At 37.9% G+C, this 68017-nt stretch overlaps 3 protein-coding genes across 8 annotated transcripts; 2 read left to right on the top strand and 1 right to left on the bottom strand.

Moving 5' to 3' along the window:
- Positions 1-21108: 21108 nt before the first annotated feature.
- Positions 21109-36263, top strand: cbx1a (chromobox homolog 1a (HP1 beta homolog Drosophila)). 4 transcript variants are annotated; one of them, XM_017494437.3, is made up of 6 exons: positions 21109-21320; positions 25533-25636; positions 28461-28635; positions 29546-29747; positions 29921-30012; positions 34210-36263. In XM_017494437.3, the coding sequence occupies exons 2-6, from the start codon at positions 25588-25590 to the stop codon at positions 34352-34354; spliced, it is 663 nt and encodes a 220-aa protein (XP_017349926.1). In that variant the 5' UTR covers positions 21109-21320; positions 25533-25587; the 3' UTR covers positions 34355-36263. The 4 variants fall into 4 exon arrangements, with proteins under 4 accessions (XP_017349926.1, XP_017349910.1, XP_017349918.1 ...); XM_017494421.3 differs by lacking the exon at positions 21109-21320 and adding an exon at positions 22918-23091; XM_017494429.3 differs by lacking the exon at positions 21109-21320 and adding an exon at positions 22935-23091 and having other exon boundaries at positions 29570-29747.
- On the bottom strand, positions 34411-46908 carry nfe2l1a (nfe2 like bZIP transcription factor 1a). The gene is made up of 6 exons (XM_017494406.3): positions 46594-46908; positions 44504-45137; positions 40629-40811; positions 39469-39558; positions 39145-39288; positions 34411-38796 (listed from the first exon to the last, which is right to left on the bottom strand). Exons 2-6 carry the CDS (start codon positions 45023-45025, stop codon positions 37522-37524), a joined length of 2214 nt encoding a protein of 737 aa, XP_017349895.1. The 5' UTR covers positions 45026-45137; positions 46594-46908; the 3' UTR covers positions 34411-37521.
- A 2934-nt stretch (positions 46909-49842) lies between these two features.
- copz2 (COPI coat complex subunit zeta 2) lies at positions 49843-60678 on the top strand. Of its 3 annotated transcripts, XM_017460376.3 has the most exons (10): positions 49843-49998; positions 51302-51370; positions 51746-51830; positions 52955-53046; positions 53157-53212; positions 53876-53953; positions 54294-54345; positions 58385-58423; positions 58770-58802; positions 59645-60678. In XM_017460376.3, the coding sequence occupies exons 1-10, from the start codon at positions 49981-49983 to the stop codon at positions 59690-59692; spliced, it is 570 nt and encodes a 189-aa protein (XP_017315865.1). In that variant the 5' UTR covers positions 49843-49980; the 3' UTR covers positions 59693-60678. The 3 variants fall into 3 exon arrangements, 2 of the variants coding, with proteins under 2 accessions (XP_017315865.1, XP_017315883.1); XR_006980747.2 differs by lacking the exons at positions 58770-58802; positions 59645-60678 and adding an exon at positions 54806-54988 and having other exon boundaries at positions 58385-58411; XM_017460394.2 differs by lacking the exon at positions 58770-58802.
- Positions 60679-68017: the final 7339 nt, after the last annotated feature.

A 68017-nucleotide genomic window follows, 5' to 3' on the forward strand; every position in this document is an offset into this window, starting at 1 on the left:
AATCAATAGAAATCTCTACAGTGCAATCTTCCAGACGTAGATTAGGTCTACTATTCACTGAATTACAGTGTCAGTGAGTTTTCTTCACTGATGGGACTTATCAACACAGAAGGTAGAAAAACTATCTCTAAAATATCTGTCTCTGGAAATCAGTTATCATCTCAATCAGCCACTGCTGACATCTAGAGACCAAAAGGTGGTACACTCTCCCCACAGTCAACCAAAACAACCTTTCTACTCTGCTGTATTTTGATATAAATGTACATTGTCATGCTTATCGTGTGTGTGTGCATGTATATATATATATATATATATATATATATATATATATATATATATATATATATATATATATATATATATATATACAGACACACACACACACACACACACACATTTTGTTTTCAGATATTATTCTTTAAAAATGCCTTTGACAGAATGTATTGGATCGGGACGCTGTTGCAAGGTTGCAATGGACATGCAATTACTTGCATAAAACCAGATGTGCTAACACAAGTTCATCATGAGTGGGAGAGACAACTCTGTGTGTGTTTACAAAGAAACGGCAATCATGTAGAGGATGTTTTGTAAAAAATAATAATAATTTTTAAAAAAATTATATATATATATATATATATATATATATATATATATATATATATAGATAGATAGATAGATAGATAGATAGATAGATAGATAGATAAAGCTTTTCTTCTTAGAGCACTGGTTGACACAAATTAAAAGTACACATGTAGAGATTTCTGAATTGTCACTGTGTAATGTTTAAAATGGGTCAAACCTGAATCAACACACCCCTGAATTTACTGCAAGACAAGGTTTATATAGAAGTAGAGACCCAAATATGATGTTTTAGGGACAATAAAACAAAGAAAAGAATTCCCAAAGACCTTTAAAAAAAAAAAAGAGCAAATGGTTTTCTACTTGAGAGACTAACATAACCCTGAATCACACTAGTAGTTCTTGAGAACTGGAATTAGGTATTAAAGCCTTGGGATATTTTCCATGTAATGCTGACTGGCTCATTTTTGTAGTCTGAGCACGAGTGCTATGCAACCTTTCCTGAGCTCACATGAGTGAATGACTAACCAAGTCAAAGTCAGTTAGACTGGCAGCATAATAAGCTCACATCAGATCTCTTTTTGTGAAATATATATTTTTGTTGAAATGTAGTGATGGGCAGTCAGAAACATTTGGTATTAGACATTCTTTAGAAAGCACAGCCGCCGCTTGTGAATCTGACTAAGTATGTGTTAATCTGCAACAGATTCCATCTAAAACCATGTTATCCTTTGGACTTATTCGCCAAATTCTCAACATACCCAGCAAGCCACATTGAAAGAGGCTATTTATAAGCCTTGATCTAGACAGATAGGACTTCCCACCTCCAAACTAGAAACCAGCTTACCCTTAGCATATGCAATACACACCACTATGTCCGATTCCCCTTGTGTAATTCTTTTTTAAAGGTGACACCAACATTCAAAGCTTGACTTAATAATCACAACATCAGCATCAAGCTGCAGAATGGCCACTGTGTACTTTGCTTGCTGAGTCCTTCATCGCATCTATCCATCTTCTGTCCTCCTGAACAAAAGGAGGGATGAGAAATGAAAGCCTGAGGGAATGTACAGACAAGATAAGCCAGGAGATTGGGCAAAGAAATGAAGTGTGGGAGAGGCGGATAGAGGGAGTAGAAGAGAGAGAGAGAGAGAGAGAGAGAGAGAGAGAGAGAGAGAGAGAGAGAGAGAGAGAGAGAATTCCATCAGCAGGCATGGAGCAGCATTACGCAGCGTAGAGAACGTGCTTCATTTTTCCTCTTGACCTCACGATGACCCCAACACTGATGGGGTGAAGAGCAGGTGGAGAGAGAGAGAGAGAGAGAGAGAGAGAGAGAGAGAGAGAGAGAGAGATGCAGGGGTTGTTATTTAGGCGCTAATAAGGAGTTTCAGGGAAGTGTAGCTGCCTGCTGATTATGGATATTGTCATGGCAATGCCACATGGCGTGCCTCTGATGTCATTTGTGTACCAGTAGTCCATTTAGCGCGCGCACTTTTTAGTGAACTACAAAGAAGAAAGAAATTTTCTCCAAAAAATACATCTGTCCTTAATGTTTCCTTAATGTCTGTGAGAGCGCCTCACCTCACTTACTCTTTCTAAACCTTGTTCTCTTTTTGTTCTTGCCTTTTTGTCTCCTTAATACCCTCCTTTCTTTCCTTTATTTCCTCTCTCTGTCTCACACTCTCTGTGTCTTTCTTTCTCTCACCCACGCAAACACTCTCGCTCGCGCACACAAGGCAGCGGCATTGCGCGCCCCGGGGGACTACAGTGTGATTGAGAATGGAGAGTCTGTCATTGCCCTGCCGATGAACTCATTGCGTACAAGATCCTCCGCCTGCTCTCTTACACACACACACACACACATACACACACACACACACACACACACACACACACACACACAAACTCTGAGAAACATCATCATATATGCAAGGATGTTGGAGATTTCTGTCACACAGAAATTCGGTCCACTCAGAACTTCCTATTCTATTCAATTCCATTCTGTATTGGGAAACATTATTATTTGTAATTCCATACAATTAAGACAACTCCATACACACTTTACTATGGATCATAGCCTTGACACATTTCTGACCACACTGAAAATGCATAATGTATCCAAATCACAGACGATCCAAACTGCTAACACTTCCAAGTCTAACAATACATCTCAAAATGACTTCTCTCTCTCTCTCTCTCTCTCTCTCTCTCTCTCTCTCTCTCTCTCTCTCTCTCTCTCTAATTCCTTGTCTTTGTTTCTCTCTCCCTCTCTTCTTTTTCTCATTCCCCTGGAGAGTGCATTATGGATGGCCCCTTGGAGTTATAATGGTGCTTTAAAGTGGACGTGAGTGCCTGTGACGAGTCGCCCTAATGATGCCTGTTTACGCCACTCTCCCCCATTTGTAATGCTTAGAAGTAGGATAAATGAGGCCACAAGCTCACCTGACAGGCAGTCTGCCGGCCTGGATGCACTGCCATCCTACAGGCGCTCAGAGGGCACAGTCTACGTTGACCAAAACCAAAGCCTCAAGATGACCGCCAAGTGACCCTGGCTACAAGTAGGTCAGATCCTGGTCAAATGCACTTCAAATAGATTTCAATAGCCATGTCCAGACTATCATCCAGTTAATTTGCTTCTTTAGGATGTTGAGTAGCATTGTAGGGCTGGAACACTCCCCACGCTGGTGACCGCCAGACAACCTGCCCGAATTTCGGGTGAAATCGAGGTCACATTAATATTCATGGAAGTGTGACAAAATTCTAATGCTCTCATATATGGTATGTACACCAAATGCTACAGGCATACGGTGTATTTAAGCAAAAGTTTAGGAATATTCTATATTTATCCATGGATGGTAGTTTCTACCTTCCTAGTATGTTCACAGTTTAAATATTTCAAACAAAATCTCCTGTGATATCCTGTACAAATGTTTGTCCTATACGAATATTTTCAGGGTTTCTCTAAGCCCTTAAATGCATAGGGGTTTTGTCAAATTATGCTTGTTCATGCTTATTTCTTATACAAATTGTTCTACAAACAGGCATGATAATGTAAAATAGTCCAAAATATTTCACACCAATCTAACAAATTATATTGTAATAGAAACATACTGGTCAACTGGTTCAACAAAGACTTCAAATACAAACCATAATGAGCTTTCTTTTACTTTCATACTATCCGTTGTTACCCAGATGAGGACGGGTTCCCTTCTGAGTCTGGTTCCTCTCAAGGTTTCTTCCTCATATCATCTTAGGGAGTTTTTCCTTGCCACCGTCACCACCGGCTTGCTCGATAGGGATAAATTCACACACTTAAAATCTGTATCCTGTGTTTATATATTTCTGTAAAGCTGCTTTGAGACAATGTCCATTGTTAAAAGCACTACACAAATAAAATCGAATTGAATTGAAAGAGCACATAAATCTGCTCACAGGTAGGCTTGAGGTATCAAATGAGTTCATAATACAGGGATGCCTGCAAGACGGTCATCTAAATCAGCTTGTGAAGACCAAAAATATGAACATCCTGTAATACAATGGAAACAAATCTCATTCAGAATTGCATAATACTGAGGTCAGAAGTAATCATCTGAGACAAGCCATCGCTCCAACCAGTGTTACAAAGCACTGTTTAACACTGTGTATGATGCTGACCAGTAGATGACCCACAGCTGCAGGTAGATTGTTTTTGGGGTTCAATCACACTGGTTCATTTCTTTGAAAAACAGTATTTCTTGGCTTTAGTGTATAGCTGACTGAATGTATGTCTAAATGTCAGCTACAGGGTGACCTCTGGGCATGGTCGAAAGCAGACTTTTTAATTTCCCACAATGCTAATTACACCATGTGTAAACCCTGTCCATGCTAAGTGTCTCTCTGTGGATGACCAAAAAATGACCCTAAGTTGGCTTGGAAGTGGCTGGGGTTATTCCAAGGTCAGTCATACTGAATATGGGAAAATGTATTCCCTCAATGGATAGCACTGAGGCTAGCACTGATCAGAGTCAAACAAACAGCACTCTACATGGATAACTGAATTGTAAATATATACAGTTTGTATTATTGATGTAAATACTTAGAGTATTATTACATGTTTAGTGTCTGCTTGTGGGATGTGTTTACCAGGCCAGAAAGGCCTGTCAGTTTTGTTTTGTTTTGTGGTTTTTTTTTGCTTGTTTAAGGGCTCCGGACGTAAATGCATTGCCCAAATATAGTAACTTTAGATAAGATCAAGTTTTAAAGCACCTGCAAATCCGAGTTCACACAACAAAGCTGCTTTCTGATAAGAGATATACTACATAAAAAAGGATTTTGTCGCTTTAGGGTTCCAAACCAACACCACTGATGTTGACTGCTAAGTGACCTGATGTTGACCACAAGGTGACCCGAGACCGCAGACTGACCCCTCCACCGATGTGTCCTCTGGATGACCCATTAAAGAGGTCACTAAGGGCACTGCCTGGGGTCAGGTCAGGCTTACACAAAGAGTCTCTGGTAACTCAGCAGAAAAGAACAAGTGGAGAAACATAGGGTGGGAGAGAGAAAGTGAAAAAGAAAAGGAAGACCGGGGGCAAAGGTCAGTTTCTGGGCTCTTCCTTTCTTCATTATTCCTTTCGCCCACCATGCTTTCGCCTTCTTTTCTGTCCCCTTGTTCTCAAACACCTTTGACTCGGGCATGCGCTGAGGCAGTAACAGGGTTGACCTGACCGTGAACGCAGTCTCAACGAAACTTGTAATATTACCATGTCCTGGGGCAACGGACACAAAAAAGACTTCAATCTCACGATTTTGCTTGAACTCGAAAGATCAGTGGAGAACAGCTAAAGGGTAATAATCACTCATGAAGCATAATATTATTCTCTAAACTCAGATGAAAGCAAGCAAACCGATCTTGTTTTCATCCAATAACTATTGTGCTTCAAATGCCCTCAGCGAGTCTGATCAGAAATCAGAAAGGCAAAACAATCTTATTTACACTGCTATGACAGGGACAGAGCTTGACCTGATGTCTTATTCCAAGATTGAACATGTCTCCATTTGCATGCAAACAGCATTTCGATCACGGCTACCAAAGTGAAAATATATTTAATTGAGCAAATATGGAGGCCGATGGTGGGTGGAACTGCAATTTTTTTCCTAAGAGGGGGTGAATGATGGATGTCAAGAGGAAGTTGGAGGAAAGGGAGGAGGATCAGGTAGTAAGGATAAGGTGAGAAAAAGATGAGAGGCTTGGGATGAAAAACAAGAAAGATGAAGACCTGACAGGACAAAGATGTTAGGCACATGAGTGATGTGGAAAAAATGAGAGGATAAAGGTGAGAACATTTCAAGCAATGTGGGTTTTTGTGTTGCCTTTGCCATTCAAACTCTACATGACCTCACTCTTTAACCTTTCCCAAAGATAGTGACAATGAAACCAAGAGAAGACAGGAAAGACATGGAGTCTCTCTCTGTGTGAGTTGTGATGTATGTGAATAGTACAGCACCAGCATTGCTTCTTTGCAGAGGAAAGAATTTCAAGTAGCATTGCACAGCAGGACACAGAGGACAGAGAAAGAGAGATGAGAAGACAAGACAAGACATATGCTTCACAAAACATTCTTCAGGTGGAATATTTCATTTTGTGAACTCCATACAGACATACTTGAGAACTATTCCATGTAAAGCATAACTGGGTTGTGACTGCTATAAGGCAGGGTTATGATGAACAAATATAATCAGATCAGTGAGTAAAGTCCAACAAAACATAGTCTTTACCATAAATAAACAATAATCAGATAATAAATAGGCCCACAGTAGCTATATGACCAATTTTAATATCAAGGAACTGTTCAATTGTTTTAGGGCACCAATACCTGTTGTTTTATTCATTGTTGTTATGCATTATTTGTTGTACTAACAAATAAAACGATTTTATTTTACTATTTATCATCCCTGTTATAATGATTTAAAAAATATAAAATTATCATCTTATTTTAATAGTTTTGTTGCTTTATTATTTTTGTTATATTACATTTTATTTATATTAGTTATTTGATTATTGTTGTTTACTGTTATATTATATGTCTAATTGTTGTTGTTGATGATGATGATGTTTAATCTGGAGCAATTTAGACATGCCCAGTATAATTAGCACTGACCTTTGTTGTGAATTTACCTTGTTTGCAAGTAAATTTCTATTTTTATTTTCTAATATATTATTTTCTAGTTCTTTCATCCTTATTGTTTAATTCATTGTCTATTATTATTATTATTAGTAGTAGTAGTAGTAGTAGTCGTAGTAGTAGTAGTATTGTTGTTGTTGTTGTTGTTGTTGTTAATGCTGCTGCTGTTCTGGAGAAATTAAAACATGTTCAGAATACAAAAAGCAAAGATGTAAAGCACTTTGAGAAAGTGGTATACAATAATAATAATAATAATAATAAAAATAATAATAGTAATAAAGTATACATAATAATACTAATTATTATTATCATCATCATCATCATTATTATTATTATTATTATTATTATTATTATTATTATTATTATTATTATTATTATTATTATTATTATTATCGTTGTTCTTGTGGAATCTGGAGCAGTTTAGTCATGTCCAGAATACTCCAGCTCCCAAGCGCCACCTGGTGGTCAATAACCGCTACACCTGAGGACAGTCGTTTGAAAAGATCCATAAACCCTCATATTGGACAGCAGGGTTTAATTCTAGTCCATGGTGTGAACAGAGCATCAGATAAACACAGGCTGAGCAAGGATTCCACTCTTGGGCTGCTATGATGATATATTGATTTTCATTCCCCACCAGGCCCATGCTGTAGATTATTAGTATGAGCGCCGCTGACTCCACGGGAACATCAGGCAGGAGATGATAGAAAATTATTCACCGTGGATCCCCATGCTTGAGATTTATTAAGTTTAAGGAATAGCGATCTCCCCATAGTATAATAAATCCATGGACTATATCCTCCGTATTGTCACGGTGGATTAAAGTTGATATACAAAAATATACTTGGTAGTTTTCTTTTCTATAAAACGTGTTAACTTGTTTTCCCCCCTCTTCATAATTTACTATTATTAGGCTATTTCCTAATTTTTGTATAATCGCTGTATAATGTCTATTAAATCGGTCGTTTCTAGTGTAAATAGCTTTGCAGCAAAATCAGCGCAATATGAATGCCACTTAAATGCCAAAAGAAATTGTTAATCAAGCTGTTTTAAAATTCTGACGATATTTTATTTGTAGTCAAAAGATGGCGCCATTTGACAATTTTTCTGCAATCTGTGCTGAACAATGTAATGTATTTAGTCGATTGCAGGTGGCAGCAGAGTATTGTAGTTTAGTCTAGGACATATGCTTGTATACCCGTAGAGAAACTATGAAGACAAAGGAACATATTTTGCATCAAACATTTAGTGTTACACCTGAGATTAGCGTGAGTGAAAAATGGGTTGCGATTAGGTTTTATGTTTTGTATGTTGAAATATTAATAAGAAAATAGATCCAAATTATGTTTTATGTATGCTCAGGTTGGTAGTGGTGTAGCAGGTAGGGTTTCCGCTTCATAGCTCCAGGGTCCAGATTACTTTCTGATTGATGTTTCTCATGTTCTTCCTGTGTCCACGTGGGTTTGCTCTGGATTCCCTGTTTTCCTCCCTCCCAAAAACACGCAGCTACAACCCCTGGCAAAAATGATGGAATCACTACACTTCGAGGATGTTCACCCGGGTTTTTTTGCTTTGTAGCAAATAAACAAATCACAGATAAGACACAAAGCAATTTTGCTTAATAGCGGAACATTCTGGCTTCGTGAAACTTACCTCAATTAAGTTATTTTTTAATTAAAAATAGAATCACCTTGTCATTTGCATTTCTGAAACGAATACCAGCACAAGTCTAAAATACGAATTAAGCTGCAGTTAAAAGAGTGCTTACAGACCGTAATCTTGGATTTTTTGAAGGGAAACATGACTCCAACAAGAGAGTTGTCAGGTGAAACAATAGAAGGGATTATACAACTCCTTCCAGAAGAAAATCTGACACGGAGTGTGGCAAAAGATGTTGGATGTTCCCAGTCAGCTGTGTCTAACATTTGGTGCAAGTATAAAAGTAAAGTATGGGAAGGTTATGAAAGGAAAACCTAAAGGTAGACAAAGACGGCAAATTTCAGAAAAGAAAACTCAAAGCAGTATGCCTTGAAAATAGCAAATGCACAACAAAACAAATGGGTGGAAATAGAAGTCAGTGTTTGTGACAGAACTGTTAGAAAGCCACTGAATGAAATGGGATTTACTTATAGAAACACCAAAGGAAAACCAGCACTAACATTTAAACAGAAGAAAACAAGGTTAGTGTAGGCTAAAGAGAAGCAATAATGGAGTGTGGATGATTGTATGAAAGTGATATACAGTGATGAATCACGAATCTGCATTGGCCAAGGAGATGATGCTGGAACTTTTGTCTGGTGTCGTTCTAATGAAACACATAAAGATGACTGTCTGTAGAAAACAATCAAATTTCTCCACTCATTTATGATATGAGGTTGCACATCAGGTAAAGGACCAGGTAAAGGAGACCCCAGCAGTCAATGCAGAGGTGTACAGTGAAATTTTGGACAGTTTTCTCATTCCATCAATAGAAAATAGGATTGGTGATGATGAAGTCATTTTTCAGGATGATAATGCATCTTGCCACAGAGCAAAGAGCGTTAAAATCTTTTCTTCAGAAAGGCGAATCAACTCAGTGACCTGGCCGGCAAATAATCCGGATCTCAGTCCCATTGAAAATTTATGGTGGAAATTTAAAAAACCAACTTGATGGAGTATATTGTTTTTCATTAGTGAAGTCCTTGTCTCAAAGAATTCAGGCTGTCATAAAAGCCTGAGGAGGAGCAACAATGTACAAATTGTGTTTTGTTTTTTTTTTTTGTTTTTTTTTTGGATGATTCCATAATTTTTTCCTCTACCTGATCTGGAAAAAAAATATGCCATTAATTTAAACAATTTAATTTAATGTATGTGAGGTATGTTTCACAAAGCCAGAATGCTCAGCTACTAAACAAAAAAATGTTGTGTCATAACTGTGATTTGTATATTTGTTACAAAGTTAAAAAAAAAAAAAAAAAAAAAAAAAAAAAACCAATGGGTGAGCATCCTCTAATTATTATTAAATTATTCCAGAAATTTTGCCAAGGGTTGTATGCTAAATTTCCCCTAAGTGTGAATGAGTGTATAAGTGTGTACATGGTGCTCTTGGTGTATTTCCACCAAGAACCCAGTGTTCCAGGTATAGGCTCTGGATCCATCTCTGCTGAAAAATACAATGGAAACCATGACAGAAATTCTATTGGTTTCCACTACAAATACCATAACAAACCATAAGCTAACCATTAAAACCTTTACCATTATTGGTTCTTAATGGTATCCACTAGACATAAAATGCCACCAATAGAAGGCAACAAATTACCAGTAGAGACCCACTGGGACAGTTTCCATTAAAAGTTCAGATGTTTCAGCCATACCCATTGCTAACAGGTGCATAAAATCAAGCACATAACTATGCAATCTCCATAGGCAAACATTGGCAGTAGAATACCTAAGAGCATACTGAAGAGCTTAGTGACTTTAAACATGGCACTGTCAGATGGTGGTACATTTGCCACAAGTTTGTGAAATGTCTGCCCTGCTAGATCTGCCCCAGTCAACTGTAAGTGCTATAATTGTGGAATGGAAGTGTCTAGGAGCAACAACAGCTCAACCACAAAGTGATACACCATGCAAACTCATAGAACAGGGCCGCCGAGTGCTGAAGCACAGAGTGCATAAAAATCACCTATCCTTTGTTGCATCACTCACCTCAGAGTTCCAAACTGCCTCTAGAAACAACATCAGAACAAGAAATGCGCATTGGGAGCTTCATGAAGTGGGTTTACATGACTGAGCAGCTGCCAACAAGCCTAAGATCACTATGCACAATGCCAAGCATCAGCTGGAGTGGTAAAAGCAGGCTGCTACTGGACTCTGGAGCATAGGAAACATGTTCTCTGGAATAATTAATCACACTTCATTATCTGGCAACCTGATGGACAAATCTGGGTTTGGTAGATACTAGGAGATATTAGGAGAAAGCTACCTACCAGAATACATAGTGCCATAGTTTTTCAGGGCTTGATCTAGGCCCTTACCTGTTCCAGGATGACAATGCCACCATGTGCAAAGCGAGGTCCCAAAAAGACATGGTTTGATGAGCTTGGTGCGGAGGAACTCCAGTGGGGGTGGGGGACCCGCCCCTGCTGTGTGTCTGCGCGTGTGTGGGGAGTTTGCATGTGCTTCAGGGGTTTCCTTCTGGGTACTCCAGTTTCCTCCCCAAGTCCAGAGACTTATGTGTTATAGGCTGATTGGCATTTCCAAATTGTCTGTAGTGTGCAATTGTGCCCTGTGATGGGTTGGGTTCAGGGTGTCCCCTGCCACGTGCCCTGAGTTCCCTGGGATAGGCTTCAGGCTCCCCCGCGATCTTGTGTAGGACTGTCAGTATGGAAAATAGATGGAACTCCAGTGGCCTGAATAGAGTCCTGACATCAACTCCACTGAACAACATTTGGATGAATTGGAATATCTGTTGCAAGCCAGGTCTCGTGGACAGAGATCAATACCGGAACTCACAAATGATCTTTTGACTAAATGGTCACAAATTCCCACAGACACTGTTACAGCTACAAAGGTGGACCAAATCCATATTAATGCCAATGGTTTTGGAATGGAATGCCCAACAAGCTCATATAGTTTGTTGTATAGTCATGTGTCCTTATATACTTTCAGCCAAGCAAAGGACCCCTGGACTGGGCTGGAAATTTGGTCATATTACATAAAATAAAGCAGATCCTTGAGCTAGAGCTAACTAAACAATGTCGGTGGATCTTCTTCAATTTCCAGATATTGATGTTATCATTTCTTAATTCCATGGTTTGCATGCAGGTTCCACAGACAGTATTCTTCATCCACAGCACTTTTGAGCCTCATCACAGTTATTTAATCCTCTGTAATGGAGGTTCATAAACACACTGGATGGTTTTATTCTTTTAAAACTATATATATTCTGCGAAAGATAAGTGAACATCGATTCCTGGTCATTCTGAGAATCTTCACTGTTACTATAGCAAAGCTCTCAGAAAGAGAGTGAGAGTATTCAGCTCTCCTCTGTGTCACTTCCACTGTGAAGTATCACTATGTCCCTCGACACTCAGAGTTGCTGGCTTACATGAATAATGGGGTAATTAACTCAATCATGGTGCTTGTGCCAGTGATAAATTTTGTTATTACTCCTTCTTTGCTCTCCACACATTCCATATCAGAACTCTTTCCTCTACATTACCCCAGTGCACGCACAACCAAACACACACACACGCACACACACGCACGTATGCGCGCACACACACACATACCTACAGTGGTGCTTGAAAGTTTGTGAACCCTTTTTTCTATATTTCCACATCAATATGACCTGAATCATCATCAGATTTTCAAGTCTTAAAAGTAGAGAAAGAGAACCCAGTTAAACAAATTAGACAAAAATATTATACATGGTCATTTATTTATTGAGGAAAATTAACCAATATTACATATTTATGAGTGGCAAAAGTATGTGAACCTTTGTTTTCAGTATCTGGTGTGACCCCCTTGTGCAGTAATAACTGCAACTAAACGTTTCCGGTAACTGTTGATGAGTCCTGTACATCGACTTGAAGGAATTTTAGCCCGTTCCTCAGTACAGAACAGCTTCAACTCTGGGGCGTTGGTGAGTTTCCTCACATGAACTGCTTGCTTCAGGTCCTATCACAAAATTTCTATTGAATTAAGGTCAGGACTTTGACTTGGCCATTCCAAAACATTACCTTTATTCTTATTTAACCATTCTTTTGTAGAATGACTTGTGTGCTTAGGGTTGTTGTCTTGCTGCATGACCTGCTTTCTCTTCAGATTCAGTTCACAGACAGATGTCCTGACATTTTCCTTTAGAATTCACTGGCCCAGATGCAGTTAACTATGCACTGTTTGGGCCAGTATTGTGGCCCAAACCATGATACTATCACCACCACATTTCACAGATGGGATAAGGTGGAATGTAGTATTTTCCTTTCTCCAAACACAACCCTTCTCATTTAAACAAAAAAGCCGTGACTTTCTCCATGTAGCCCTTGTTATACTCACCATTGTTATACAGTGTTCTCCTGATGGTGGACTCATGAACATTAACATTAACCAAGGTGAGAGAGGCCTTTAGTTGCTTAAAAGTTACCCTGGGTTCCTTTGTGACCTTGCATACTATTAGACATCTTGCTCTTGGAATGATCTTTGTTGGTTAATCAATCCTGGAGAGGGTAACAATGGTCTTGATTTTCCTCTATTTGTGCATAATCTGACTGACTGTAGCTTGGTGGAATCCAAACTCTTTAGAGATGGTTTTGTAACCTCTTCCAGTCTGATGAGTTTCAACAGCTCCTTTGCTGAGCTCCTCAGAAATCTCCTTTGTTCATGCCATGATAAACTTCCACAAACATGTGTTGTGAAGATCAGACTTTGATAGATCCCTGTTCTTTAAATAAAACAGAGCGCTCACTCACACCTGATAATCATCCCACTGTTTTATATCACCTGACTCTAATTTAACTTTCAAATTAACTGCTAATCCTAGAGGTTCTCATACTTTAGCCACTCACAGATATGTAATATTGGATCATTTTCCTTAATAAATAAATGACCAAGTACAATATTTTTTTCTCATTTGTTTTACTGGTTTCTCTTTATCTACTTTTAGGACTTGTGTGAAACTCTGATGATGTTTTAGGTCATATTTATGCAGATATATAGAAACTGTCATGCACCACTGTATTCTACATATTTTTTTTAACTATTTAGCTGGTTATCAGCATTCCATCAGTTATGCCATGTTTACCTGACACTCCCTTAAATATACACCTCACATCACATCCTGTACTATTAGAGTTATAGGACATATAGGAGTTATTTCTAGACATGTTTTATAGCTGGTTTTTAAGAACATTGTTAACATTGTTATTGTTGTTTTTATTTTGCAAGATGAGTGAAGACCAGTAAAAGCAATTCAGTGATGTTAAACACAACTTCTTACCAAAGTCTGATTAATTTACTGTCTTGAATACAAAAAATAATGTGTTCTCTCTCTCTCTCTCTCTCTCTCTCTCTCTCTCTGTCTGTGTGTGTGTGTGTGTGTGTGTGTGTGTGTGTGTGTGTGTGTGTGTGTGTGTGTGTGTGTGTGTGTGTGTGTGTAGAAATGCATTTATATGTTGCTGGTTACCAAATGTCCCCACAAGAATGGGGATATCTGGCAATTCTCAACTTATGGAGACATTTGGTTTAACCCCATGAGAAATACAGTATTTAAAAAAAAATATTTAACAATTGGTGTAGCATAGCATTAATTATCTGCATTAATAATTATGTTGATGGAAGGTTCTCACAAGCACAGTAAGACAACAATACGTGCTTTTTTTTCTGGTCAGACTGAAATGCTGGAACTGAAGATTTCTTTACAAGGATTTCCATAGAGCAGCTGTTGTTCCTATTCAGACCAAGACATGAATCTGCAGTGGAAAAAAAAAAAGTATGGTCTCTACTGAGTTCTTTGCTCCTTCAAAAGGTCTTTCACACTTCAAAAGGTCTTGATCAAAGAAAACTACCAAGAGAACACAGACTATCTCACTTTTTCCTCCTGACTGAAACTTGAGCACAAGATTAGATATAGGCCTGTCCTTTTATCCACACAATATACACAGTCCACATACAGCAATAAGTAATGAATCAAAAAAGTGCAAATACAGTGAATGTAAAAAGTCTACACACACCTTTTAAAATGGCAAATTTTTATGATGTAAAAAAAATCATGATAAATCGTGTCAGATCTTACACCTTTAAAATAATATAGCAACCACCAAAATTTGAGTGAAAAACAAATAGAAATATTTGTAGCGACTTACATTAACCTGGTTACATAAGTGTGCACACCCCTTAAGTAATTCTTTGTTAATGCAGCACTCAGCTTTTTTGGGTAAGAGTCAATATTATCCCACTTTTCCTTGCAAAAATGCTCCAGATCTATCAAATTGTGAGATGATCTCTTGTGCAAAGCCCTCTTCAAGTCATTCCACAGGGTTTTCAAAAGAATTTACATCTGTCCTCTGACTGGGCCGTTTCAGAACATTGATCTTTTTCTTCTGAAGCCATTCCTTTGTTCACTTGGATTTGTGCTTTTGGTTGTTATACTGAAAGGTAACTTTTTCCTTCATTATCAGCTGTGTAACAGACTCCTGCAGGTTTTATTGCTTAAATTCACTGGTATATAGAGCTATGCATGCATCCCTCTATCTTGACTGGAGTCCCAGTCCTAACTGACAAGAAGTAGCCCCATAGCAGGATGCTCCCACCAGAGTGCTTCACCGTGGGCATACTGTTCTTTGGGTGATAAGCTGTCTTGTTTTTGCACTAAGCATATCTTTTAGAATAATGCACAAAACGTTCTACCTTGGTCTCATCAATGACTGTATCTATAGGATAAAGCTAATTTAAAAACACCAGTGCAGTGCACATTTTCTACTGGAATGTTATATTCCAAGCTATGATTAGATGAAAATGCTCTATCTTTACCATATATGGAGCTAGATGTTATGATATTCAAGAAAAAGTGTGTGCAGTGCTACTTTTTTATCTGGGAAACTGAAAACAATTTTATTGTTTGTGAAGTACTGCTGCTTGACATCTCTTATCTGGAGCTATTTCCATTTTTGGCAGTGCCGATTCTTTTTAAAGGTTAATCCGCTGATTATAGACACAGTAGCGATGTCATGAGTCATGGAGCTTGCAAGGCTAAAAAATGTCACGGATGGATCTTCACACAAGACTGATATTCCCCTTGGGTAATGTTGTATAAGACCTGGTTATTAGGGCAGGAGGTTTATGCAAGCAAATGGAGAGAGAACCTTACAGTGTAATTTATACTTAGCATTCAATTGCATGCATAGCAGTCACTTCCCCCCATTTTGTGCAATCAAACCTTTACCAAAGAAGCATGCTATTAGGACCAACCTGAATGGAAAATAATACAATATGTATTACTTAGGCTATTTATGTATTACTTAGGCTATTTAATCTGTCTGCTTTACATGGTTTCAAGTTTTCACTACCACTAAAACACTTAATCCCACACACAGAAGTCTCAAATGAGCTGAGAAGCTGAATCAGGTGTGTTCCTAGGAAAAAATTAAACTTTTTAGGGTAGTATGCATTGTATGAAAGGTCAGATTTTCTTCCTGCCTAATCTCTTCTATTGAAGCAGGTGTTCATACGACACTCAGATGGATTTGATCTAACAAAAAATAAGGATTTGCGCAAATTTGTGGAGTCCATGCCAGCTCGAGTGTACACTGTCATTAAAGCAAAAAGGGGACGCACCAAATTCTAAGGAACCCTGACATTCATGTAAATATTTCAAAGATTTTACTCAAGCTTTTGTCAATAATATAATTTGTAATATAATTTGTTGGATTATATTAGAAAGAAATGCAAAATATAAGCATTTTCACTAGTGGTCTCATATTTTTGGACCCCACTGTTTGTGATAGCATACTAGCTTACTTACATACTTGCATACTAGTATCCTTATGTACTAGCAGACTAATGTATGAAACTACTAGAATGCTTACAAAATTACAAATGCAAAAATAAGCTTTTCATGCTTGGATACTCCCATTCAAGGGGCCTGCCTAGATAGAAGAGATTATTGCCAATGTGATAGTGGATTGAAAAGAATTTCTAAATAGATTTAGATGGGAATGGTAATGGTACCCAGACCAAGAGCAAGTTAGGATGAATGGCATAAAACAGTGCAAATGAATAATGCATTAGTATGTACTAATGACATACTAGTGCAGTATTTTCCATTTTGTTTCTATTTGTTTTATTACAATGGAAATGTACATCCAACTGTATTCATAAAGAGAAGTACCTGTTCAGCAACTATGTGCAGGTGCGCCGTGCAATTCAGATATTAGGCAGTGTATCAGAGGTCTTAATGTGTGCCAGTTGTCATGGTTATGCCTAAATTGCCCTTGAACTACATTACCCATCGCCCCAGCATGTCACATGACCATGTCACATGTTTTCAATCACGCTCACCCGTGTCTTGTTTCACCATGATTAGCATCATTACTTAAGTTATTGTGCTTTAGCTTCTCATTGTCAAGCTTCTGTTGTGTTCATGTTCATATGTCATTGTGTGTTCCATAGTCTCATTTATTGTCCCATTTATTTGCCTAGTATTCTCTGTTCTTGTTCTGGTTCTTTTTGTTCCATGGTTTTGGTTATCTGGCTGCACATTATTTAAATAAAATATGCACTTATTAAAGTGCAAATAAAGCAAAATTATTAACGCAAAATAAAGCAAACTCTGCAATATTCGGAGGGGCTTGCAATTTTTCAAAATTACTGCAGATTTTCCACAGATTTGGGACATCACCACAATGTGCATTCAGTCAAAGCCCTCTTCGATTCACATACGTTGAACACGTTGAACTGGATCAACAGTTCCTGTGGAAGAGTGTACTAACTGTGACAATTAGTGAAATACAATCGTCCACAGGAACTGGTGATCCAGTTTTACAGAGCTATATACTGAGTCTGTTCTGTGCACATCCACCACTGTCTGGTATGGCTCAGCCACGCAACAAGACAAAATCAGGTTAGAGTGGATAGTCAGGACTCTTCAGGACCTGTTCTTGTCTCAGGAAAGGGGCAATGAAATACATACCACACAACCAGGTCACTACTTAATTGAGCTTCTTCCTTCTGACAGGTGCTACAAATAACTGCGTGTCAATACAGCCAGACACAAGAACAGCTTCTTTCCAGAAGCCATTAAAAGACATGATCAGACATGGGCCTTCAAGAACATTTTAAATCATAACACTCCCACCCTTTCACATTACAATCAGACATAATGGCATATGGGTCAGAAGATAACATCTCCACTCAAACATGAGTTATGAGGCATTTCAACCCTGCTGAAAAAAACAATAGAAAGCCTCAAAGAATTTGCAATGGTTTTAATGGTTAGAATGGGAATTGTACTGGTTTTACTGGAAGCTGTAATAGTCCCTGTCTCTATTGGTAATTTGTTGTAACATGGTGTAACTTACTTAGACACAAACATCACAGATTGTCAAAACACTTGTGATCTGCCATGTCGAATGATAATCATAGGAGATCCGTAAGTACTCTCAGGTGTTACACGTCATGCCTCAATGTGGGATCTGGTGGGAAATACAGAAGTTCTGGTAATTTTCCTCTGTTTTTTAAATGCCATAAATTGTACTTGACTGACTGACAAAGAAATATTGTTGTTACTAATGGAAACCTTGTTTTTATAAAAAACAGTTTGAATGTAACCTATGCAGTCACCAATGGTTACATTTGCAACAACTCTTAAAAGACCTCCCACCCAAAACGAGCTGTAGCTGCATTCACACCATGTCATAATTACCATACTTATGAGATTCCAACTTTTGTAAAAAGCTTTCATGTTTTCGTAGAACTTGTAATTACAACATGTATACTAGGGATTTTTTGAGAGCTCCGACTTGTACCACCTGACCCCTGCAAGGTCATGCGTAAACACTCAAAATGTTACATTTTATTGCCAATTATTTATATACATATACACTATATATACATATACATGGAGTGACCCCTTTGCATTATTAAAATATAACAACTATAATGATGATGAGAAAGCAATGACTCTAACTGATGATCAGACAAACTGAAAATGAAGCCTTGAAGAGGAGGAGCTGGAGAAGAAACTGGAAACTGTTTGGTTGCAAGATGAACATCAGACCAGGACATTAAATTTCGCACAAAGTAAGTTTGTGGAAAAGGTAAAGGTGTTTCTGTGTACAGCAGTGCAGCTCAAGGTTCCTGAACTTGGCTTACTGCCGTTGTGGAGTTTCCTGTTTCTTCCTACCTCCCTGAAACAGGTGGATTGACTACAGTGTGTGTGTGTGTGTGTGTGTGTGTGTGTGTGTGTGTGTGTGTGTGCGCGCGCGCGTGTGCGCGCGTGCGCGTGTGCGCGTGTGTGCGCGTGTGTGCGCGTGTGTATGTGTATGTATGTATGTGTGTGTGCATGGTGCCCTGTGTGTCAAAGGTGAACTCCAACCTCGTCCAAACCCTCTTACTAGGATAAAGCAGTTACTGAAGATGAATGAATGAATGTGTTAATTTTTGACATCCTAAAAAGTTATATTATATTATATATTTTATATATATATATATATATATATATATATATATATATATATATATATATATATATATATATATATATATATATATATATATATAAGGGAAGAGAGACAGAGGGATAGACAGACAGACAGATACAGACAGAGTGTATGTAGAGAAAGTGATGGAGGGTATGGAAGGAGAGAAAGATACACACACACACATACACACACATACAAGCAATAACACTGCATCAGGACCAGCCTCAGAGAGAAAGTACAGACTCAGTGCAATGACTTGAGATGGGCTGATATAAGAAACCCTAGCTCACTACAGAGCAGAGTGCACACACAGACAGAGCTGCACATCTTAATTGAGTGTCAAATACACATCAACTTTAGAAAATGTATCTTTTAAAGGCAAATTGACTATCTAGAAAATGTCCATTCAGAATGTCAATTTCTGTTGTACACTCTTGCCAACAAACACATAGAATCACAGAACAGATGCTTGATTGGATTGAGATCTGGGAAATTTGGAGACCAAGTCAACACTTTGAACCCTTTGTCAATGTTCCTCAAAGCATTCCTGAACAATTGTTGCAGTGTGGCAGGGAGCATTATCCTGCTGAAAGAGGCTACTGCCATTAGGGAATACTGTTGCCGTGAAGATGGGTACTTGGTCTGCATGAATGTTTAGGTAGGTGGTAAGTTTCAAAGTAACATCCACATGAATGTCAGCACCCAGTGTTTCCCAGCAGAACAATGTCCAGAGCATCACACTTCCGCCACCAGCTTGCCCTCTTCTCATAGTGTGTCCTGGTGCCATCTCTTCCCCACTTAAGCGAGGCACACGCACTCTGCCGTCCATATGATGTGAAAGAAAACGTGATTCATCAGACCAGGCCACCTTCAACCATTGTTCCAATGTCTAGTTCTGATGCTCACGATGCCCATTATAGATGCTTTCAGCTGTGGACAGGGGTCAGCATGGGCACTCTGACTGGTCTGCGGCTACACTTCCCCATACGGAACAAGCTGTGATGCACTGTGCGTTCTGACACCTTTCTATTATAGCCAGCATTAACTTTTCCTTCAATTTGCTATTAGTAGCTCTTCTGTAATTTCTACTTATTTATATATATATATATATATATATATATATATATATATATATAAATATAAATATGTGTGTGTGTGTGTGTGTGTCTATCTATCTGTATATATATATATATATACAGATAGATAGACACACACACACATATTTAAATATATATATATATATATATATATATATATATATATATATATATATATATATATATATATATATATATATATATATAAATAAGTAGAAATGGCGTCCCAAATGGCGACCTAAATCGTCCTCTAGTCTGTAGTCCTCTAGTCTGTCCTCTAGTATATATATATATATATATATATATATATATATATATATATATATATATATATATATACAGATAGATACACACACACACACACACACACACACACACACACACACACACACACACACACACACACACACATATTTATATTTATATATATATATATATATAAACCGTATAGCACCTTTCATATTTAAAGTGTAGCTCAAGTCATCCGAGTGCAGACTAGAGGACGATTTAGGTCGCCATTTGGGACGAGGCTGCAGAGAGCCAGCGCGTGTCTGCAGCTAGTTCCGTTTCAAAACTGCAGCTCCCATGATTCCACCTTCAGACGTCATCAGCCTCGGTCTGAATTGGTGGGTCGCATAATAATTTGTCTGGCCGAGTAATGAGTCTATTTCTGCAAAACGTTTTCTTAAAAGCCTTTCAAGCGTCCTGCGGTGATCTCACCACAGTACATCAGTTACATTTGTCAGTTTGATTTATACAATTTGTCAATCATGTACAATGGATCACAATCATGTAAACCATTTGTCTCTGAATTGAAAATTAAGATGAAACATTTACTTTTATCTCCATTTCACATATCACATATTTCACGAATCAGCACAAGTGTTTGAGCGAATAACAGTTTTGTGCTTCTCTGCCAGTATCCCTGAGTCTTGAAATAACAATTTTATTTATTTATTTATATAAAACGTATTGCGCATTTCTTAATTAAAATGTAGATCAAGTCACCTGAGTGCAGACTAGAGGAGGATTTAGGACGCCATTTGGGACGAGGCGGCTAGTTCCCTTTCAAAACTGCAGCTCCCATGATTCCACCTCCATACGTCATCAGCCTCGGTCGGAATTGGCGGGTCGCAAAATCTTTTGTCTGGCCGAGTAACGAGTCTATTTCTGCAAAACCTTTTCTTAAAAGCATTTCAAACGTCCTGTGGTGCATTCTTAAAAAATAAAAATAAATAAAAATCTAATAAATTAGCACTCATTTGGGGGTGTCGTTGCGCCGTTATTTTATTCATCCAAAGGTAAGTCACGCCGTTTCGCCATATTTTTAACTAACGTTAGCTAACTGTTCGACTGGAACATGTTTTCAGCAGAGGATACCTGCAGGGATTTAACATACATTTAACTAGTGGTAGCTGGCAGCATTTCTCTTGGTAAATAACTGTCTGCTGGTCCTGTAACTGAACTCTTTAAATGTTAGTTTGTATTTTTGTAGTTCTTGTTCGTGGTCATGGGCTGCAGGTCAATATGGAGAACGAGGCGTGTTGTGCTCGCGCTTATCCTTCTCCTCTGCTCGCTCGGGCCGTTTTATTTTGAGAAGGGGTTGCTGTGGATTTCCCCACGCGTATTAATGTAGCTACCGCGTTATGACGGTTTATTTCGGGGTTTTTCTTTGAACGTTTTGCCGTTGTGGCTCTCATTTTATTATCTCAATAGTGCTCTCTGTTTTGTAGCATTGCGAAGAGTAATGTGTAACGAGCTTGGCTCAATCGGTTCCGCCCACTCCGCCTGTAGAAAGAAAGAAACGCCTCCTCTCCCGGTGACTTAGGATAACCGTAGCGACTATAATGTTTTCTGTATACAGGCCACAGATGTATACTTTGACCTGTTTCGTATAGCATGGATTCGTACTACAACAAAAAAATGTTTTAGTTCCTTAAACTGCTTCATACTTCGAATATGTTGTGTCTTTTTGCGCGCATGCGCACCGGAAGCGCGGTTTCCTGCTAGTAGAAAAGCTGTCAGCGGCCACGCAGCAGAATGGAGAGCTCCTTCATACGGTTTTATATTCTAATGCTATATGCAACAGCCATGTCGATATTGTGCAAAAACTCCATAAATAAATTGTGCACAAATGCATGATTAAACTCAAAGCACCAAATCACAATTTCACTATTGTATTTTTTTTAATGCAATTAGATATACCATATAATAATTATACAATAGAGTAGAGTATGTTTTTCCATTGCACAAGTACAGTGAAACTGGGGTTGCATCTTTCTTACTAGATACTATACAAGAAATAATAAATTTTTAAGATTACAACTTTAAAAAGAGTATATATCCTATCCTACATTACAGGCAGTGTAAACAGTGTTTGGTAGTAGTAGTGCAACAACTACAGGAATGTAGATATGGAGTTTTCATTAATAACACATTGTAATTGAGATTTTAATTGATAATACAGCTTTATCTAGTGGCTCTTCACTGGGTTTCCAATTGAGTTGTCATTTATTTTTGTCAGGCACACTTGGTATTGGTTGACAAGATTGTTTGTTGAACAATGGCATTTTAAATAAACCAATAAACCAAGATTGTTTATTGCCAATAATTCACTTTTACAGCTCCTGGTTAGGGAATGTGAAGTCAGTGTTTTCATAGGACCACTCAGCAAATATTTCATCCACAGTTCCACGATCAGCATGACTTTGGTGGTATCCAGTCTTTATAGGATTGTACAGTTTTTTTGGCATTTGTTGTGGCCAAAAACGCTTGATTTTGCTGAGGCTTTCCTCAAGATTTGTGCTGTAGGTTGTAGGATTTTGTTCCCTTTTTTTTTTTTTCTTTTTTTTTTTCTTTTTCTTCCTTCCTTTTTTTTTGTGCAGAAAAGTACTTGAATTGGCGACATTGCAGTTGCATGAAATTGTTCTTTCGCAGTGATGTTTGTTGGTTAACGAGACCTTTTTTGGCTGTACTCATGTTCGATGCATGTGAATCCAAGAAGACTTTTGCTGAAAGCGTGTTGTGATTCCGTCACATGACTCGTCTTGGCCCGAATCTGCAGAAACTCTGGTAATTCTGAAAAATTGTAATGTTCTTGGAATATCGTGGCGTTTCCTCGATTTTGCGTTAATTTCTGTGATTGCGACATCCCGGACGAACTGAGAATCTAAACGTACCATTTTCAGTGTAGGTGCTCTGCAATTGTGTTGTCTTTTTGTTTTGTTTTTAAAACTGCTTTTCTTGTAGCTATAACAAACGTACATGATTCAGGCTAAAATCGATGTTTAAAAAAAAAAAAAAAAGCCGTTTTCTTGGTGGGTGTGATTTATATGAATTGAATTCAGAGCTTTCATTAATTTTTTGTGATGTACTTGGCAGCATTTGGACATCTTGTCAGACTGCCAGTGTTCCCTTTAATAATGTGTGTAGTGCTGCACACTTCTGAAGGCTGTGTGAAATCGATACACACTGAAGAATTTAAGGCAAACCATATAATGTGCAGTAGTTAGAATGCGTAATAAACACCATTGGTGAACTCTCGTACAGTTTGATAAGTTAATGTGCAGTTTTCAACATGCGGGACAAGTTTGCATCTCTGGGGTCGTCATTGCTTTCTGTTGTTAATGTTGTCTCTCTAATATTACAGCGGGGTTTTAAGAATGGAAACCTTTTGTGCATAGCAACACGAGTGTTGCGTTTCCTGAGGAGCAGGTGAAGGTGTGAAACTGCTTGTGTTCCAGAGTTTATATGATGTTAGTGTTCTGTTTGTGTATCACCAACCTAATCACCAATGTTCAGTAGTTTCAGAATACCACACTGGATAAAATACTGCAGAGGGTAACTTTAACTAGCTGGCTAAAACTAGGGAAAAGGGATCTCTTGATGCCTGTAATTTCAATACAGCTTAAAATATCATTGGAAGAGGTGTTATGAGGGATAACACTGGGTTTTAAACAAGAACGGGTTGTCCCTCCCAGCCCTTGAGAGGAAACCAAGTAAAGAGCCATTTCACGTTACAATTTATCAACTAGCATGTGTTTTTGTTTATTGATGATTAATTATCTTTGTTCACTCCTGTTGTTGATGCCTATGTAGACAAGTTATTATAATTGACACATTAATGTTTGATTTCATACAGGGGATTAAAAAAAACTAAATACTTTTGAAATATGTATTTAATATACAATATATGCTTTAATTGTTTATTACTTATTAGTATTTTGAAATTATGGTTTGTTTGATCAAAAAATACTGCCTGGGCACAATTCTGAGCTGTTATTGAGATTTTGTAAATTAGGAAAGCAAGGAAAAAGCTTCATTGTTGTAGTTACTGATGAGATGGGAGCATGTTGGGGGGGGAAATGCTCAAAATCTTTCACATCGGTTGGTAAATGTTCTCAACGGTGCATGTCATTTTGCAGCTCGCAAAATAATAATAAAAAAAGCTGCAGTCATGGATTTCAGAAGCAGAAAATCACAGCTGGGCATCAAATCTTCTGAGGCACTAAGAAGTATGTTTGCTTCCCAAAAATATAAAAACTAGGTGTTGCTGGCCTGGATAAAGTAGGATCGCGTAATCAGCAGTTTTCTTAAGATACTTTTCAAATTGTACATTTGGAAGAGTAGATGGTGCTTGTTGTGAGCTGTATTAGCTGTAATATTTTTATTGTTTTTTTTTTTGTTTTTTTTTTTAAATTTTATGTTCTGAACAATATTACGATTGTGATTAATGCTGCTTAGTGTTATTTAATAATCTTCACAGGTGCAGCACTTGCTGCTGAAATGCCTGTAGGTGGTGTGATGACCTGAGAATTGTCCAAACACACCCTGTACCTAAAACACACATTTACAACCCCTGCAGGTTAGCACAATAAATTGATGAGTAGGTTATAACTAGAAATCGTTCATATTGATACAGCAGGCATACCACTTGAAGAGAATACCTTAGTTGGAGCCTGTTACAATTGACAAATTGTAGTGGCTCAAACTGTGATTAGTAAGCTGTGTAATCAATCATGCAGCCCTGCTAAGGTGAAAGCATTCGCTCTTTGGTTAATTGCTGTGCTTGGGTGAATATCTGCTTTTTGTAACTGTTAAAGGATGTGACTGCAGATGGGGTGGACTATTTCTTGGTCAAGTGTTGGTTTAAAACCCACTAGGAGTTAACTGTAAACCAGTCTCAAAATGTAAAGGTGAAGAATTGCAAATACTAGCGTAAGGCAGTTTTTAGGCTGAAGTTGATTTGTAATAGACAGGAACTCTTGAGGTGTTGCAGATTGGTCAAACACAAGCTCCACAGAACCATCTCTTAGCTACTATGTTTTAAAAACCTGTGTTTACCTAACAAACAATTACTAAAGTGTTTTAATATTGTTATTGGTAGTAATGTTGTATATCCTTACCATTGATATGTTTCTGCCTTGTTATTCTCTCCCTGATATCACTTAATTTATGAACTCCTTGACCCCTTGCCTCCCCCCCTCCCTAATCTGCACTTTCACTCTGTTCAGCTCTTTTGACGTTGACAAGGAACCAGAAGGTTCCGCAGACTCTTCCCCGACGAGTATGAGCCAGCCAACAGACAACACTAGTGATGCTGCCGCTGTCACCCCAGGTGTCGCACAACTTTCTATCACGCTAAGCTTCACTTCACTGTGTTGTCTCACTTTGCCGTGTGTTTTGGGAATGGGTGGTGATGTCGGGTGCACAGACAATTTTACTCTGCACAGTGGGTGAAAAGTGAACGCACAAAAGTGGAAATGTTTGTTCAGGGTCCAGCACCTGTTGAGTTCCCTGCCATAAAATGCATATGTACACCTGGGAATTAAGTGCTGATAATAGCATGCAACTGAGAGAAATTGGACAAAGTTTATCGCTGATCCGTCTATAGTTTAGGTACAACATTTAATGCATTGTATAGACACACTTGGCAAGCTGCTGGATCTCTTTAATTGGTTGTATTTAGTTTTTCCGAGGGCTAATTCTGATATTAAGTCACCGGTGAAACTAATGAACATCAAAATGCTGATACGGAAATACAATTAAATGTATTAAATATAAATGTTACTAAAGCTAGTCTAGTATTTACACTATTCTGCTTGCTCAGATATCTGTACACTAGGAACAGTGTCGGTTGTCTAAAAAATACTCCTCTTTCAAAAGACTTCAGTTTACTTTGATTAAAAAAAAGTGTTCTTCATTAACGTAAAGTTGTCGATTTCCGCTTGCAGTAAATCTGGTGAACCATGAACTATAACATGTCTAATGAGGCAGGGCTAATATTAAAACACTTAAACCTTTCTGTAGTCTAAATGAAGCCTGGGGTTAAAAAATTCATATACTGTTACTACTGATGGGTAGAGCATGCTAAAAATTAAGTATCTCGGTAAATGCAATTTAATATGAAATGACAGGTCCACTAATTGCCATTATGTGTATTGACTGAGTAAGGCATATGCTTTAAAAACCTGATTTGACGCATTAGTTGACATGCACAGCAAAGCACAGAGTAACAGTTCTCACAGTGAGCGCTTGGCTTCTGTATGGTTGTTTGTTTCTTTTCCATAATACCATCTCATCTGTGCTTTATCATCACACTTTAATAATGGTTCCTTGCTCTAGGCCACTTTAGGAGTTAGTACATTGCTGAGTGGTGGTGGAGTTTCAACATTGAATTTTATAAAGCTTGAAGATGCTCTAAATACAGCCCCTCACCCTCCCCCCTATATTTTTTTTTTTTTTTTTTTTATTTAAAAAAATATCCTACTCTTAGGAACTGACTGATTGATTGATTGGTTTGATTCTTTGCTGTCTTACCAGCACATGCTTGTTTCGATTACACCCTGGAACTGGAATGGTCTTGGGATTAGGATTTTATATTACTAATCTACACATAAGAGCCTATAATATTGAAATGAAGAGAAAAATTCAATATAGTGTGCAATATTTATTTAGAAATGATAATGAGCACAGCTGCAGCTCTATGACGAGAACGCCATGTAGCAAAGGGTGGTGACTGGGTAAGGAAGGGAAACAACAAAGAGTCAAAGGATAACTCTGAAGGAGCTGGAGAGAGCCAAAGCTCAGCTGGGAGAAGCTGTTCACAGGACAACCCAGATATTCTACAAAGCTGGCCTTTGCTCATTCTTGCCATGAAATGGCAAGCATGAGCAAAAGAGTTCTCTAGTCTGATTAGACCAAAACGTAACTTTCTGGCCTTGACACCAGGTTTGGTGGAAAATTCAATACAGCTCATAACTTTCAGAACATCATCCCTACAGGAGAAGCATGGTGGTGGTAGCATCGAATAGGCACATCTCTGCTTGTTTTTTGAGCTACAAACAAGAAGTAAATAATGTGTCATAATACATCTTAACTGTGATTTCTGTGGGTTAGAAATTTTAAAATCTATATTCTGGGATCCTGTTGTATAATCTGAAATGCTAGGGAAAATCTTATAGTACACCCTTTTTTTATTTATTTATTTATTTATTTTTTGGCGCATATCTGATTTATCATTGGACTGTGGAAATTTGAGTACTGCTTTTGCTTTCACTTATTACACTGTTGATCATATGCTAGATTTGTGCTAGTCCCCCCTCCCCTTCCACCTGTTTTGGGCTGTATATGTAACAGGGTTTACACAACTGATAGTACAAATAGGGTCACTGCTTCCCAACTCCGATTGCATTCTAGGTATTGCTGGAGAGGAGCAACAGTGGATGTGTTCCTGACAGGGCTCAAACAAAAGTAAAGTTGTTGCTGGTTTAAAGATATTGTATATTTTGCTAATGACTTGTCCGTTTCTGATCATTTGCACTACCTAGATTTAAAAATAAAATTAGCTTGGCTTGACAGTCAGCAGTCTAATACCCTGCATTAAAATGTAATGGCAGTAAGCCTATGTTGCTGTTTTCTGTAAAGCCTGCATTAGTTTAAGCTGAAGCTTCGTACCAGGTCAGGAATGCGCTCTCTCATATCATGATGACTGAGGACTCATTCTGGAACTCTTTTAAGTTCCTCATTTACTGACAATCGTGTGATTAACCTCTTGTAGCTTAGCGTTTGTACGCATGACACTGTTGCTGTAATTCCATTTAAAGTGTGCAAAGGCCTAGCTAAAAAAGGTAGAGCTCCTTTATGATTTTTACAGTTATCAGTGCTTTATTACAGTAAGTGATGCAATGTTGACTGGACCAAATGGTGTTGTCTTGGGACAAATTTCATTACTATAAGATGTGGAAATATAAAGTTTGTTTTTATTCCACTGGCTAATAAATACATGTAATGGAAGTACAGTGTACAGGCTCATGTTGACCGATGAATGCAATACAAAAAACAAACTTTTGCTTAAAACCCGCTATGTGCTGCATAGTTGAGGTATTCAAGAAGAAAAGACAAAGATAGACTGCTTTTTCCTTTTTTTTCCTGCCTTCTAGAACCTGCACCGGCAACTGCCAAACTGGCATCCACCGGAGGAAAGAAGCAGACCAAGAAGAAGGTGGAGGAGGTGGTAGAAGAGGAAGAGGAAGAATATGTGGTGGAGAAAGTTCTGGATCGACGGGTGGTGAAGGGTCGAGTCGAGTACCTGCTCAAATGGAAGGGCTTCACAGAGTGAGTGAAAGCATTAAATCTTGACCATACTTAAAGGAAAAGTCACCTTGAAAGTCTTGCATACTATAATGGTGTTTACTGGTTTAATTTTATCAACGACATTTTGTCTTTCACTTTGGTTAATGGTTTCTCACATTACCCACTATAGTGCTGGACTAACAGCTGATTGGGGGGGGGGGGGGGGGGGTTGGTTTGTTGATCCCCTAGGGGAATTTTGTTGCAATAGTACAATAAACAACAAATTACAACAATAGAGATTACAGTACCTATATGGCGGTATTCTAAATACATAAGAATAAATAAGAAGAATCAATAGTAGTAGAAGAAGAAGAAATAGTGCTGCCAGTAAAAATTAGGTCATACTTCATCTCTAACTAAAAGAAATGAAAGTGGAAAATCCTGCTTGATATTTCTTAGATCACATATGACCTGAATTAAGCTCCTGACCACTCGGCACCCCAGAGCTCAGTGCAAATACATAATATAGCTGCATTGTATTCCGGAACTTGGATTCTAGAAATCTGGAGTCTTTATCTCCACTACGTCTGTTAAATTTCTCATAAATCCGTTGAATGAAAAGTTTTTGTTTTTATGTGCTAATGAGAAATCTCATGTGTTATGATTTAAGCTCTTTTAAATGATCCTATTAAACAGCATTGTAAACCTATTGAAGTGCAACTGTGTGTGCACGTGTGGATGCAGTGGCAATGGATACCTTTTGCAGCCATCTTGCATTTACATAGTTAAAGCAAGCCAGGCCTAAAATCCCACTGTAATATCACCGCCAGCCAATGAATTATTACCTGAATCGCATAACATGACAAATATTTCTATGTAACTATATTTGAAATGTTTTGGTGTGGAGTCAATTATTTCTGTGTCGACTTGAGTACACTAATGAGCAATTCAGTGATGCTTCTAATGTCCCAATTAGTGAGGACAACACATGGGAGCCTGAAGATAATCTTGACTGCCCAGACCTAATAGCAGAGTTCCTGCAGTCACAGAAGAAGGCTGGAGATGAGAAAAAAGATGTGGGTGGCAAGAGGAAAGTGGGAGAGTCCGATAATGAGACTGGCAGTGAGGACAGGCCTAAGAAGAGGAAAGACGAGGTAAGAAATGGATTTGCTTTATGGACATTAGTGTGAATTAAAATTTTATATCAATAGGTTTAACCGGTGCCATGTAAATAGTCTTTAAGTGGTGCTTTTAACTAATTGAAAAGCTGTAAGCCCACATTTAAATCAGAGTACAAAAGTTGAAGGGTTCTCATTTCCTGATGCAGGAGAAGCCACGGGGTTTTGCTCGGGGATTGGATCCTGAACGCATTATTGGAGCCACAGATTCCAGCGGAGAGCTGATGTTCCTCATGAAGTGGTATGTGAAGATATCTTTTCTACAATCTGGTTCTTCTGTTTCAATTATCTGCACTAGAATTAGAATTATGCTTACCTGCTCATTTTTTCCTCTTCACATATTCACTGACCAGCCTTTTTTTTTTTTAGGAACACCATACTAATATTGAGTAGGACACACTTTACTAACAGAACAAGTTAAACTTTTTCATGGCTTGGATTTCACAAAGTGTTTGAAACATTCCTTTGAGATTCGGGTCCATGTAGACATGATTGCCTCACATAATTGCTGTAGATTTGTCAGCTGCACATCCATGCTATGAATTTTCCATTATACCACATCCCAAAAAGTGCTCCATTGGATTCAGATCTGGTGACTGGGGAGGCTGTTAACGTACACTGAGCTCATGTTATGTTCATGGAATCGGTTTTTGTGACTAGTTGCAACATGGAGCGTGGTCATGCTGGATGTAGCCAATAAGTTTGGTATATTGTGGCCATAAAGGGATAGTCAAGAGCAATATTCGGATAGGCTGTGGTATTCAGACGATGCACAACTGGTGTTGTGTGCCATGGAAACATTCCCCACACCATTACACCACCACCAGCCTGAGATTTTGACACAAGGCAGGTTGGGTCCATGGATTCATGCAGTTGATGGCAAATTCAGAGCTTACCATCAACACGTTGCATCAAAATTCAAGATTCATCAGACCAGGTGATGTTTTGCAAGTCTTTGACTGTCCTATTTAGCCTGTGTCCACTGCAACCTCTGATTCTTGTTCTTGGCTGAGAAATGGTTAAGCACAGTGTATTCTGCTGTTGTAGTTTCAAGGTTCAGTGTGTTCAGAGATGCATTTTTGCTCACTGTGGTTGTGAAGAAAGGTTATTTGAGTTACCGTAACCTTCTTATTAGCTCAAACTAGTCTGGGCATTCTCCTCTGACCTCTCCAATCCAGGGTGTCTGTGGGTCCTTAAGTCTTAAAATGTCTTCAATTCCTTAATGTAAAAATACAGGCATAATTAGCATTAACATGTTTTAAATTCATGTGTTAAAAATGCAACCGAACCGACACCGTAAAGAAGATTTAGATTTTATTTTGGCTCGTTGCTGTTTGAGATGGTAAACCCGTGTCACTGTGTTGCACTCAGCGTATGTGCCGCTCATCAGTGTTTTAGAGCAGCTCAGTTCACAGTAAATGCCGCTCCACACCAACTTCATCTCACTGTGAGTTTGAGTCGCTTATAAACTGCATTAGACACAACACTCGCCAGATTCATTTTGGTTTTACGTTAGTGTAATCTCAAGCATTTTTGTGGGCAGAGCTTTACAGCATTTAAAAATTTACAGCAAAAATAAACTGTTGCCAACTAAAAGCAGGTCTTCCTGCAGTTTTCTGCCAAAATAAAAGCCACAAGGTCTAACACACAAGTTAATTAAGTGAGAAATATATTATTGTTATATTACTATTTGTACCTCAAATAAAAAATATTCTGTGCAATGGTAATATTACAAAATAGCAAAGTTTTTTTTGTTTTTTTTTTAAATATATTTTTTAAAAATGATCATCTTTACAAAAATGTATGCACATTTATAACACCAATTGTTACATTATCCTGGCATTAAATTACAAAAAAACCTAGTAAACACTGCTGCAAGAGCGTTGCTAATAATATGGAAAGGAAATACTGGGTTTAAAAAGAAAAATTCACTGTTGGCACAAATGGGAATGCAAAAAGGATATTTGCTGTGGTCTGCCATATACCTCTATAGAAGTTTACCCTGCTATAGTTTACTTGGACTAAGAAATGGATGTATATGCATGAACACAATCCATTATAGCTGATGTATCGTGTATTTTTGGAAATGTTTTGAATATGGTATTTAAAAAGTGCTGATACCTGCAGATACCCTGCAATCAACAAGGCACTTCCGCTAGCAGAACTGCCACTCGTGAAATTTTATTTTAAAAAAAAATTCCCCACACCAGTTTGTGTAAATGTTAAAGACTCCCAAGAGATCAGCAGTTTCTAAAATACAGAAGCCAGCCTGTATGGCATCACTAACCATGCTATGGTCAATGTCACTGAAATCACATTGTTCCCTGTTCTGATAATTACATGAATGAGCATGTGTAAAGGTGTTCCTAATAAAGGGGACAGTGTGTGCATATACATAGTCCTGAACAGACATTTGACTCTAGCCATTGCATATGATTTCCTGAACCCTCATGCCTTCTTCATGGACAAGACCACTCCCATCAGAATAGAACAGTTTCTTCATAGGATAAAAATAATCAGTCAGAAGAATGTTGTATTGACTTGCAGTAACCAGTCCCTCTATGGGGACAAGTGAAGTCAGAACATGCCAGCAAAAGGTTTCCTTTAATTTATCACCCATCTAATATTTGTGTATAATTAACACACATTTGAACTGTATAACAAGACTGTAATATTAATAATAGTATCTCTCTCTCATTCATATATATATATATATATATATATATATATATATATATAATATATATATATATATATATATATATATATATATAATGTATATATGTATATGTATATGTAAATATCTCAGTATCTCATAAAAGTGAGCACACCTCACATTTTTGTAAATATTTGATTATATCTTTTCATGTGACAACACTGGAGAAATGACACTTTGTTACAATGTGAAGTAGTGAGTGTACAGCTTGTATAACAGTGTAAATTTGCTGTCCCCTCAAAATAACTCCACACAGCCATTAATGTCTAAACTGCTGGCAACAAAAGTGAGTACACCCCAAGTGAAAATGTCCAAATTGGGCCCAAAGTGTCAATATTTTGTGTGGCCACCATTATTTTCCAGCACTGCTGTAACCCTTTTGGGCATGGAGTTCACCAGAGCTTCACAGGTTGCCACTGGAGTCCTCTTCCACTCCTCCATGACGACATCACCAAGCTGGTGGATCTTCGAGACCTTGTGCTCCTCCACCTTCCGTTTGAGGATGCCCCGCAGATGCTCTATAGCTCAATTTAGGTCTGGAGACATGCTTGGCCAGTCCATCACCTTCACCCTCACCTTCTTATCAAGGCAGTGGTCATCTTAGGTGTGTTTGGGGTCGTTATCATGCTGGAATACTTCCCTGCAGTCCAGTCTGTGATGGGAGGGGATCATGCTCTGCTTCAGTATGTCACAGTGCATGTTGGCATTCATGGTTCCCTCAATGAACTGTAGCTCCCCAGTGCCAGCAGCACTCATGCAGCCCCAGACCATGACACTACCACCACCATGCTTGACTGTAGGTAAGACACACTTGTCTTTGTTCTCCTCACCTGGTTGCTGCCACACATGCTTGACACCATCTGAACCAAATAAATTTATCTTGGTCTCATCAGACCACAGATAATGGTTCCAGTAATCCTTGTCCTTAGTCTGCTTGTCTTCAGCAAACTGTTTGCGGGCTTTCTTGTGCATCATCTTTTAGAAGAGGCTTCCTTCTGGGACGACAGCCATGCAGACCAATTTGATTTAGTGTGTGGCATATGGTCTGAGCACTGACAGGCTAACCCCCCCACCCCTTCAACCTCTGGGTATGACGCTGATCACGTGCACTCAACTACTTTGGTTGACCATGGCGAGGCCTGTTCTGAGTGGAACCTGTCCTGTTAAACCGCTGTATGGTCTTGGCCACCGTGCTGCAGCTCAGTGTCAGGGTCTTGGCAATCTTCTTACAGCCTAGGCCATCTTTATGTAGAGCAACAATTCTTTTTTACAGATCCTCAGAGAGTTCTTTGCCATGAGGTGCCATGTTGAACTTCCAGTGACCAGTATGAGTGAGTGTGAGAGCGACGACACCAAATTTAACACACCTGAGACCTTGTAACACTAACAAGTCACATGACACTGGGGAGGGAAAATGGCTAATTGGGCCCAATTTGGACATTTTCACTTAGGGGTGTACTCACTTTTGTTGCCAGCGGTTTAGACATTAATGGCTGTGTGTTGAGTTATTTTGAGGGGACGGCAAATTTACACTGTTACACAAGCTGTACACTCACTACTGTACATTGTAGCAAAGTGTAATTTCTTCAGATATGATCAAATATTTACAAAAGTCTGAGGGGTGCACTCACTTTTGTGAGAGTGTGTGTGTGTGTGTGTGTGTGTGTGTGATATCTTTCCTATGTAATCAATTACACTGAATGTTTTCTCTCTTGCCTGCAGGAAAAATTCAGATGAGGCAGATCTTGTGCCAGCAAAGGAAGCAAACGTGAAGTGCCCACAAGTAGTTATTTCATTCTATGAGGAACGGCTAACGTGGCACTCCTACCCCAATGAGGAAGAGGAGAAGAAGGATGACAAAAGCTAAACATTAGGCAGAAATGAGCAACATGGTGGTTTTTGACAGAGTGGCAGTTGGTTTGCTTTTCTTTTCCTTTTTTTTTTTTTTTTTTTAAACTTTTTAACTTTTGCCATTAATCTTGAACACTTGGATATTGTGTAGAACACACATACAGTGGTGGGGTTTTCTGGAGTTTAAATATTAAAGAGTCTGTATAGCAACTGCAGAAACAATTCTCCATTTGATCCATCTCCTTTCTTTTTTCTTTTTTTTTTTTGTTGGATTATGGGAAATGTAGTCTACCAAGCTGCAAGATGGTCCTAAGTCAGTGTTTGTTTCAAATGGTTTTATGTGAGTACACTTTTGCAGCTGTGATGTATTGTGATTATGTGAAGCATAGACACCAGTATTTTTAAAGCAACAATAAACAAAAAATTCAGTAATATTCTTCCTTTTTAAATTTCATTTTAATATTTAGATTCACAGACTTTTCTATACAACACTTTTCTCTGTCCAGCTCCTCACATAGCCCTGGCTTATCATTTCCCCCATTATATAATGAAGAGTCTCTGGAGGACTTTGATGTAACATTGAACACCTTTACTGTATTTTTAACATGGATGGCCAGTATTTGTTGGTATTTATAGTATTTTTTTTTTTTTTTTAAATATATGTTCAGGGGCTGTTTAATACCGATTGTCAAATGCTCAGATTTAGTCTTAATATTACAGCAAGTTTATGATCTTCCTGCATTCAGCAATATAACAGCTGCTCCATGAGATTGGTGTGCTTATGGTTATTCTTGCTACTGTATGTGCAACAAGAAGAATTGAACAGTATCAAACAGATGTAGCCAAGTCATTCAGAGAATGTAAATACCACATAATGTTTTTAACCAAAAGCCCAATACCTTGTAAGGTTAAAAAGAACAGATTTTCAGGTCTGTTGCCTTTCACTTTCCTCTTCTCAGTCAGCAGCGTTTAACTGCTGTAGCATTTATTCCCCCTCTTCTTTTAAACACCATTACTAAATGAAGGCATGTTGCTTCATACCATAGTGTGTAAATGGATAATACTGCATGGCTGCAGCATTATTTAATAATATGGGACCTGGAATTCATGTTTTAAAAATTTGCTCTGGGTGGGAAGTGGGATTATTGGGAGATAGTAAACATTCATTTCTCTGGGTGTGCTTTTCAATTCCTGCATGTGCTGTACTCTGGGAATTGTATTAACTGAATGAAACATCATGTTTAGAAGGCTGTTTGGTAGCTCAGGATGCAATGGAATTTAATTATGTTTAAATCAATACATGACAACATTGAAACTACCTTGACTTCTACAACCTCTCGCTTAGCTTTGGAAGCTACTTTTCCTATAATCTAATCATGTGGCTTTTTTGTTTTTGTTTAGTGGTTAGAGATTTTGCACCTGGCCATTTTACATTTAAATAGATGGATGCAGTGGGATGGCTTAATATCTGTATAAAAATGCTGAGAGAAAGCAGGTGATCAACTTGTCCACTGTAATGGAACATGTACTATGCTTGTTAAAACAGAACCATACTGATTTAACTGCATGATTATCCGAGGCTCGTGTGGATCAGACTAATAGTTTAGCTTCTGAAAAACTGGTGTTTATCTTAAAAAAAAATATAAAAATTGGTTCCAGTGTTCAGGGGAAACGAGAGTCAGAATAGCATCCCACTAGTTAAAAATGCCATACGGTCTCAGTCGGTTAGTGACTAGAGTGCACATTCAATATTAGTGTTATGAGTTGTTTTTTTCTTTACTTTTAAAACGTTCCCGTTCAGTGTCCTTTCATTCACTGTTATTGTAAATTCGTCTGTATTTTCCCCCTTTTAGATGTTTTACATGTCAACACACTTGCCATCTTTTGGTTTCTTTTCCTTTTTAAATAAATCCTTTTTATTAAGAGTGGTGTCTACAGGAGGTAATTTTGCAGCTTCATATTTTCTTTTTACAACATGCTAAACAGACTGTTTTAAAGAATAAGCTGCACCACTAGATATATGGTATTTAATCTCTTTAATCAAACACAAAACAAGACCAGCTTGTCATCATGAACCAACAAAAAAAGTAGGAAAACATTATATGGCATTTGCAAAACTTGGGAGGAATAAAATATTACAGTCTCTGACTCGTACAGAATAGAATAATGCCTAAACGTGGTGCCTAACCAGCATCATTATTAAATATGTTTTGTGATTCAAACAGGTTCTACAGCTAACAGCATTTGAACAACACTTGAGCTAGACCTAACGCAGTAATGTTTTTACAGTCCATGAGTGTTATGCAGTTTTGAGGCTTTTGATCCACATCATATCAGAATTGCTTGTGTCGTCTACAATGGTGTAGACAACTATAGTAGTTCTTGGGGGTGCAAGGATAGATTTACTCTGGAATCAAAGACTTTTTACTTGTTTATTCCAAATGTCTAGTATAGCACCTTGCTTTACAGTTCTTACTGTTCTCATAACTCAGAAAATGGATGGTTCTCAAACCTTTTGCAACCAGGGACCTCTTTAACAGCAAAATAAATTTCACAGACCTTGCACAGCTGTATTGTCTGAGCATCACTGTAATAATGCGCTCAGTATTCATATGTACAGAAATGTTAGCTATTTATTGTAGACAGAGCTTTATTCCTGAACTTCCCCCTGGTAGAACATAGATTCAGGGTGCCATTATTTATATTTATTTTTGTTTTATTGAGATTTGGGTTAAATTTACTGAATTAAAGGGACAGCTCTAATAAGCAACTAGCAGGAAGAACTCAATAAATATAATTTTGATAAACGATTGATCTCCATTGTAAGAAAAGGTTAAAAAAAAATTAAATAAAATAAAAATCACAGACCCACTTGAGGTGCTCAGACCCTACTGTTTTAGGAAGGACCCAGTGTCATGACTGCCAGTAATTTCTCCATTGTCATGGAGGTTTGTGATCAAATACAAACACTGCTTTACTGATACACATTTTGCAGATGTGTATTGTATGCTTTGCTTCCTTCTCAACTGCACACCTTCATCCATCCACTATTTCACATAACTGCAAGTGGATGTATTTTTAGCCACTAAATTACAGCAGAAGTCAACTCCACTGCAAAAAGAATGGTTAGGTCATTTCTATGCTGATCTCTCCATTGAATCTTGCAACGTCTGGCTTGCAGGCTCACTCCTTGTCTTTCTGCTTCTTGCCAGACTTCCGTCTGGGTTTTGAAACATGGTTGTCGTTGCCCAGTTGCAGAGTAAAATCCGTGGCTGAGCAAGGAATCCTTTCCACCTCCCTGAGTCTACTCCTCACCTCTTGATAGAGGTCGTTAAGGCGTCGTTTCAAGTCTCTAACTGAACGCAGAACTTCCGATTTCTCCCTGAGCAGTCTTGCACGGTGACGCCGCAGACTATCAACAGTACATTCCAAATCCTCCAAGATATCCAGTTTCCTGCGACGACAGTTTTGCGCAGCGACTTTGTTCTTGCCTCTGCGGCGAATGTCTCTAATAAGTGCTAGTTGAGCCTCATTTAAGCGGTGCTTGGCAAGAAGCTCATTGAACTCTTCAACAGGCAAGTTAATAATGTGGTCAGTTGAAAATGGAATCCTCATGGAACGTGCTCGCTTCTCATCCCTGGTAGATATCTCCTCTTGGAGTTTATATTCCAGAGGTTCTTCTGAGTGCTCTTTGGGAGGCTTTCTTTGGTTGGTACATTGGGGTTGGTTGTAGGTGTGATCATGGCCTATATGATCAAGCCAGGGTGAATATTGGGATTGCAGGTAATGTGTGTAGTACATATTGTTTTGTTCTGGGGTATAACCTCCAACAGCTCCTTCTTCATCCATCGGCTCCTCTTTGATGTGGGTGTATCCTACAGCCCCTTCCCCAGAAATGGAGTACATCGATGACATCGATGATGACGAGCTGGAGGACGATGAGGATTCAGATCTACTTGGGGAAACGGGACTTTGGCTGTAGTCCAGAGAGAGTCCAGAGTCAGAGTCTGTCTGTTCCACTTTTTGGAATACCTCTGACTGGCCAGATCTGTTCTCCAATGTCAGATCCAGCGTACTGTTCTCATCAAGCATGGATTCTTTCAATAGAGGACCAAAAAGACTTGACTGGCTTGGTTCCTCCATAGAGAAGATAGGTATACTGACGTTTGAGCGGTCAGGTGTAGTAGAAAGGAGAAAGTCTATGATGTCAGGGTCATTAAAATTCAAATCGACATTAGAGGAGTTTGAAACATTCAAAGAAGTATCGTTCTGGTTAGAAAGGCAGCCGTCTTCACTGATGGCTGCGTTGGTTGCAAAAGATATCTCGCTGGATCTTGGAAAAATAGGTTGATGAAGGCTTAGATTTTGCTGTATGGGATTCTCCAAAGTTCCTGTCTCTCTTTCTCTTCCCCCATCATTGAGGTGAGAACTGTCCAGTAAGTCATTTGCACTCATGTCCTGCAGAGAGAACAGTGGTGTCATAGCATGTAAATGGGTTACATTTCATTTCACTTCGAAAATCAGATTCCAAAGTGGAATTCTTATTTATGTTATTCATTCACATCTAAGGGCAATTTAACATAGCCATTCCACCCACTGACATTTATAGAAGGTATGAGGAAACCAGAGAACCCCATACAGGCAGCGAGTATTTTCATTCCAAGGTATTTAGACCTGTTGGTTTATGTTGTGCTGTTTCATAAGTCACTTTTCTGGTAATTTTCCCCCTGATGCTAAAAGAATTAAAAAATTCAAAACATGAGGAAACACTAGATGACTTAAACAAAGAAAAGGTGTGGTGGTTACCTGTGGTCCCAAGACAGCAAAAACATCTTGCCATTGCTGTTCTAAGTCCAGCACAGACTCATGTTGAGGTAACAGAGGGGAGAATAGAGACCTGTGGTGTTGCAGTGGGTCTTCATCAGCTCTCACTGGATCAAGATCTGCCAACTAAGAAATGCACATATGAGCAAAAAAAAAAAAAAAAAGAAACTCGTACAGTATATCTGATAACGCTGAACACGTCAGACATCTCAATGAACACTGATTACGAATGACTGACTCGACTACAGATAATGAATTGCTAGAATAGTTAAAAGTTTTTGGCCAAAATCCAGCTGGGAAACTTACATACTGATCATGTCCTAAGGGGAAACCAGCCTCCTGTAATTGCAGACATTCATCAGTAGACAATGAGTTATCCTCCTGTAAACCTGTGAACTGGTAAAATGTAATAGAAGACGGAACATTTTTTATTTCAGTCAACTTATGTGCATGTGCTTCTTTGGAATACAAGATGTAATCAAAACCAGGAAACATTCTTTCTGAAGTGCGTAAACAAATCAGTCAGACAGACGTTGAAAAGGGTTTCAAAGACCTATTAAAAATCCTACCAATATTATTCAAATGCAGACAAAAGACAAAAGGCTAGCAGCTGACCATTTTTAATGGAATATGCTTAGTGATTGATAATCTCCTGTCAGCCATTTCAGAATGTTAACTAGACTGAAAATATTGTCCCTAAAAATTCTTAAAAGCCTTGAAAACCCCTGATTCCATTTTGTCTTCAAACCATGCATAATTATTTTTAAATAAAAGGTCTACTGTTTTCTTTCAGTTTAAATTAGACTTTTTATAAAGCATACAACAACAGGTGCCTTCTACGAGTTTCAGATGACTTCCTGCTTGTTAACACTAGATTATTAGGCCTGACTGCCAAAGTTGCAAACTGTAATTAAAGCAGGAGCCAAAAACAACACTACCACAACACTTTAGACCACTGAAAGAAGAATTCAGCATTACAAACAGCCACATAGAATAATTTTACAGTGCATTCAGGATGTAATCCTGAACATAGAACCCTCCCATTAGTACATTTGAATTTGAAGGAATAAAAAATAACAGCAAATCTAACCCATTCTCTGTTCATGATTATGTACATTGAATGTGCTGAAATGACTTTGATTTGAATGACAGATTTGAATGCTAACATATCTTATTATATTTATTTGATTTGTTAATGATAATGAACACATAGGAAGCTATGAAGCATACAGTGTCTAATGGAAAGGTATTGCTTCAAGTATAGCATACAGTCCATTACACATGCTTTTACAAGAAAATAGTGAATTCTTGTCATGTGAAACATAACCCACAGTCAGCTCCTAACATTGACTCGGTCCTATGTACTGTCCTCAGTTCTCTTAACAGAAGACCTGTCCTCATAAAACTATATTTGTGCACAATGTTTATTACTGTTCATATTACTATAATGTAAATTGTTTTAATACCTGAACATCCCCTCGTATGCTGGTCACTGGGTTATGAAATGGGTTTGAATGCCGCCAGCTGTCCATCATGAACTCATCCTCATCTTCTTCATTAAGCAGGCTGAAGTATTGATTTTGTCCTTGAAGTGACTGATCGTAGCGGACATTTTGGTTGGGGTCTTGCTGCCATAGTGCATCTGCTTCCTGTGGATACAAGATTTCAAGTTCAACACTGTATATGCTTTCAGATGTCTTAATAGTGTTCATGGATCAGATTATTCACACTATATGGCCATTTATTTATTTTTTTTTTGTGGACACCTGACCATTACACAAGAATACCAATAAGTCTAGCTGAACAATTGTCCTAAGACAGTCAGAAATGGAGGCAAGTCATATTGCCTTACACTGTCACATCTTTGTACATACTTAAGTGTAATAAATAAATAAATAAATAAATAAATAAATAAATAAATAGTCACAATATCCATCCATCTTCTACACCGCTTATCCTTCCTTTAGGGCCACGGGGAATCTGGAGCCTATCCCAGGGATCATCGGGCACAAGGCGGGGTACACCCTGGACAGAGTGCCAGTCCATCACAGGGCACACTCACAAACTCACACACCCATTCATACACTACGGACACTTTGGACATGCCAATCAGCCTACCATGCATGTCTTTGGACTGGGGGAGGAAACCGGAGTACCCCGAGGAAACCCCCGCAGCACAACAAATGATACAAGTGATTACTCAAATAGAAAGTTTCTTTATAAATAGCTACCCAGTGCAGAACTAGTTAGTTGTAATTCAACTACAGTGAGACCAATTCGTGTCTCTAAACCATTAGTAAAATATCAAGTACAGCTTGTTTGTCAGGATCTTGGATTCAAAAAGTTGTGTACGAATGTATTTTATGAACACAATTCAACTATTTACATATTAGGCTCAGTACTTAAGTTCTGTATTTAAAATAAAATTCTTTATTTCTTAGATTTTTATTTAATATTTTTCTGTCCCGAACTTTCCATGAACGGAATACATCATTCCATGGTGACATGTGATGGTTAAGGCTCTGGGTTACTGATCAGAAGGTCGGGGGTTCAAGCCCCAGCAATGCCAAGCTGCCACTGTTGGGCCCTTGAGCAAGGCCCTTAACCATCTGACCCCAGCTTCCTGACATGCCGGGATATGTGAAAAAAAAGAATTTCACTGTGCTGTAACGTATATGTTATCAATAAAGACTCATCATCATTAATGAATCTAGAATATATGAAACTTCCACATTTAATTAAATTACAGAAAAAAAAGGAGAACTTTTCCACGATATTCCAAATTTTTTTTTTTTTTTTTTTTTTTTTTTTAAACACACACACACACACACACACACACACACACACACACACACACACACACACACACACACACACACACACACACACACACACACACACACACACACACGGAGCCATTACAACCAACCAGCCATACATCATTACATTTCACTATGAAATTCTCATCAAAGCATTTAGTACTCCCAGAACCCTTTGCTCCCTGGTGGTTTACTTATTGTTAGCAAATCTAGTCAATTGGGGGATTTAAGCAATTTTATTAAAATCAAGCACTTATTTTTCTATACTTACCCATATGTTCTCAGACATGTTTTAAAAGGCAACTACTGCCTATAAATAAACTTAACCTTTCTGACCAGGACGTAGTGAAAGCAACAGCTTGTCTGTCACTGATGTAATATAATTAGATTTGAAAACCCCCTTCCCACTATGGATTAACCCAGTGAATCTGCAAACCAGTAGCCCAGAAGCAAGACAACAACTGTTATCCTCTTTGCCTGGACAGAACAGACATAAATGCTAAATAAATGTCATTCGTTTTCTTGTATGGGTGCGTAAGTTTATACTAGAAATATTGATTAGCAGTGTCTTTGCCATTTGTGTGTCTTGAGGATTTGAGTATACTGAAGCTTCAGAGTTACTTAATCATCAGCTGGTAAACAAGGATTGCAAAAGCGATTGTACACACACTGGTCCAAGTGATGCCTCCTTAGGTTACAAAACATCTCAGCCTGAGGTCAGGCAAGCTGTCCTGCAAAAAAAAAAACACAAGCTCTGAAGCCAAACTAAATCCATACTTCAGGGAACAGGTCACAACTAGCCTGCCTAGTTTACCCAAGAACCACCTTAAAGCCTGCAGTCAGACAGTGAGGGGAATTTTGAATATGAAGAGGAGGGGTGGCAAATGTCTCAAATAAGCCTCCTCAACTGTTCTGCTAGTGTGGAGTCTTTGTCCATTTCGTCAGTTGCAGGGGTCAGGCAACAGACTACAGTTATGAACAAAAGAAGCGACTGAGTGTAAAGGTCCGACATTGTTTTCATCCATAATTACATATATAGTTGTAGGGTAATTATCAATGATAAGACAGGCTGCAAGGTTCACTGTAAAAAGTGCCATAAAAAGACAGCTTGCTGCACACATCATAACAACCAACTACTGCTTCTCTACTAGGTCAACAAACATGTTCCTTAGTCCAAAAATAGATTGGTAGGTCATGTACAGGCAAGCCTGTCTGACCTGGACTGATAACTGTATAGATTTGACAATCACAAGACTTTTTGTAAGAATTCATATACCTGAAATTCATCTCAGAATGAGAGCTTTATATATTTTTTTGTCTCAAATGTGTCTTGGTTGTTTAATGACAAGTGACATTAGCCAGTATGCAGTCTGCCTTCTATATGGTGGGCAGGTTGAGCCACTAGGGGTGCTATTATATGTAGGCATGAATTTGTGATATCTCGGGCATTGAAAGTGAAAGATGGCAAATATAAACCAGGCAAAATTCCCCCAGCTCTCCACATTAGGAAGGAGTGAAAGTGAAATAGTGATCTAAAGTCCTCAGCAGCAAGTACTTTGGGCTTAAAGCCAAATGCATGCAGCAACTTGGACAGTGACTTGAGCCCCTTTAGTCTGGACAAAGAGTTCTTGCTGGTCACCATGTATCGCACTGTCTGTCTCAAACATATTAACCATAAAACAGTAGCCAAATATTCATGCAATTTGTGTAAACATCCATCTAAATGAAATAAATCCATCTTTAAAAAAATAAAATAAAAATAAAAACCTTTACATGTACTTACATGTGTGCTAATGAAATCCTGTACATAATACAGTTGCTAGCAGAAATCCATAAATATACCATTGTACATTTTTGCATGTGTTGCTTGTATGACTGACAACACTTTTCAACACAAAGATCACACCATCATTTCTGAATCCAGCTTTTGTGTAGCACCGAAAAATCTGACCTACACTGATGAATTCACGCCAGCATTGTATCCATTGACTGCTGTTGCCTACGACTCTGTCCCACCAGAATAAATATTCATGCTGTTGTTCTCTATTGCTCAATAGGTCATTTACAGTTGTAGGGCAGTAGGAGCCAGTGTTCATGTCTGTTCTTAGATTATTAAAAAAAAAAATAAAAAAAAAAGCCAGCCAGTTACAATTTTCCATGTCACACTTGTTGAGTGCATGTCAACAATAAAGGTTACTGTGACAAAAGTATTCTCAATTAATCATCAAATAAATAAAACTTTTTTTTTTTTTTTTTAGAAAGACCTCTGGTTAGCTAACTTTGTTTTGTAATCTGAAGATCACAGGCAAAAGGTTAATCCAGGCATGACAGGCATTTAGAGAATATAATATTAGGAATGCTTGCTGGTATAATGCAAGCATAAGTAATTGACAGGTGTATTGCCAGTTTTCAGTCTGAAATCTGAATGATAAGTGCCTTGCACCATCATTCATTTTTAAAATCAGACTTAAAAATCAAAAATACACCATTTTGTAAATATCAATCTACAATATTCTACTTACCTCTTTAATATCTTCACTATCCATTTGACTTCTTGAGAGTGTGGTCCCCACACCCAAACTTCCTTCATCCATAACCGGGTCATGTGCCAATTCTCCAATCCCTCCACCTCCCATCCTCATAGTCAAACTTGCCGAGTCCTCCGTGTCCACCAGCTCATCACCACCTTCCCAGGAACCAGTTAAGCTAGGTATAGTCATCCCGCTGTTGTCAGACTCGCTGTGGACCAGCCAGGCCTCGAGCTGTGCTGTTGGAATGTGCAGGTGCTGCAGAGAGCTAACCCAGTGCAACAACCTGGGAATTGGGACAAAGGCCGCCACATCTGGGCTCTTCATGTGGAGACCATATCCTTCTGGGGAGTTCTGGAGGTTGCCGGAATGGGTCTGTGTCAAATCTAGGCTTTGGATATTGATGTTATGTGGAGGAGGAAGGTAAGGATCCACATCTACATGCATCCCAGCTAGACTGAGGACAATGGCCACCTGAATTAGGCCTTCAGTGAAGTACTTCTTCAGGGGTTGCATGGCCCCTCAAAAACATACAATGGAGAGGGATCTTTTTCAGCAGTATGGTGGATACAGTAGTGGATTTCAATAAGCAAACCTGCTTTTCCAGAAAGTGAAGCAACTCAAAGTTCTGAAATTAAGGAAAATATTATGATTTAGAGTTCATTCTTAATGTGCCTCTTTTTTCCTGCTTGGACAACCAACACAGCAAGCCAAGATATGCACCTATGTTAATATGTCTGCATACAATTTATGAACGTAAATTAATGATACATGGATAATACATATGTAGATTTTACATAGGCCTGGATAAAGACACTGTTTTACACAGTGTCATTTATCTTCATTAACCGCTATATCTTGCAGGTTTGCAGTGGCTCTGGAGCCTATCCCAGGAAGACTGGGCATGTGGCAGGCATATACACCCTGAATGGGACGCCTATCCATTTAGGCACCATCTACATGAACCCCTTCACACACTCATTCATACCTAGGGGCAATTTAGAGTCACTAGTGCACCTTCTGTTTTTGGGAGGTGGAAGGAAACCGGAGAAAAGACACATGGACACAGGGAAAACATGGAAAACTCCACACAGACGGTACCCTGATCTTGGGATGGTGGCACTGCCATCACCTAACACTATGCCACCTTTAAACTGTTATATTTAACTGATGTAAATATGGTGATAGATTTGATTTGTATTGACATTCAGCCATCCTACGTGATACATTTGTATATAAATATACATTCCATATTTTATATTATATATAAAGTAGATTTTGAATAAATCTGCCATATATAACAGATATATATATCCATGAAGGAATATATTTAACATTTATATGCAAATATGACGTAACAGAACTCCATATTGGTCATTACCTTAAGGAAATACTTCCAGCTCGTGGTGTGTCTAGAAACTGCCAGAAAGACTTGACAGAAAGATAAAGCGGTGTTCTTAAACTTGTGCACGAAACTAACATACTAAGGACGGGGAAGAGGAGTTATTAAAACAGACGTCCTGTCCCTTTGACCTCCTCTTTGTTTATCTCCAACGGCGGTTGAGTTTCAGCGCGTGGCGTAACCTGAACGCTTCCCGGGAAATAAAGCTAGCAGTACGGCTTGGTGTGTCATTCCAGTTACTCAACCCAGGCTTTCCTTTCGTAACGAAGGAACGCGACAGAGTTTATTTGGGATGAGGAAAAACAGTTGCAACATGTTTCTGCAACCTGAAGGGTCTATGCAGTGTCTATAGAACAATATTACCATTAAATCAATGACTGGGGGGAGAGCGTTTAGTTTTCAAACACTTAGCTAGAATAATGCCTGAGTAGGTTAGTCTGAACTCGTGGTTCAACCACTTCCGTTTCTTTAAAAAAAAAAAGAAAGAAAGAAAAATCTCCTTAATTGTTCCTGTTCCCACTGAAACGTGTTATTATAACTATTTTGACTTGAACTTTTCAGCCTTCACACTCATACTAAGTTCACCAAAGTAGTGCGTCGCGCGCTATAAGATGTAGCCTATAAAAACATCAACTAAACATGATCCATACAAATAATAAAATAATAAAACTGCTCTCCTTACCACGGCAAAAGAAGTTCCAGCTATCAGAAATTACGGCAGATTTTTCCTCTTCCTTTCATACCGGTGAACTGGCTTTAGTGTTGCGCTCTGTAACGGGGTGTGTATTTATGGGCTGACTGGCTGCTCAGTAATCATCCCTCCCAGCTCCACGCCATAACACAACAGTTTCTTCTGTTTTTTTTTTTTTTTTCTTTCTTTCTTTCTTTCTGTCACTTCCTGTTCAACAAACCAGTGATACATTTGCGTTACACAACCGGAAACATACAGGTATCGTTTGGAAAAGAAAAGACAGAAAATCTGGTCTGATTAGTACTGCGCCCACTTTTAGCTACATTTGGCTGACTAAATTATATCAACTGATATTAAGCAATAACAGCCTGTGACTGTTAGTATGGCTGGCTTGTGCTATTGCTGTTGCTCTTTTACACTAGTGACAGCTGACAATTTTTTTCAACCTACCTTTAAACTTACCTTTACCAACCATCTACTGTACATAATCTTGCTGATAACTTTTATATAACTTTGATGATAACTTTTTATAGTTTAATAAACTATAGGGTATGATTGTTACACTACCACCTTGACAAAATAAAATGAAATAAAACAAGCTACAAGATTAAAATAATAATAATAATAATTAAATCGTGCAATTTATGACACTTCACTAACTTTCAGTTGTGGTGTTGTACTTTGCCACCTTTAACCACCTCTGTGGGTGTGAATCACCTAGAAAACATATACCAGTATGTCATGAGGAACTGACAACATTATAGGACAAATCAGAAAAGTGTTCAGAGATGACCGCTGCACTCTCACCCGCCACTGTTAGGGAAGATGTTGATCTTCCAGAGCCCTGAAAAAGTGCATGATGATGGCTGGTAGCAGTACTGCCGACTTCCTGAGAGTTAAGCTCAAAATAATGCCCAGGACACAGAACAGGAGGAGATGCTCCTTTTCAGTGGCATGTTATGGTCTCCTTCATGGAATCCTGCAAAATCGATTGATTTATTTACAAAATTAAGTAATATCATTTGCACTTCAGTAGGAAACCTGAGTTCAGCCACAAGGTCACCCTGAGTCATCTAGCCACCAATGACTGCACTTTGAGCTTCATACTAGAGCATGCAGTCCTCTCATTCTTTTTGCTAAAGTGATCACCTGTAAAAAGTTTAGTTAATTTTTAGCGACCTTCATTTCAGATTGTTATTCTGCACAGGCTCATAATAAAAGGCTTTAAAGGACTCTAGCACAAGCATCCCACATAGGACTCTGGAGGAATATTGCAGGATGTAGGTGCCTTACTTCTTTCAAGAACGTTGGAAAAAAAATTGTGAGCCCCCAGAGAGATGCCATGATTTGTGCAATGGCTGCCACATATGCCTTTCTTATAAATAGGAATTTGCTGCTGTCTAGCAATTCCTGAAGTATTTTGTTATTCTGTGTCCAAAGTGTCTGTAGTGTATGAATGGGTGTGTGAGTGTGTATGTGATTGTGCCCTGCGATGGACTGGCACTCTGTCCAGGGTGTACCCCGCCTTGTGCCCGATGCTCCCTGGGATAGGCTCCAGGTTCCCCATGACCCTGAAAAGGAGTAAGCAGTAGAAGATAGATGGATGGATGGTAATAAAACAGATCCAGTTGATAAGGTGCATACCATTTTGGGAACAGCTTCCACCCAAGGACAGCTGGTTGTACTAGAGGCTCTTTCATTGCTGAGGATGCCAACTCTCTCCATCCATTTGGGATAGCAGGGGGAGGAAGACATCAGGACACCAGAATCAGAGACATATGAGGAAAGGAATACAATGGTGTGGCCATCCACCCTGTCCCAGCATCCTGTCCAGCTTCGCTAGGGAGAACCACAGTCTGCAATGTGTTAACTTTGAGCATTGACAAACAAATCCACCTGCATGTTACATCTTTCAGAAAAGATAAGGGAGGCATTTCTAGTGACTCTCTCTCTCTCTCTCTCTCTCTCTCTCTCTCTCTCTCTCTCTCTCTCTCTCTCTGATGTGGTATCCTCTTGTTAGGAAAGCCTTGTATCTGGTGAGCAAACTACCCCTCTTATTGAGAGGAGCATACATCGCTGTGGCATTTGGGATCCTGTTGCAGGTGTTCTAGTTGTGATACAATAATTATGTGCCTTTTAACATTAAATGCAACGTTAAAAGCCTTTAAGTATTTGTAGGCCAGCCTTTTCTCTATGTTCATTTGGAAGTGTCTAAGCTATGTTTAGTTAAAAGTGATTGGTAAGTTATAAGTAATGCAGTTCCTATAACTGCATTACTTCCTATAACTTCTATATACATTCCGGGAGCAGGTGACGAAAGCTACACAGTATGGACACTACATGTTTGGCTAAATAAAGAGCTTGAAAACAAGCGTGGGGGGACACGGTGGGTAGTGGTTAGCATTCTTGCCTCGTACCTCTGGAGCTAGGGGTTAGAATTCCATCTACTGCCCTGTGTTTGTGGAGTTTGCATGTTCTCCCTGTGCTTTCAGGGTTTCCTCTGGGTGCTCCGGTTTTCCTTTCTTAGTCTAAAGACATGCACTGTAGGCTGACTAGCAATTCCAGATTGTCCATAGTGTGTGAATGGGTGTGCAGTTGTGTTCTGAAATGGGTTGGGAACCCATCCAGGGTGTCCCCAGCCTTGTGCATTGAGTTCCATGGGATAGGATAAGCGGGATAGAAAATGGATTGGAATACAAGCACATAGCCCCCTATCTGGACAAGTCACTGTATCTGGGCTGGGGTCTATTTTTTTGTGTTCTGTAGTCACCACAGAATCATCTGTCTCACTTTTTTCTACATTTAACACTTAAACATAGACATTTAAAGCATAAACCTGTGATTATAACTATTTTTTAAATACTGTAATATTAAAGTGCAAAGATACATTGGCGTGTATCAGTATTTATTAAAGCACTCTACATTTGTCAAGCACTGAGTTTACTCAACTACAGCGATATTTTAAAATAACTATTAATATGTTGCTAAGTCAAAAATGCTCATATGGTAACAGTATCAACAAATCCCCAGCCTCACGTAAATTAATCTCCATTAACGAGCAACTGCCGCCATTCCGTTTCTGTGAAGGAGTAATACGGAACCAGATTAAAAGGGAGTCGAGAGCCAAAATGGCGGCGAATAGAACACAGTTTAGCTTCCGTTTTAGTTCGCCACCTTTAGCTCCGCACACTTCCGTACTAAACGTCATAATACGCATGTAATACCTATTAGAGCCTACTGTTTAGCAGTTTAGTACGCAGGGTGCATATAGCCATTTTAAAAGCGGATTTGCTCCACCCTCTGTATGAGTCAGAGATTTTTTACGAGCGCTCCAGTAGTGACAGCTCAAAGCTGTCCACGTCAACACTAAACACCACCATGGACTCCGTGGCTCTGGTAAGCTATCTGAGCTTTTCTGTTTTTTTTTCTTTCTCTTATTTGTGTTCAGTGTTGCAGTGAAAGACTCGACACACTTGTTGATTAGGATAAATTGTTGACTGGATAAATAATGTTCTCCTCGATTGTCTTAACACAATACATTGCTCTTGATGTGGTTCAAAAGCTATCGTGCTAACACGAGTATTTTTTTTAAAGACCTGTAGCTGATCATATGATCCAGCTGGATATTTGAGGAGTTTATATCCGTCGAAAATGTGTGCTTTGAGAAATGAAATATATGCAATGCCATCACCCAATGCAATGTAAATACGTGGATCAGCAGGCGAGTGTAACAGATGTTATTTCTCCTGTAATGGCAGAGCAAAAAAACAAAACAAAAAAGGTATATCAATAATAACAGTGAAAATACTACAATAGGCCATAATTGCACATAATAAAAAGCTGTGTTTCTTGTGTGATGTGCTTGATTTAAGCAGTTGCATAAAGTTGTAAGTGCAGCAGTGTTGTGGAGTTAAAGTGAACGCTGCGCTGTGTGCGCACTGCCTGGTGGGATGCGGGTGCCACGTCCTCTGTTATGGAGCGCCTCAGCAGCACAGCAGTCTAATTCATTCCACAGGTGGATCTCTTCAGTGTGCCTTTTCAGAGCTGGGAGACGATTTTCCTTGCTGACCCCCCCCCCCCCCCCCCCCCTTCTTATCCTTTTGCACTAGTTGACACTCAAACAGCTCCATATCCACACACCACTGCTATGATTATTCATATTTTATTATGATCTAATATCCAAACACAGCTATAACAATGGCCTGTAAGCTTGCTGATGTTTGTATTTATTGAATATGCATTTTCAGCCAAGTGCGCACACTTCCAAATGCGTTTAGGAATTAAGGGCAGCGATCCGGGTGTCGAGCGTCTTTCTTGCGCTTTTTGAGATACTCCATGACATCGTTGACTCTTTTACTCTTCCAGTAAAAGTGACCGTTTCGGTTTTCCTGCAGCCACCATTTCACCAACATCAGTCCTCCGGGCCCAAGTTCTGTGGTACACTCCGACTCTGGATCAGTGGCAGTCAGTGCATAACAGAACTTTGGTCCGGAGAGATTATGCAGAATGAAAAAGAAGAAGAGTTCTGGACCAGCAACTCCTGCATGCTTCTATAACCTAATTAATTGTATTGTCTGTATTAACTGATGTTTCCAGATAATATGTACTAAAAAGTGTGTGTGTGTGGGGGGGGATGGGACGGGACGGGACTATAGAACATTGTTTAAGTAAGACATTTTTTTTTTTTTTAAATATGCAGGGGCCTTCATTGTACACCGTTAAGGCAGTCTTCATCTTGGATAATGACGGAAACCGACTTCTTTCAAAGGTGAGTGGCACATTTTTTCTTCTTATTGTAATTTATTCCCAGCTTTACTTTTTTATGTTGAAGAACTCGGTTATAAAAAAAAAAAAAAAACATTGTAATGCTCATTCTGTAACTGAGTTCTGTTGCTGTCCTGTTTCTTATGATGGATTAAAGTCAAATGAATATGAACACACCCTTAAGCCTCACCTTAACTAGAAATGATTGTAAGGTGTGAGGCTTAATCTTGATCACACCAGAGATACTCCACCCAATGTGCAACATTTACTATAAAGTTGATAAGTTGATCCAATGAATAGGATTGTTGTTTGAGTTGTTTATAATTGGGTTATTTTGTGCTGTTCATGTGTAAAAAATGTGACTGTTTTGTTCTTTCAGTACTATGACACAGAGCTGTATCCCTCTATGAAGGAGCAGAAGAATTTCGAGAAGAACGTCTTCAACAAAACACATAAAGCAGACAGTAGGTTTCTCAGGCTTCTGTTTGTATTTGAGAAGGTGTGTGAGTGAAAAGGGTCATATTGACCGTATAAACTCTCACTTATTGAGAGTAAGTAAATACTGATGCAGTAAGTAAAAGTATAGTGAGTATAATGGGCATTTCCTGGGTTGTGTTTAAAATGGCATTTTAAATATTTCACTTCAGGATCTATTTTGGTGTCCTTTTTTTTGCTTTCTGAAGCTATACCTTAAATAATAAACATCATGTTGGCTTACTTCCTCAAATTGTCTTCAGTTATAATGTAGTGACATGAAAGTGCAAGACCATTTTAATGGTCAAGGTTCCTTGGATGGTCCTGCATGGAACCTTTTAAGGTTTTTCCCTAAGGCAGAAAGGGAATGTCTTCTAGAGTTAAATCCTGACGACATTATATTCTTCACTGTCCCTAACTAAAACCTTTACAATGTTGGACAGTTTATTTTACTTTACTGGGTAACCCCATGATGAGTATGAACTTTATTTGAAATGTTCCAGATTAAAAAAAAAACTAAGATAAGATAATAATAATAATAATAATAATAATAATAATAATAATCTTTTTTTTTTTTTAAATTACAGATTTCTAAAATTAATATGATTTGCAAAATGTCTACAACATGTACCAACATAGTCTCATTGTCATTAGAAACCACACCATGTCCCTTTCACACCTGTATCTCGGATTACTTAACAACAGGGCAGGGACAACAGTATTTTATCCACTCTCAGCTGTTTCTGTCTGGGTTATGAATGAAACACGCATACAATAGAAAGTTCCCCTGTGGCCTATGGGGTGATACTGTGGGATATTGTACTGCTAACCCGCTCTCTTGTTCTCACCCTTACATTAGACCCTTATGTCATGGTTATAATGCATGACCCACATGTATACGGCTCCATTTTTTTCTCAAATAAATGAAATTGAATAGTGACTCGCTGACAGTGTTTCTCGGGGTTGTTACTTATCGAGTTTGAATCCTTTATTTTTTATGTCAGTCCTCAGGCCAGATCTCTCTCTCTCTGTGTGTGGGGTCTCAAATTGTCCTGTGGAATTATCACGTTATTGAATAACAGCCAGAGCTTCTTCCCTCCTTATGACCTTTCAGATGAAATAGCCTTCCTGGAGGGCATGACTATAGTGTACAAGAGCAGCATAGACCTGTTCTTCTATGTTGTGGGCAGTGCACAGGAGAATGAGGTGAGCCTTTCTATACAACACAAGTACTCTATGTATCTTGTCATGTACCCTAGATGTCAAATGGCAAATCGGATCAATTCTAACATGTACATCTCTCTCATTTTGCACAGCTGATGTTGATGGCAGTGTTGAATTGCCTGTTTGAGTCTCTCAATCAGATCTTGAGGTTTGTTCACATTAATCACACGTTTCACTTCAACTATACAGTTGTACCCAAAACAAAAGTTCTTAGTCTACCACGAATGTTTGTATTTATGAAAATCTATTAGAATTAAGATACTCACATCATGTCAAGCCTCTGATTTACTACTGAATTACTTAATACAAAGTCAAACTCATAAGTACTGGTTTGGAACTCAGAAATGTCTGAAACCTCCAGTTTAACAATGTGTGACGTACGTTAGTGGCAGAGACGAAACTAATGTCAGGATTAAACATTATAAACATCTAGATATTCCTTAGATATTCCCTGATGTCTGAATTGAATCTCTCAGCTCATACATACCACAACATGATGTCATAAAAACAAACAAACAAAACAGGTGAATAGTTTATAAACAGGATATTCAGATATATTTAATTTTTTCATCACAATTTCTTAAACAGCTAAAAAAAAAAAAAAAAAAAAAAAAAAGCCTGATATCTTACCTGAAATAATAAATGATTGGTATTTATTATATAATAAAACAATCGTGAATTTGACTTTTTTGAAAACTGGTCCTCAGACGCTTGTAGCTTCTTGTTCAGGTTCATAAAACTTCAATTCATTCAGCAAAACCTAACAGGATCTAAAAATGTATCAAATAAGTAAGGCTACCCTCTCATTTAGGAAAAATGTGGAGAAAAGAAGTCTGCTGGATAATTTGGATGGAGCCTTTCTGGTGGTGGATGAGATCATTGATGGAGGGTGAGAACTTAACACGGACAGCACACTGCATGATATGATATTGTTTAATCATTAATGTGAAAATTTAAATTTTCTGTACAGATACTGTAGAAGTTTGCTTTCTTAGGGGTTGTAGTAAATTCTGGCATTGGTGCAATTAAAAAAATAATAATTTTGGAGAATACTTAATACATTGACATATCTTACACACACACACACACACACACACACATTTGTTGTAATGTATTGTAAGCCATATCACTGGTGCAATATGTAGCAGTATAATGAACGTATACAATCACTAAGACTAAGTTCTTTTCTCATGCATGGCCTCTGATTCCTCGCTGGTCTTGGTTGACAGGGTGATCCTGGAGAGCGACCCGCAACAGGTAGTCGAGAAGGTCAACTACAGGGTAAGAGCACTAACACAGTGAGGAAAGCAAACACATTTAACAAGCAAAAGTCAACATGGCCACTGCAGGCTCTGTGTGACGTAATGGCAAAAGTGGACAAATCACACTGAGCTTGTGCTGTCTGCTCCTGTGTGGTGAATCTGTTTTTACAAGGTGGACTTCTTGGTCCGGGGGTCTTCATGGGATTTGGGTTTAGTAGTTATTTGGTCAGCCCTTGTTGAAGGGAATGTGGCAGATTGGTGAAAACGTTATTGTGCTGCATGCCTTTTAGGCTACACTGATTATCTTCGTACTTGAATTATTAATACATGAAATAATATATAGTGCTGTAATCCATGTTGTATGCACACACACAGTTTCACATGGTGGTGCGTGTGTGTGTGTGTGTGTGTGTGTGTGTGTGCGTGTGTGTGTATGTATATATATATATATATATATATTTACTCCTCTACCTTGGCAGTGTGTGTCAGAGCAAGCTTTTGGCTTTGTCCTGATCGATTACATCACGGGTAACATGGAGGGCCAGGCACAGACGAGTCAACCTTTTTAACTCGCACAGAAAGGACGCTCTTCCTCTCCACCTCCTTCTCACAGTAAAGAGAGAGGAATGGAGTAAACAGGAGAGGGGGGAGAGAGGATATAGGCAAGTAACTGCATGGCGTGGATAAGTGTGTTCTCTTTCTGAAGCAGGAACAACACTTCACAGCAGTGTGTAGGGCCTAGTACGTAGTGGGGTGTAACGATACACTCTGGTTATGATTCAATTTACGATACTGTATTCACATTTTGATTCGATTCTCAGAAAATTTGAACAAAAAATTTCTATATAATAAACAATGCAAAATAATGTGCATTTTGGTCTGTATAAAACGAAATCAACAAAAAATGGCTACAAACAGAGGTTTAATATTGTAAACAAAATGTACTACAGCTTCATCAGATATTAAAAATGAATAATTAAATGTATAAATTCTCGCAAATTTTGATTAAATAAACAAAGTGTCTGACCCCGAGGACTTGATCGACTGACACATAATGATGCCCATATCAGAAACAGAGCTGCAAAGTCAGCTAAAATGGCCGATTTCCTCTGCAGAGGTGCGGGGATGGTGTTTGAAAGTACTGAAGAGCTCATTTTAAATGTTATAACATGATCCTGTACAATCCCAATTCCTCAAGGTTGGAACAGTATGGAAAATGCAAAAAGAGACCTTTTTGAAAATTCAGTTCATCCTGTACTATATTGAAAACACATTATTTGATTTTTTACTTTGTGAATTTAATTTGTTTTTGAAAATATGAATTCATTTCAAATCTGATGACTGCAACACACTCCAAAATCTGGGACAGTCGACTGTTTACCACTGTGTAACATTTTATCTTTTCTTTTAATAACACTTATTAAGAGTTTGGGGACTGAAAACACCAGTTGGTTAAGTTTAGCAAATGGGATTTTCCCCCATTCAACCATTCTGCATTTCTTCAGCTGCGCAACCATACGGGGCCTTCATTGCCTTATTCTGCGCTTCATAATGTGCCACCCATTCTCAGTTGGTGACGGGTCAGGACTGCAGGCAGGCCATGCTAGCACCCGCACTCTCTGCTCACGCAGCCGTGCGCTTGTAATCCAGGCAGAATGTGGTTTGGTATTGTCCTGCTCTGGATGGCAGCATATGTTGCTCCAGAATGTGTACATATCTTTCTGCATTAATAGTTCCCTCACAGATGTACAAGTTACCCATGCCATGGGCACTGACACACCTCCATACCATGACAGATGCTAGTTTTTGGACCTGACGCTGATAATAGCTTGGATGGTCCTGTTCCTCTTTGGCCCGGAGAACACGATGACTGTTTTGTCCAAAAACTATTTGAAATGTTGACTCATCTGATCACAAAACACGATTCCACTGTGCTACTGTCCATCTCAGACAAGACCGAACCCGGAGAAGTCGGCGGTGCTTTTGGACAGTGTTGATGTATGGGTTCTGATTAGCATAATAAAGCCTTAACTTGCATCTGTGGATGCAGCAGCGAATGTTGTCGACTGACAAATATTTACCAAAATATTCCCAAGTCCATGTCAGGATCTCCATTACAGACTCATGATGGTTTTTAACACCGTGACGTCTGAGGGATCGGCGATCACACACATTCAGAAGTGGTTTTCGGCCTTGCCCTTTACGCACCAAGATTTGACCGGATTCCTTGAATCTTTTAATTATATTGTGCACTGTAGAAGTTGAAATGTCCAGAATCCTACCGATTTGTGTTTGGGGAATGTTGTTCTCAAAGTGTTGGATTATTCTCTGACTCCTCTGTTGGCAGATTGTTGAGCCTCGACCCATCCTTGCTCTTGAAGGACTAGGCCTTTTTTTTTTTTTTCTTTTTTTTGGATGCTCCTTATATTCTATGATTAGATGATTGCCTCACCTGTTTCATATCATCTTATTACAACTTGTCACATTGTTATTCGTCCTAAATTGCTCAAGTCCCAACTTTTTTGGAACGTGTTGCATGCATCAATTTCAAAATAACATTTCCAAAAAAAAAAACCCAACTATGCAGTTGATTAGGTGAAACATCAAATACCTTGTCTTTATACGTTTTTTTTTTTTTTGTTTAAATACAAGTCAAAATACATTTACAAATCACTCCTTTTTGTTTTTATTAGCATTTTCCATACTGTCCCAACTTCTTCGGAATTGGGGTTGTGACAGTATAACGTATAATCCGTGTTGGTCGTTGCAACCCAAACATATCAGACTCGGTCACTTCAGAAATTCAGATTATTCCCATTTTGTAACTGGAATCTCTTAGGTTTGCCGTGAAGGAACATGATCAAGTGACCACCGTGCTCTCTATATCTCTCTCTCTCTGTTGGTTGCGCAGATTGGGACCTCTGGTGTTCAAACAGTGCAATTGCATTACATGCATATTTAATAGAATGTTGATATTGCACATTTCCGTGATGTGCATCGTGACATTTTTGCATTGCAATGCATCGTGTCATGATGTATTGTTACACCCCTAGCATGTAGCGATGTATACATATTTGCAAACTTACCCTGACCCAGTCAAATTACTCATGTGTCATTACCTCCGATTGCATAATAGTTCTCAGAAGTCACTGTTTGCCTGTATGGTGTGGATTTTATTTTATTTTAATAACTCTTTGTAGTGCCCTTACTTGGATTTTTGTTTTTGATATCTTAAGTTTGATTAATTATATATGCATAAATCTGCCTGCTCATTGCATATTAATCTTTATAACTAACATGTAATCTTCAATGGTGTCAAATTTATTCCTAATGAAATTTTATTATTATTATTATTTAACATTTAAACTTTTCAGCGATTTCTTAGTTATTTTAATGGTTTCCATTACCTACAATGCCATTCACCTACCTGCTGATCGTGGTGCCAGTGGGATTTACTTCATCTCTCCCTAAAGAGAGTAACGCAGCAGCATTTTAATCCTTTATTATGTCCTCCTTTTTCTGTATACTCCAATAAAGTTCCAGATTTTCAAATTTCATGCCAATACCACCGTCAACGACATTGTGCCGGTTATCTCACAGATCGCTAACCAGCCTAGTCGAGTCTCTGCCATAACTCTGTGCAACTGCATCATATAGCCGCACTGTTCTTCAACTTTGAGTCCAACATTTGCTGCCTTCACTACTTCTACATTGGATTTAATATGACCTTGAACATCACTGTACATCTGATTGTTATTCCTTATGTTTGAGATCACTGATTTCTTGTATGAAATGCTGCTGTAACTGGGCTAGCTGTGACATTAGAGTGACAGAAGACCAATAACTTCTCCACAAGTTTTCCTTTTAAGTTCATCCAAATTAATAACAGTTTAAATGACAGTTCTAACTTGCAAAGAAGACATAAAAGTCAAAAAGAATTCAAATTAATCTCTTTATAAAATGATGTCTTCTGGTTTGAACATTTGTTGCCTGTGTATCGTGTGTATGAGTGTGCTCCAGTTTCTCTCTCAGTATCTCAGTTTTGGCTTTTCTTTCAGACTGATGACAACCCTCTATCAGAACACAGTGTGGCTCAGGTATGACAAATGCACACAAACACATGCATGAGCTCTTTTGTTAAATGGCTGGTGATGGAAAGTTTCTGGATCAAATATTATTGATTTTCTTCAAAGACTCAAATGTGCAGTATTTAGACAAATCACTTATCAGTTTGATCAAATTCCCAACAAAATCCTAACCCACACATTGCTTTATTATCATTTACACATTGCAGCTGATTACTACTTCTTAACAGTTTAAAAAAAAATTAACCAAGTTTCTGTTAGTGCATGTTGCCACTTTAACATTTCAATAATACTTTGTCTTTTCCTTCCGAGTTAACCTTGCTGTACTAACCTTGCTCTAAAACCATAATTTATGCAGCATATCACTGAGAAACTGGCTATCACCACTAATGTAAGTGTATTCACGCTAAAACACATACATACTTGCACCATATTACACATGTACATGCACACAGCATGTCTTGGATCAATTTGTGTGTCAACCCCCCCCCCCCCCCCCCCCCCCCCACACACACACACACACACACATACACACATACACAAAGACTCTAAACAGACACATGAAGTTTAATTTTTTCACATTTCCTAGCAAAACATGTTTGCTAACTGCTAACATAGTCTTTTTTGACTGAGTGGAAATTGAGGTCTTATTTTAATAACTCAGCACAGAAAATTAATCATTTAATGTTTGAATATTTGAGTGATAGTCTGTTTATATCTCAATCTGATGTGTGTATACTGCAAATGTGATCATATTTGTGCTACTGAAAGTGCTGTGTATATAAAACTGTTCAGTTAGTCGTTCAGGGTTAATGATGCTGTCGTTCAATGGCGGTCTCCAGGCGCCCCCTGGTGGCGAAAACACTGCGTGACGGATTATTTTTCACATGACTGATCATTTTTCACCTAGTTCGTCATTATCCGTTTTTCTTATTGTATCGACTTTAATTATTCTTCTTCTTCTTCTTATTATTATTATTAATAATAATAATAATAATAATAATAATAATAATAATAATAATAATAATGATAAAATAAATAAATAAATAAATAAATAAATAATAAAAATAATAAACACAATCTAAAAAAAGCTTCATATAAGGGGTTTCCTGAATAAATATAAGCGAATATATTGCAGTGAAAAATATTCACAGATTAATCTTCATCAAATAATTACACATGCATTGTATGTAACCTTAAAGTGATATCTGTCGTCTTTTTTCCCCTCCCCAGGTGTTACAGACTGCAAAGGAACAGATCAAGTGGTCAATACTGAAATAATCTCCTTCACAGTGAGCGGATCTGTAAATGATCTGAAGTGATTTGGGAAATATTGTAGCCATTCAGCTTTACTTTTATGAAACCCACTAGACTAATTAATTATGATACTAGCTGTAGGTTCAGCTGTTTTTATTATTAAGCCATTCAGACTTGAATGCTTTTATTAAACAGGTTATACTGTGCATAAAACTAAGAAGAAGGGTAATTTTCCACACATTTTGAGCTTGATGGCTGATATCCAAGAAGTTAGTAATGTGGACACTAGCGATAGGCCTGATTTGCACTGAATATTTTCAGCATGTGCACCAGATGCTACACATTAATTTTAAAAAAAAAATGTGTGCTGTAGTGAGTAATCAGAAATTGTGTCTGATTCAATTTTGTATTTATTATTTTAAGACTAAATATGTGATTACAATTGTAGCACACTTTTGACAGTTGTAACCAAAGCATTTGGTGTATTGTTATTTTGAACTTTTATTAGTACAACCTCATTAATTCACTATAGATCTGACTTTCTAGATTTGTTTGTCCTAATATCATCTGCTTAAAAATTGAGAAATGAGCCACTTCTTCAAGTGGCTTTGTTACATTGTTATTTCTGTAAATGTTGTTTCATTGGGTCTATTATTAGATCCTTCACTATCAAAATATTATTTTTATTAAATTTTTTTTTTTTTAAACTAAAAATCTAATGTTGTTCAGAAACCAAAGAGTAAAAGTAAAGGCAAACTTGTATGTTACTGAAGAAATAAGAACGTTATATTCATACTCTCTCTTAACTATTAGACAGATTTATTTAAGCGATTTCTAACGAAAAAACTTTAATAAGACTGCAGGTGAAAGAATTCCATGTTATTATGGTTTGTATAATCCCTAGTTGTTTTTATTTTGTTAGGAATGGTCTAATGAGTGATAGTTAAGAAACACTTAACCAGATCTGGAAATTGTCTCTGGATGTTAATAAATCTCATTTTGATAAGACAGTCTGTGCTCCAGCTTCTTCATTAGACACTGAGTCTCGGTGGTGGGAGGAGAGCCGGGAAGGGGCTGCGCAAGCTTGTGTTATACGGTGTATGAATAATAATGAACTTGGGGGCGTATCTCGCGCGGTCATTGGACGACTAAAGTCTCTGTGATTGACGTTGGCGCGCCGCCCATACTTTTGGACCAATAGAGCTTTTAAGCAAACCTGATTGGCTTCTTCCAAACCCGCCTCTGCCTTTACTGTGAGAGACCGAGGAGCCAGTTCATCATCACCCTGCTGGGTTTACTACCAGTTTTAGTTTGATCGAATTTATACTAAAGATTTATTAAAACTAAACTTTAAGGTTTCGTTAGTAGAGGAAAAATCGGACATAATTAAAAGAATTAACAGGGCATATAAAAATGTGGTGAAGAAATGTCTAACTTCTAAAGTGCGCTGAATTTAGGTTCCATGTTACACATTACTTTGTAGATATCAATGCATTCACCATCCAGCTGCAATTATTTAACTACGATTATTTATATTTGATTAATTTTTAAGCAACAAAGATAATAAAGCATTTTTTAAAAATTGTAAATGATTCATGAGACGCTTTTCTCTCAATTTATACCAGTAAAAATAGGCTACATTTTATTTATCATTTATTTTAAATGATTATATAGTTTATTATTATTATTATTATTATTATTATTATTATTAATAATAATAATAATAATAATAATAATTAATAATAATAATATATGAAAGATATGATTAAGATAAAATGACAAGCATTGTTTAATTTCCACAGAGTACCTTAAGAGCTACACTTTTGAAAACATTAATGACCCATTCAATTAGTCTTGAAATACTGTATTTTTATTACCACTACCATCCGGGTTTTCTTTTTAAAGCGTGTCTTAGATAAGAAAAAACATAAAACGCAAATTAGCTTGGCAGTCTCAGCCGAGTTTCCAAAAATCTTCAAGCTGATATATATGAGAGAGAGAGAGAGAGAGAGAGAGAGAGAGAGAGAGAGATCAGTGTGATGCTTTCTCTATCATATATTATCATTTATCTGTCATTCATCAGCCCAACACTAGTGTCATCTTTCATGTAGATTTATGATCACTATTATTATTATTATTATTATTATTATTATTATTATTATTATACAAATCCCTGTAACAATAGAACTAAAATACTAACAACAGCAATATTTCTACTTCATTATCCTATGCAACCGTATACACTGTTGATCTACTATTATAGGTTATTTATATTGCAGAGTGTGCAAAATGTTATTTATTTATTTATTTTTAAATAAGAGGGATCATTAAAATTGCATCTTGTTGTGTTTTTATTTAGTACTACCGCAAGTAAGCTATTTCGCATAACAGATGTTTACATATAGGCTAGTACATAAGACACAATAGTAACTGAATTTACATGAATGGTTCACGACTGTGATATTGTTTTGTGAAAATTGTTCATGAGTCCTTTGTCCTGAGCAGTTAAACTGCCCAATGTTCATCAGAAAAATCCTCCATGTCCTTCACATTCTTTGGTTTTCCAGCATCTTCTGCATATTTGCACCCTTTCAAATAAAACAGTGGCTATCTGATGTTGAGATCCATCTTTTTAGACTGAGGACAACTGAGGGACTCGTACACAACTATTATAAAAGGTGCAAACTGATGCGTCACCGATGCTCAAGAAGGCAACACGATACATTAAGAAGTGGTTGGGGCGGGGGGTTGTAAACTTTTGAACAGGATGATTGGTGTAAATTGTTACTATTGTGTCTTCTGGGAAACACGTAACTATCTTAAGTAGGTTCTGTACTAAATTTAAAAAAGGTCTTTAAACAAAATAACAAATTACACCAATCATCCTGTTCTTAATGATTCTGCAAGGGGTATGTAAATTTATGAGCACAACTGTATACTTATGCAACAATCAGTAGCCTATGTGTTTATTTCCGTGCTCCTTGCTGTAATATGTTTTGAATTACTAAGTTTTATTTATAATATCTTTCTGTACATTAAAAAAGAAATCCAAAGCATTGTTTCTGGAGCGTATTAGGCTATTCACGTGAGTTTTTAAATAATATCGCGCGCGCGCGCGTGTGTGTCTGTCTGTCTCTATGACAGAAGGATTTTAGGAATGGCCCCACCTAGTGGACAAAGGCTAAATTATCTGGTCTTGCTGATGAACCTGTGATTCCATACCATGCTGTTTTCATAAAATAATAATAATAATAATAATAATAATAATAATAATAATAATAATAATAATAATAATAAAACATTTAAATCTGTGATTAACATTTAAGTTTAGTGATGTTCACCTCAGAAAAAAAAAAAAAACTTAATTCGGTCACTAATCATGGCCGTATTTGACTCCATTTCCTTGCGTGCTATGTGTCTGACCAATGGAGCAGACAGGAGAGGGATGTCACACACACGTGTCCCAATATTCTCAGGAAGGATGCTATAATGGCCAGTGGTGTTAAAAGATATCGGACCTATTTCCTGCTGTCACAAGCTGTCCAACAGGAACTCAGCAAAGCGAGTCACACAAAACAGCTTCACTGTATTGCAGCTGCAAAGACATTCTGAGCTACATGACCTTCAGTTGCATTCTTCCACATATACATTTAAAAGGCTTTTATCTAAAGCAGCTAACATGTGAGTCAGAGTCTGATTCAGATAGCTAAGCTGTACAAGGCTTGTGTGAAGTAACCTAAATCCATAAGTAGGTACATATTTGTTCTCCATGGTACTATGGCCCTTAAGGCCCAATAATATATCTTGAGTCAGTTTCAATGGTTCAGTACATCCTCTAAGTAAATGGGCAAAAGATGCAGCCCTGACTGGAGTACCCCAAGTGTTTGTATCCTATATGGTAAAGTTTAGAACCTGTCAGAGAACCTGACCTACCACTGTCAGTCCAGGTCAAACTATCAAACTGTTAAATTTCTCAACAGAATGATAAATTTTCGATCATCTTATCTTTGGTTTGTAATATATTTAGAGACATCCAGCCTGGCCTGAATATAAGCAATTCAATCCAATTTGAGTTTATTTCTATAGCACTTTTATACATAGAAATTGTTCAAATGTAGCTTTTTAAAAATTCAGATGCAGATCCCTAATGAGCAAACCAGAGACTACTTAGTGATAAGGAAAAGCTCCCCGAGACAACATGAAGTAGAAATCTCTAGGGGAACCAGCCTCAAAATGGGAATTCATTCTCTTCACAGGACACTTGGATTATAAATTACAATCATTACACATCTACAGCTGTATACTGTAAAGTCAAACAGTACTAATGTGTTGAAAAGATGTTCAGTAGAATCAATGTTTTTTTGTTGTTGTTGTTGTTGTTGTTTTATTTATTTATTTTTAATAATTATTATAGTTTATAGATTATAAGTCTAAAGTATCCAGGTGAGATTATCCATATGAAGAAAGGATAAGACTTAGGTTGATATAAACTGTTTTTGGCAAGGGGAAGCTTTATGATATCCATGTGGAACTATGCACAGCATTTCGTAACATCAGTGAGGTGTTTTATTGCGAACGTGAGCACCTCGAAAAAGCGCGCCCTAATGACAGCTGTCAATCAAGTACAACTTCAGCACCACAGACAGCGCCTCCTACACGCCTAGAAATAAAAGCACCAAACTGTATTTCCCTTGTCGCTGGAGTTGTACTATTAAGGAGGCACCATTTAGATGCACGATGCATGTGGTGTACCTTTAGTTAGCTTTTAGAGTAAAACTTTAAAGGTGGTCCTTTAGGTAAAATTAGGTATCTTGAGTGTATAAAGATGCATACTATATGTACAAAAGATGTACCCTTGATGGTACCATTTCTCAACGTGTACATGAATACATTTCGGATTGTGTGTGTGTGTGTGTGTTGTGTGTGTATGTGTGTGTGTGTGTATATATATATATATATATATATATATATATATATATATATATATATATATATATATATATATACGACTTATAAAAGATTTCAGCGTGATCAGTTGGTAATAGTAGTCAGCTTTCCGACCACTAACTCATAACCTTAACCTCTGAGCTACCCCTGCCTCATTATACTCTTTATAGATGTTATATAACGACTTACACTTTAAACAGCGGTCAGATATGTTGTCTCTCTTCCATATGGCATGACAAGAATAAAGTGATGTCATGTTGTGTCACAGAGTCAGCTGGTGAATGGCAAGACCTTTGAACTAATCCTCATTTGTCAAGTTACTGTATGTCTCTGACATGCGCGCGTGCTCTTGTGTGTGTGTGTGTCACAATAAAGAAACACATGTTTCTAAAAGAGCGTGATTTGTGAAGAACATTTATAAAATAAAAAAAGAAGTACATTTTTTGTGCTTTTTTTTAAGGAGTTGTGATTAAAATGTGCATTCTGTACTTTGCAAGTTCTGACATTTCATAAACAAATCAATAAACAGCACGAATCCCAAAGTACCAATGGGTGTCAATTACGTTTCCTTCCTTTATCGCAATAAAACAACACTTTACGCCTTATAAATCCATAACACCATCAGTCAGGCTCGAGGCCGCGCATATATACGCAGTGATGAAAACAGGGAGTGTGTGATTGGCTGGAAACTGTTTAATAGGTCCACTCTGATTGGTGAATAAGAAGACATTGATGGATGGGTCCCTTAACGATTGGTTCTTCGTGAAATGACGTTTCATTGAGATGGGCATGGCTAAATTTTCGGGGGTGTGGCTAACGTAATGTGAGCTGTCAATCACCCGGACCTTTCACACAAAGGACTTCTGGAGAATTCTTGGCTGTAGTAGGCTAGAAGAAAGTTTTACATAACTTTGTAGCAATAATAAAAACTAAACCCAATAGTATGTGGTGGTGTTTGTATTTATGAAATTGCTTAGAGAATTAAATGGAATGGTACAAAATTACTGTTAAATGATTACACTGAACCTTGTTTGAGCAAGATATATATATATATATATATATATATATATATATATATATATATATATATATATATATATGCACAACATGTTCTACTTAAATAGATAGTCCGTGCTTAAGATCATTTCACATAACACCGGAGATTTTAATGATCCATAGCTTTTCGGGCCGGTTCATATTGCGTTATATATATGACACCAAATTCTGTAGAAGCTGCCAGAGTTAGAATTGAACATTAAGTTAGATGTCTGAGTTCGTTTCTTCATTAAATTATTCCATCCGTGAAGCCAGGCGCTTTCCGTATGGAGCTCCTGCGCTCACAGAGAAGCGCTCTGTCCACGCCAGCGCCATTTTCTCGCCTGGTTCTTGTCAAAAGCAAAGGGCGCCTGGCAGCCTCGCGGCTCGCGCGCAGGCCCCGAGAAGCACATGGCGCGCGAGGGCCTCTCCGCCAGACTCGCGTGCCACACGGTAATTTCAAATAAACACGCGGGCGCGCTTGGCACTGCTCGAGCCGCCATCTGCCCAAACACAGCGCGGGAAATAAATGGCACAGCCATCCTAAACAAATAAGCCCGAGCGCAACTGTAGGCCTCAGGCTCTGCACAGTTTAGGAAGGAGATGGGAGCGAACGAGTGGGGAAAAAGAGGACGATTTATCCTCGCGAAGAGTAAACATGGCGACAGGTCCCTAAAAATAATGTGAAGGTGGAGTGCCGAGGTTTTACATAATATATCGAGAACAGGAAAGTAATCAGCGGCGAGCGGAGTTGAAGTCGTCTGGGGGAAATAAATGATTCTAACAGGCAATGGTGATTTTTTGCAACTCGCAAGAGACCTCTAAAATCTGTAGAATATTCTGATCTGACTTGAACCTGAGTTGAGCCTCTGGGACTTGGGGTTGAAAGACTCCAGCGAGTTGTTTAGGAACTGAAGTGGTCCACACACACAAAAATAAAAAATTAAATAAATGCAAAAAACAATATAATTTTGCTCAATAATATGTGTATGATATATTCAGCACAATAAATAAAGCTGCATAACGATGATTAAGTTATTAAAGTGTGCACATAATTTTCTTTTGCATAGGCATATGCCTATTATGTATGTATGTATGTATGTATGTATGTATATATATATATATATATATATATATATATATATATATATATATATATATATATATATATATATATATAAATATGTATATATGTATAAATAATAATAATAATAATAATAATAATAATAACTATTATTATTATTATTATTATTATTATTATTATTATTATTATTATTATTATTACTATTGTTGTTGTTGTTGTTGGCACTAACTACTAGCTACTAATGTAGCCTATTACTACTACTACTACTACTACTACTACTACTATACAAATCCTTACCACAATAACACTAATAACACTAACAAACACACTACTACTACTACTACTACTACTACTACTAGCCTACTACTACTACTGCTACTGCTGCTACTGTTTTATTATTATTATTATTATTATTATTATTATTATTATTATTGTTATTATTATTATTATTATTATTATTATTATTATTATTATTGGTGGTGGTGGTAGTAGTAGTAGTAGTAGTAGTAGTAGTAGTAGTGTTAATTTTTATTAGTATTGAAAATTTAAAAAACAGTACTCCCCCCCATGTTTCAATGGGAAAATATTGAAAAATGAAAAATTTCAGACCTATATTTTATTAGCTTTTAATTCTTAATAATAATGACTAATAATATTATATCGCTAAGGTTTATTATTATTATACTTTACGTTATAGTTAAATAACATGTTGGAATTATGTGCATTTTTAAATAAACGGATAACAACACATTGGCTTTATTTATTGCACGATTCAATTGATATTTTCAGAATTAATTATATTTCGGACTTTGGCAGGAAATAAGTCTACAATATTGCTTTGCCGTGGTAGCGGACTACAGCTTCCTGCAGAGACAAAATACTGAGAGTGCTTCAGGGCCAGTGGAAGTACTGTGTATAGTTTAATATGCTATTTGACCAGTAGAGGACGAGCGAGTATTAACATGGAGTTAAAAATATCCTCTGTATAAGAGCCATAACCCAAATGATAAAGATTTACTTCATTTAGATGAGTTATATCAATGTTTGCAATGCTGATCTTAAACTACACATGTAAATATTTCACCACAATCTAACATGCGTATTAGTGGAGTCACGTGTGTTTGGTGCAAGTGACTCCAGGACCAATAGTTAGAAACACTAGCTTAAAGTTAGATTAGGTTATATTCTATTTACGTTTATATTGCATCATTATTCTTGAGTAAAATACATTTTTGGAAGAAAGTGCAAGACTAAAGTTTTTTGTACTGTGGAACACTAAGACT

The sequence above is a fragment of the Ictalurus punctatus genome, chromosome 2 (assembly GCF_001660625.3).
Source record: "Ictalurus punctatus breed USDA103 chromosome 2, Coco_2.0, whole genome shotgun sequence".
Classification (NCBI taxonomy): Eukaryota; Metazoa; Chordata; class Actinopteri; order Siluriformes; family Ictaluridae; genus Ictalurus; species Ictalurus punctatus.

Coding starts and splice junctions, on each gene's coding strand:
- cbx1a (XM_017494421.3), top strand. CDS start 23,057: ATGACTCGTCTTGGCCCGAATCTGCAGAAACTCTG. Junction 23,092..25,532: donor CCGAATCTGCAGAAACTCTG/GTAATTCTGAAA, acceptor CACTCTGTTCAG/CTCTTTTGACGTTGACAAGG. Junction 29,748..29,920: donor CTAAGAAGAGGAAAGACGAG/GTAAGAAATGGA, acceptor TTCCTGATGCAG/GAGAAGCCACGGGGTTTTGC.
- nfe2l1a (XM_017494406.3), bottom strand. CDS start 45,025: ATGCAACCCCTGAAGAAGTACTTCACTGAAGGCCTAATTCAGGTGGCC. Junction 40,812..44,503: donor ATAGTGAAGATATTAAAGAG/GTAAGTAGAATA, acceptor TTGTATCCACAG/GAAGCAGATGCACTATGGCA. Junction 39,289..39,468: donor CCTTAGGACATGATCAGTAT/GTAAGTTTCCCA, acceptor TGCATTTCTTAG/TTGGCAGATCTTGATCCAGT.
- copz2 (XM_017460376.3), top strand. Junction 54,346..58,384: donor TCGAGAAGGTCAACTACAGG/GTAAGAGCACTA, acceptor CTTTTCTTTCAG/ACTGATGACAACCCTCTATC. Junction 58,424..58,769: donor CAGAACACAGTGTGGCTCAG/GTATGACAAATG, acceptor TAATTTATGCAG/CATATCACTGAGAAACTGGC.